Below are 72,089 nucleotides of genomic sequence, written 5' to 3'. Positions count from 1 at the left end.
AAAGATGAATTGATCCCTCAAAGAATTATTACAGGTTATAGGATGGTAATTGATTTCCGCAAATTAAATAAGGCTACTAAAAAGGATCACTACCCCTTACCTTTTATCGATCAAATGCTAGAAAGATTATCTAAACATACACATTTTTGCTTTCTAGATGGTTATTCTGGTTTCTCTCAAATACCTGTGTGAGCCAAAGATCAATCAAAGACTACTTTTACATGCCCTTTTGGTACTTTTGCTTATAGATGTATGCCTTTTGGTTTATGTAATGCACCTGCTACCTTTCAAAGATGCATGATGGCTATATTCTCTGACTTTTGTGAAAAGATTTGTGAGGTTTTCATGGACAACTTTTCCGTCTATGGATCTTCTTTTGATGATTGCTTGAGCAACCTTGATCGAGTTTTGCAGAGATGTGAAGAAACTAATCTTGTCTTGAATTGGGAAAAGTGCCACTTTATGGTTAATGAAGGTATTGTCTTGGGGCATATTGTTGCCAAGTTTATACCACCTAGCTTCACATACCAGCAAAAGAAAAAGTTCTTCTATGATTTGAGACATTACTTTTGGGATGACCCACATCTTTATAAAGAAGGAGTAGATGGTGTTATTAGACGTTGTGTACCTGAGCATGAACAGGAACAGATCCTACGCAAGTGTCATTCCGAGTCTTATGGAGGACACCACGCTGGAGATAGAACTGCACATAAGGTATTGCAATCTGGTTTTTCTTGGCCTACTCTCTTCAAGGATGCCTGTAAGTTTGTCTTGTCTTGTGATGAATGTCAAAGAATTGGTAATATTAGTAGACGTCAAGAAATGCCTATGAATTATTCACTTGTTATTGAACCGTTTGATGTTTGGGGCTTTGATTATATGGGACCTTTTCCTGCCTCTAATGGATACACACATATTCTAGTTGCTCTTGATTACATTACTAAGTGGGTAGAAGCTATTCCAACTAGTAGTGCTGATCATAACACTTTTATTAAAATGCTTAAAGAAGTTATTTTTCCAAGATTTGGAGTCCCTAGATATTTAATGACTGGTGGTGGTTCACGTTTTATTCATGGTGCTTTCCGTAAAATGCTTGCTAAATATGATGTTAATCATAGAATTGCATCTCCTTATCACCCTCAGTCTAGTGGTCAAGTAGAATTGAGTAATAGAGAACTCAAATTAATTTTGCAAAAGACTGTCAATAGGTCTAGAAAGAATTGGTCCAAGAAACTTGATGATGCATTATGGGCCTATAGAACTGCATATAAAAATCCTATGGGTATGTCTCCGTATAAACTGGTCTATGGAAAAGCATGTCACTTACCTCTCGAACTAGAACACAAGGCTTATTGGGCTATTGAAGAACTCAATCATGATTTTAAACTTGCTGGTGAGAAGAGGTTATTTGATATTAGCTCACTTGATGAATGGAGAACCCAAGCCTATGAAAATGCCAAGTTTTTTAAAGAAAAAGTTAAAAGATGGCATGACAAAAGAATACAAAAGCGTGAGTTTAATGTAGGTGATTATGTATTGCTATACAACTCTCATTTAAGATTTTTTACAGGAAAACTTCTCTCTAAATGGGAAGGTCCTTACGTTATCGAGGAGGTCTATCGTTCCGGTGCCATAAAAATCAACAACTTCGAAGGCACAAATCCGAAGGTGGTGAACGGTCAAAGAATCAAACACTATATCTCAGGTAATCCCATAAATGTTGAAACCAATGTTATTGAAACCGTAACCCTGGAGGAATACATAAGGGACACTTTCCGGAACGTTTCAGACTCCGAAAAGGAATAGGTATGTGGTACGGTAAGTAAACCGACTCCAAAACAGTTTTTAAGGCAATATTTCTCTGTTTTGGAATATTTAGAAAAATAGAAAAATAAGTAGCAGTCCGGGAAGGACACGAGGGCTCCACGAGGGTGGAGGGCATGCCCTACCCTACTGGGCGCGCCCCCCTACCTCGTGGGCACCTCGTGTGCTCTCCGGACTCCGTTTTCGTACACGACACGTATTTTGGTCAGTAAAAATTTATTAAATAATCTCCCACGGGTTTTGACTCTCGTATCATGCAAAAATCTCATGTCTTTGTTTCGAGCTATTTTCTGTCAGGGTTGTCAAGGCCAGGCACTATGTCGTCTCCCTCCTCCTCCAACCATGAGGGCAACGATGCTTGGCTAATGAAGATAGAGCTGAAGAGAGAAGAACCTATGGAGATCAACAAGGATGAAGGGATCAAGAAGGCCATGGAGTACCAAGTTCCGGCAACAGAAGACACCCTTCAACTGGATCACAATCTTCTTACCCCAACAGAAATCAAAGCTTTCAAGATGATTGAGTTAGCTCGTATACAAAATAAGTATCTCACACGTGAAAATATTTTGTTAAAGGAGCATATCATCGCACTCAAGGGCATTATCCGCAAGTTGGAAGACCTCCTACGCTTGATGTGCGACTATCCATCATCAACAACTCCACCTTCTTCACCAACAAAGGAGACATAATCACCTGGGTATGGGCACTCCACTTGGCAACTGCCAAGGTTGGGGGAGTGCCCCGGTATCGTATCACCATCACTTTTATCTTTACCGTTTTTCTTAGTTCGATCCTTTTGGGTAATATCTTGATCTAGTAGAATAAAAGTTCTTAGTATGATCTAGTTGTGAGTTTTGCTTTATAAATCCTTCGATGTAATCGAGTCTGTGAGCTATATAATAAAGATTAGTGTTGAGTCAAGGGCTTGATTATTTTGCCATGATCCTAAGGAAATAAAAGAAAAGAGAAAGAAATAAAAAGAAACAAAGAGATCATGTGAGCCTTATGGAGAGTAATGAGCTCACATAGAAAAAGAATGATGAATAAAAGTTGTTGAGAGTTGACAAACATAGTTTTGGCCATCGTTGCAATTAATAGGAAGTAATAAAGAAAGAGATGTCTTCACATATAAATATACTATCTTGGACATCTTTTATGATTGTGAGCACTCATTAAAATATGACATTATAAAGAGTTGATGTTGTACAAGGAAGATAACGTAATGGGTTATGTTTTCTTACATCTGAGATATATTATATTGTCTTGCATCCTCCAACATGTTGAGCATGCCTTTTGATGTCTACTACACAACCTTCTTCTTGCAGACATTGTTGGGCCTCCAAGTGCAGAGGTTTGTAGGACAGTAGCAAATTTCCCTCAAGTGGATGACCTAAGGTTTATCAATCCGTAGGAGGCGTAGGATGAAGATGGTCTCTCTCAAGCAACCCTGCAACCAAATAACAAAGAGTCTCTTGTGTCCCCAACACACCCAATACAATGGTATATTGTATAGGTGCACTAGTTCAGCGAAGAGATGGTGATACAAGTGGTATATGGATGGTAGATAAAGGTATTTGTAATCTGATAATATAAAAACAGCAAGGTAACGAATGATAAAAGTGGGCGTAAACGGTATTGCAATGCTAGGAAATAGGGCCTAGGGTTCATACTTTCGCTAGTGTAAGTTCCCTCAACAATACAAACATAATTGGATCACATAACTATCCCTCAACATGCAACAAAGAGTCACTCCAAAGTCACTAATAGCGGAGAATGAATGAAGAGATTATGGTAGGGTAAGGAACCACCTCAAAGTTATTCTTTCCAATCAATCCGTTGGGCTATTCCTATAAGTGTCACAAACAACCCTAGAGTTCATACTAGAATAACACCTTAAGACACAAATCAACCAAAACCCTAATGTCACCTAGATACTCCAATGTCACCTCAAGTATCCGTGGGTATGATTATACGATATGCGTCACACAATCTCAGATTCATCTATTCAACCAACACAAAGGACCTCAAAGAGTGCCCCAAAGTTCCTACCGGAGAATCACGACAAAAACGTGTGCCAACCCCTATGCATAGGTTCCCAATGTCACGAAACCCGCAAGTTGATCACCAAGACATACGTCAAGTGTTCTCAAATCTTTAAAGACTCAATCCGATAAGATAACTTCAAAGGGGAAACTCAATTCATTACAAGAGAGAAGAGGGGGGAGAAACATAAGATCCAACTATAATAGCAAAGCTCGCGATACATCAAGATCATGCCAAATCAAGAACATGAGAGAGAGAGAGAGATCAAACACATAGCTACTGGTACATACCCTCAGCTCCGAGGGTGAACTACTCCCTCCTCGTCATGGAGAGCGTCGGGATGATGAAGATGGCCACCGGTGAGGGATCCCCCCTCCGAAAGGGTGCCGGAACAGGGTCCCGATTGACTTTTGGTGGCTACAGAGGCTTGCGGTGGCGGAACTCCCGATCTAATCTCTGTTCTGGAAGTTTTAGGGTACGTGGAGTTATATAGGCGAAAGAAGTACGTCAGGGGAGCCACGAGGGCCCCACGACGCAGGGGGCGTGCCCGCACCCTCGTGGCTTCCTCGTTCCTTCCTTGACATGGGGTCCAAGTCCATCGGGTGGCTTTCGTTGCAAAAATAACTTCTCTAGTTGATTTCGTTCCGTTTCAACTCCGTCTGATATTCCTTTTCTTCAAAACACTGAAATAGGCATAAAACAGCAAATCTGGTCTGGGCCTCCGGTTAATAGGTTAGTCCCAAAAATAATATAAAAGTGGATAATAAAGCCCAATATTGCCCAAAACAGTAGATAATATAGCATGGAGCAATCAAAATTATAGATACGTTGGAGACGTATCAAGCATCCCCAAGCTTAATTCCTGCTCGTCCTCGAGTAGGTAAATGATAAAAAATATAACTTTGATGTGGAATGCTGGTTGGCATAATTTCAATGTGATTCTTCTTAATTGTGGTATGAATATTCAGATCCAAAAGATTCAAGACAAAAGTTCATATTGACATAAAAATGATAATACTTCAAGCATACTAATTAAGCAATTATGTCTTCTCAAAATAACATGGCCAAAGAAAGTTCATCCCTACAAAATCATATAGTTTAGTCGTGTTCCATTTTCGTCACACAAGAATGCTCTCATCATGCACAACCCCGATGACAAGCCAAGCAATTGTTTCATACTTTAGTAATCTCAAACGCATAAACTTTCACGCAATACATGAGCGCGAGCCATGGATATAGCACTATGGGTGGAATAGAATATAATGAGGGGGGTTATGTGGAGAAGACAAAAAGGAGAAAGTCTCACATCAACGAGGCTAATCAATGGGCTATGGAGATGCCCATCGATTGATGTTAATGCGAGGAGTAGGGATTGCCATGCAATGGATGCACTAGAGCTATAAATGTATGAAAGCTCAACAAAAGAAACTAGTGGGTGTGCATCCAACTTGCTTGCTCACGAAGACCTAGGGCACTTGAGGAGGCCCATCGTTAGAATATACAAGCCAAGTTCTATAATGAAAATTCCCACTAGTATATGAAAGTGATAACTCAAGAGACTCTCTATATGAAGAACATGGTGCTACTTTGAAGAACAAGTGTGGAAAAAAGGAATAGTAGCATTGCCCCCTTTTTTGGGCCTTCTTTTTTTATTTGGCCTTTCCTTTTTTTATTTTTTTTTATTTTGGGACAATGCTCTATTAATGATGATCATCACACTTCTATTTATTTACAACTCAAGAATTACAACTCGATACTTAGAACAAGATATGACTCTATATGAATGCCTCCGGCAGTGTACTGGGATATGCAATGAATCATGAGTGACATGTATGAAAGAATTATGAACGATGGCTTTGCCACAAATACTATGTCAACTACATGATCATGCTAGCAATATGACAATGATGAATGTGTCATGATGAACGGAATGGTGGAAAGTTGCATGGCAATATCTCGGAATGGCTATGGAAATGCCATAATAGGTAGGTATGGTGGCTGTTTTGAGGAAGATAAAAGTAGGTTTATGTGTGATAGAGCGTATCATATCACGGGGTTTGGATGCACCGACGAAGTTTGCGCCAACTCTCAATGTGAGAAAGGGCAATGCATGGTACCGAAGAGGCTAGCAAGGATGGAAGGGTGAGAGTGCGTATAATCCATGGACTCAACATTAGTCATAAAGAACTCATATACTTATTGCAAAAATCTACAAGTCATCAAAAACCTCGGCACTACGCCCATGCTCCTAGGGGGATAGATTGGTAGGAAAAGACCATCGCTCGTCCCCGACCGCCACTCATAAGGAGGACAATCAAATAACACCTTGTGTTTCAAATTTGTTACACAACGTTTACCATACGTGCATGCTAAGGGATTTGCAAACTTCAACACAAGCATTTCTCAATTTCACAACTACTCAACTAGCACGACTTTGATATTATTACCTCCATATCTCAAAACAATCAGCAAGCATCAAACTTCTCTTAGTATTCAAAACACTCATAAGAGAATTTTATTATTAATCTTGTATACCTAGCATATTAGGATTTTAAGCAAATTACCATGCTATTTAAGAATCTCAAAATAATATAAGTGAAGCATGAGAGTTCATCTATTTCTTCAAAATAAAACTACCACCATGCTCTAAAAGGTATAAGTGAAGCACTAGAGCAAATGACAAACTACTCCGAAAGATATAAGTGAAGATCAATGAGTAGTTGAATAATTATGCAACTATGTGAAGACTCTCTAACATTTAATAATTTCAGATCTTGGTATTTTATTCAAACAGCAAGCAAAATAAAAGAAAATGGCATTCTAAGAATAGCAAACATCATGTGAAGAGGCAAAAACTTAGGATCAACTGAAACTAACCGATAGTTGTTGAAGAAGAAAGGTGGGATGCCAACCGGGGCATCCCCAAGCTTAGATACTTGAGACTTCTTGAAATATTATCTTGGGGTGCCTTGGGCATCCCCAAGCTTGAGCTTTTGTGTCTCCTTAATTCCTCTCATATCAAGGTCTCCCTAAATCTCAAAAGCTTCATCCACACAAAACTCAACAAGGACTCATGAGATAAGTTAGTATAAACCATTGCAAAAACCTTATCATACTCTACTGTAGAAAATCACTAAAATTATTATTCAACATTTCATACTAAATGCCTCTGCATATTTAATAGTCCTATCCTCAAATAGAATCATTAAAGAAGCAAACATATGCAAACATAACAGCAATCTGCCTAAAGAGGATAGTCTGTAAAGAATGCTGCAAAATCCATACTTCCCTAACTCCAAAAATTATGAAAGAAAATTCCCACTGTATTAAATTTATCAGAGCTTAATATGCAAAAGGTTTCAACATTTTATCACATTCTGAATTTTCTAGTGAATTATTGCAACAGCGGTAAACTTTCTGTTTTCAAACAGCAACATGTACACTTGTAACATAGGCATAGTAAAGACTATTAATGCCACTTTTATTGAAATAAAAGATGCAAAACATTGTTCTAAATAAAAGAAAGCAAATCCTGAAAAAATAAAATGACACTCCAAGCAAAACACATATCATGTGGTGAATAAAAATATAGCTCCAAGTAAAGTTACTGATGAACGAAGACGAAAAAGGGGATGCCTTCCGGGGCATCCCCAAGCTTAGGCTCTTGGTTGTCCTTGAATATTACCTTGGGGTGCCTTGGGCATCCCCAAGCTTAGGCTCTTGCCACTCCTTATTCCATAGTCCATCGAATCCTTACCCAAAACTTGAAAACTTCACAACACAAAACTTAACAGAAAACTCATAAGCTCCGTTAGCGAAAGAAAACAAAACACTGCTTCAAGGTACTGTAATGAACTCATTTTTTATTTATATTGGTGTTAAACCTACTGTATTCAAACTTCTCTATGGTTTATAAACTATTTTACTAGCCATAGATTCATCAAAATAAGCAAACAACACACGAAAAGCAGAATCTGTCAAAAACAGAACCGTCTGTAGTAATCTGGATCAAACGTATACTTCTGGAACACATAAAATTCTCAAATAAATTTCTGGACCTGAGGAATTTATCTATTAATCATATTAAAAAATAATTAACTAAATATAACTCTCCAAATAAAAATAGCAGCAATTCTCGTGAGCGCTAAAGTTTCTGTTTTTTACAGCATGATCAACAAGACTTTCCCCGAGTCTTCCCAAAGGTTCTACTTGGCACAAAAACTAATTAAACACATAAAACCACATATAAACAGAGGCTAGATGAATTATTTATTACTAAACAGGAACAAAAAACAAGGAATAAAAATAAAGTTGGGTTGCCTCCCAACAAGCGCTATCGTTTAACGCCCCTAGCTAGGCACAATGATTTCAATGATGCTCGCATAAAGGATAAGAATTGAAACATAAAGAGAGCATCATGAAGAATATGAATAGAACATTTAAGGCTAACCCACTTCCTATGCATAGGGATTTTGTGAACAAACAACTTATGGGAGCAATAATCAACTTGCATAGGAAGGTAAAACAAGCATAACTTCAAAACTTTAAGCACATAGAGAGGAAACTTGATATTATTGCAATTCCTACAAGCATATGTTACTCCCTCATAATAATTTTCAGTATCATCATGAATGAATTCAACAATATAACCAACACCTAAAGCATTCTTTTCATGATCTACAAGCATAGAAAATTTACTACTCTCCACACAAGCAAAATTCTTCTCATGAATAATAGTGGGAGCAAACTCAACAAAATAATTATCATGTGATTGAAAATTAAGATCAAGATAACAAGGTTCGTTGTTATTATTATTCTTTAAAGCATACGTGTCATCACAATAATCATTATAGATAGGAGGCATTCTTTCATCATAATAAATTTGCTCATCAAAACTTGGGGGACAAAAAATATCATCTCCATCAAACATAGCATCCCCAAGCTTGTGGCTTTGCATATCATTAGCATCGTGGATATTCAAGGAATTCATACTAACAACATTGCAATCATGCTCATCATTCAAATATATAGTGCCAAACATTTTATAGATTTCTTCTTCTAGCACTTGAGCACAATTATCCTTTCCATCATACTCACGAAAGATATTAAAAAGGTGAAGCGTATGAGACAAACTTAATTCCATTTTTATAGTTTTCTTTTATAAACTAAACTAGTGATAAAACAAGAAACTAAAAGACTCGATTGCAAGATCTAAAGATATACCTTCAAGCACTCACCTCCCCGGCAACGGCGCCAGAAAAGAGCTTGATGTCTACAACACAACCTTATTCTTGTAGACGTTGTTGGGCCTCCAAGTGCAGAGGTTTGTAGGACAGTAGCAAATTTCCCTCAAGTGGATTACCTAAGGTTTATCAATCCGTAGGAGGCGTAGGATGAAGATGGTCTCTCTCAAGCAACCCTGCAACCAAATAACAAAGAGTCTCTTGTGTCCTCAACACACCCAATACAATGGTAAATTGTATAGGTGCACTAGTTCGGCGAAGAGATGGTGATACAAGTGGTATATGGATGGTAGATAAAGGTATTTGTAATCTGATAATATAAAAACAGCAAGGTAACGAATGATAAAAGTGAGCGTAAACGGTATTGCAATGCTAGGAAATAGGGCCTAGGGTTCATACTTTCGCTAGTGTAAGTTCCCTCAACAATACAAACATAATTGGATCACATAACTATCCCTCAACATGCAACAAAGAGTCACTCCAAAGTCACTAATAGCGGAGAATGAATGAAGAGATTATGGTAGGGTAAGGAACCACCTCAAAGTTATTCTTTCCAATCAATCCGTTGGGCTATTCCTATAAGTGTCACAAACAACCCTAGAGTTCATACTAGGAATAACACCTTAAGACACAAATCAACCAAAACCCTAATGTCACCTAGATACTCCAATGTCACCTCAAGTATCCGTGGGTATGATTATACGATATGCGTCACACAATCTCAGATTCATCTATTCAACCAACACAAAGGACCTCAAAGAGTGCCCCAAAGTTCCTACCGGAGATCTCAAATCTTTAAAGACTCAATCCGATAAGATAACTTCAAAGGGGAAACTCAACTCAACTCAACTCATTACTCAATCCGATAAGATAACTTCAAAGGGGAAACTCAACTCATTACAAGAGAGAAGAGGGGGAGGAGAAACATAAGATCCAACTATAATAGCAAAGCTCGCGATACATCAAGATCGTGCCAAATCAAGAACACGAGAGAGAGAGAGATCAAACACATAGCTACGGGTACATACCCTCAACCCCGAGGGGGAACTACTCCCTCCTCGTCATGGAGAGCACCGGGATGATGAAGATGGCCACCGGTGAGGGATCCCCCCTCCGGCAGGGTGCCTAAACAGGGTCTCGATTGACTTTTGGTGGCTACAGAGGCTTGCGGCGGCGGAACTCCTGATCTAATCTCTGTGCTGGAAGTTTTAGGGTACGTGGAGTTATATAGGCGAAAGAAGTACGTCAGGGGAGCCACGAGGGCCCCACGAGGCAGGGGGCGTGCCCCCCACCCTCGTGGCTTCCTCATTCCTTCCTTGACATGGGGACCAAGTCCATCGGGTGGCTTTCGTTCCAAAAATAACTTCTCTAGTTGATTTCGTTCCGTTTCGACTCCGTCTGATATTCCTTTTCTTCAAAACACTGAAATAGGCATAAAACAACAAATCTGGGCTGGGCCTCCGGTTAATAGGTTAGTACCAAAAATAATATAAAAGTGGATAATAAAGCCCAATATTGCCCAAAACAGTATATAATATAGCATGGAGCAATCCAAAATTATAGATATGTTGGAGATGTATCACCTTTCCCCCTCATGCTAGCCAAATTCATCGCACCAAGTAGAGATACTACTTGTGCTTCCAAATACCCTTAAACCAGTTTTGCCATGAGAGTCCACCATACCTACCTATGGATTGAGTAAGATCCTCCAAGTAAGTTGTCATTGGTGCAAGCAATAAAAATTTCTCTCTAAATATGTATGACTTATTAGTGTGGGAGAAAATAAGCTTTATACGATCGTGTGATATGGAAGAAATAAAAGCGACAGACGGCATAATAAAGGTCCATATCACAAGTGGCAATATAAAGTGACGTTCTTTCGCATTAAGATTTTGTGCATCCAACCATAAAAGCGCATGACAACCTCTGCTTCCCTCTGCGAAGGGCCTATCTTTTACTTTTATCTCCCACTTTGCATAAGAGTCATGGTGATCTTCACCCTTCCTTTTTACCTTTTATCCTTTGGCAAGCACGGTATGTTGGAAAGATCCTGGTATATATGGCTAATTGGATGTGAGTTTTCATGAACTATTATTGTTGACATTACCCTTGAGGTAAAACGTTGGGAGGCAAAACTATAAGCCCCTATCTTTCTCTGTGTCCGATTAAAACTCCATACCCATAAGTATTGCGTGAGTGCCAGCAATTGTGAAAGACTATATGATAGTTGAGTATGTGGACTTGCTGAAAAGCTCTTATACATTGACTCTTTCCTATGTTATGATAAATTGTAATTGCTCCAATGACTGAGATTATAGTTTGTTAGTTTTCAATTAAGTTTACGATTCATACTTGATATTGTGATTGAATTATTACTCTAGCATAAGAAATCATATGACAAGAATTATATAAGTTGTTGTTCTAAGAATGATCATGATGCCCTCATGTCCGTATTTTATTTTTATCGACACCTCTATCTCTAAACATGTGGACATATTTTTTGATTTCGGCTTTTCGCTTGAGGACAGGTGAGGTCTAAGCTTGGGGGATTTGATACGTCCATTTTGCATCATGCTTTTATATCGATATTTATTGCATTATGGGCTGTTATTACACATTATGTCACAATATTTATGCCTATTCTCTCTTATTTAACAAGGTTTACATAAAGAGGGAGAATGCCGGCAGCTGGGATTCTGGGCTGGAAAAGGAGCAAATATTAGAGACCTATTCTGCACAGCTCCAAAAGTCCTGAAACTCCACGGAAGACGTTTTCCAAATATATAAAAAATACTGAGAGCAAGAACTTCACCAGGGGGGCCACACCCTACCCACGAGGGTGGGGGCGCCCCTACCTCGTGGGCCCCCCTGTGGCCATCTTCTGCTATATGAAGTCTTTCGATGGGAAAAAATAACAAGCCATCTTCTCGGACGAAACTCCGCTGCCACGAGGCGGAACCTTGGCGGAACCAATCTAGGGCTCTGGCGAAGCCGTTCTGCCGGGGAAACTTCCCTCCCGGAGGGGGAAATCATCGCCATCGTCATCACCAACGCTCCTCTCATCGGGAGAGGGCAATCTCCATCAACATCTTCATCAGCACCATCTCCTCTCAAAACCCTAGTTCATCCAATTCTTGTCTCCAAGTCCGGGATTGGTGCTAGTAGGTTGCTAGTAGTGTTAATTACTCCTTGTAATTGATGCTAGTTGGTTTAATTGGTGGAAGATCATATGTTTAGATCCTATATGCATATTAATACCTCTCTGATTATGAACATGTTTATGCTTTGTGAGTAATTACGTTTGTTCCTGAGGACATGGGAGAAGTCTATCTATTAGTAGTCATGTGAATTTGGTATTCGTTCGATATTTTGATGAGATGTATGTTGTCTCTCCTCTAGTGGTGTTATGTGAACGTCGACTACATGACACTTAACCATTATTTGGGCCTAGAGGAAGGCATTGGGAAGTAATAAGTAGATGATGGGTTGCTAGAGTGACAGAAGCTTAAACCCTAGTTTATGCGTTGCTTCGTAAGGGGCTGATTTGGATCCATATGTTTCTTGCTATGGTTAGGTTTACCTTAATACTTTTGTTGTAGTTGCGGATGCTTGCAATAGAGGTTAATCATAAGTGGGATGCTTGTCCAAGTAAGGGCAGCACCCAAGCACCGGTCCACCTACATACCAAATTATCAAAGTACCGAACGCGAATCATATGAACGTGATGAAAACTAGCTTGACGATATTCCCATGTGTCCTCGGGAGCGCTTTTCTCTATATAAGAGTTTGTCCGGGCTTGTCCTTTGCTACAAAAAGGATTGGGCCACCTTGCTGCACTTTATTTACTTTTGTTAATTTTTGCTCGTTACAAATTATCCTATCACAAAACTATCATTTCCTTCTGCTCCTCGTTGGGTTCAACACTCCTACTTATCGAAAGGACTACGATAGATCCCCTACAATTGTCGGTCATCACACCACTCTCGAAAAGGTAATAAATGGTGTGTTGATGATGAACTCCTTGCTCTTGTGCTTCAAATGATAGTCTCCCCGACACTCAACTCTCTCTCACTAATTTGGATTTGGTGGAAAGATGATTTGAGTGGAAAGAAACTTTGAGAAGGCTAGAGATCAAGATTCATATGGTTGGAATGGAATATCTTGACCTCAACACATGAGTAGGTGGTTCTCTCTCAAAAAATGTATGATGGAAGTGTAGGCATGTCCTGATGGCTCTCTCCACTAATGAAGAGTGGGTGGAGGGGTACTTATAGCCTCCACACAGATCTAAATATTACACACAAATCACCAAACTCGGTGGGACCGAATAATGAAACTTGGTTGGACCGATTTAGTTCAAAATGTGAATGTTAGGATTTTCAATGGGACCGACATGTCAACTCGATGAGACCGATTTCATTAGGGTTAGGGCATAACATAATCTCGGTGAGACCGATTACACAAACTCGGTAGGACCGATTTTGGTAATAAGCTAACCAGAGAGTTGATCAGGCAAACTCGGTGGGACCGATTCGCTCATCTCGGTGAGACCGAAACGTTACATAGGGGAAACAGAGAGTTTGCATTGCAAACTCGGTGGGACCGGTCGCTCATTTCGGTTGGACCAAAATGTTACAAAGGGAAACAGAGAGTTTGCAATCCCAGCTCGGTGAGACCGAGATCCCTATCGGTGAGACCGAAAAGACTAGGGTTTTGTTGCAGTGGCTATGTCAACTGAACTCGGTGGCGCCGGATAGAAAGTTTCGGTGGGGCCGAGTTTGTCTTTTGGTTTGGGACATATGTGGATATGAGAAAGTGGTTGAGGGTTTTGGAGCATATCACTAAGCATTTTGAGCAAGTAACCCATTAAGAAACACCTCATCCCCTTTTAATAGTATTGGCTTTTCCTATGGACTCAATGTGATCTTGGATCACTAAAAGTAAAATGTAGAGTCTTGAGCTTTAGAGCTTGAGCCAATCTTTTGTACTTAGCATTTTGAGGGGTCCACATTTCTAATCCATGCCATGCCAATCACTGAGCTTTCCTGAAATATTTATCTTGAAATAGCATTATCTCAATGAGCTATATGTTGTTAGGAATTACCAAAGCCACCCAGGGATAGTTGCACTTTCAATCTCCCCCTTTTTATTAATTGATGACAACATATAGATCAAAGCTTCGACAAATGATTATAAGTGTGAAATACATCATCGATTTCAGAAGTATGTGATAAGCAAGAGCTCCCCCTAAATTTGTGCATTATTTAAAATTTTCTTTTGAATGCAAATGCACAATAGATTAGGATCATGGGTCACTCTTCCATGTCACATACATCTTGGTGGAGCGCTCAAAATGATAAAAATTAACAAACATGCACTCATCACCAAGCAAAGTGAATGATCATATATGGAATATAAGAGATAATATCATCCAAGCAAGCATTAAGGTAGCAAATGATCAATCACATGATCAAACAAGTATCTCACACAGACAAAGACATAGTGTATCAACCAAGCGCATAAAAAGGTTCAACCAAAAACAAGAGAGATAAAAGGCAAAACACTCTCTCTCGAAGCCTATGATCTATACATATTTCTCCCCTTTGGCAACAAGTTACCAAAAAGTTTGAAAATGCATAGTGTTATGCGTCTCTCAGGCTCTGTCTTAGGGAGGTGGTGTATAGAGAACTCCAAGGACGAAGGCATCCGTCGATGTAGTTGGAGCTGGTGGAGTGGCTGTTGGAGGTGGCACTGAAGCTGTAGCTACTGGTGCAGATAATGTAGCTCTAGAAACAGGTACATGCATTGCAGAAGACCTCTGACTCCTTGGTACTCGCTGAAAAGCACCAGTAGTTGCCTTCCCTCTCCTCTCTTCTGCTTCCTCCTAGAGCTGCTCAACTGCAGTCTGTACCTCAGTTACCTTGAGGTCAAGATCATAAAACTTTGTCTCAACAATCCTCTCCAGGCTCTCCTGATTCTGAGTCAGGGTGGCCAACCCCTTCTCAATCCTCAGTGTCTCTTGAATCAGATAGCCTAATTGATCTTGTTTTGACTTGAGGAATACCTGATATGCTTCTTCTGCACTTGGCATCCTTGGAGCTTTCTCTGCCTTAGCTTTGGCTCTCTTCTCTTGTGCTTGAGCTGATGATGGTTCATTCTCATTCATGAAAACTTCGTTGTCTTCATATTCAGGATATAGGGGTAGATGATCCTTGTCCAACAAGTATGTTCATGTGCCCATCTTAGAATTGATGAGCTCCTGAATATGTGGAGCATACCCACAGCTTCTCTTTTGGTCAGCAGCTGTCCTTTTGATTGTCTCTACAATCAGGCTCATGACTTTAAACTTCTGAGGGACATCAAAGATTTGCAGCATGTTGATAGAATGTCCTCTAACCATCTTGTGATCTCTAGACTTGGGTAGCAATGTGTGCCTTAGGATCCAGTTGATGGTAGGAAGACCAGACAACAAGTAATGTATGGATCCAAGCTTGTGAGTCTCCAAAGCTTTACCAGGGATCTCTTTGTACATGTTTGCCATGGAGTTGTGTTCTTTCTTCTTTTTGGCATACAAATCCCAGTCATCCTCATGTTTCTCTGGGGCATTGATCAGCTTGGCCCATTCTTCAACAGTGGATTGGTACCTAGTACCTTCAGACATCCATATGATCTTCCCATCTGGGTAAAAGTGAGCAGTGGAATAAAACTGCATGATCAGCTCATCATTCCATTTTGTGAGCTTTTGTCCAACAAACTCATCTACTCCACATGCTTTGAAGCTGTCATATACTCCTGGGAAGTGATCTTCATTCTCCTTGATGTATTCCCAATCAACCCATCTCATGTCACAAACAATTGTCTCATAGAAGTCTTGTTGTTCTTTGGTGTGAAATCTGTAATCAACTGTAGTCCTCCTCCTAACAGCATAGGGATCAGACTGTCTCCACAATCTCAGTCCAGCATCTTTTCTGATGTGCGTGTCTTCAGCCACTAGATGAGCATCATTGTGGTCTGGGATCTTGGGTTTCAATTTCCTCAAAACAAGAGACTCATCATCTTCCTCTTCAGCTTGAGGCACTGGGGCCTTGTTCTTCTCTTCAGCAGGAATACTTCTAGTGTTTCTCTTGGCCTTTGACTTCTGAGCTTGAGCTTTGGGAGCAGACTCGGGCTTTGATGTTGCAGCCCCTGACTTGATAGGATCTCCCATAAGCTTCTGAGCTTTGGGTGCTGGAGCATCCTGATACGTCTCCAACGTATCTATAATTTTTGATTGTTCCATGCTATTATATTATCTGTTTTGGATGTTAATGGGCTTTATTTTACACTTATATATATATATATATATTATTTTTTGGACTAACCTATTAACCGGAGGCCCAACCCAAATTGCTGATTTTTTGCCTATTTCAGTGTTTCATAGAAAAGGAATATCAAACAGAGTCCAAACGGAATGAAACCTTCGGGAACGTGATTTTTGCAACAAATGTGATCCAGAGGACTTGGAGTGGACGTCAAGCAATCAATGAGGCGGCCATGAGGCAGGGGGGCATGCCTACCCCCTAGGCGAGCCCTCCCCCCTCGTGGGCCCCTCGTTGCTCCACCGACCTACTTCTTCCTTCTATATATGTTCACATACCCCGCAAACATCCAGGAGAACCACGAAACCCTATTTCCACCGCCGCAACCTTATGTACCCAAGAGATCCCATCTTGGGCCCTTTTCCGGAGCTCCGCCGGAGGGGGCATCGATCACGGAGGGCCTCTACATCAACTCCATGGCCCCTCCGATGATGTGTGATTAGTTTACCTCAGACCTTCGGGTCCATAGCTAGTAGCTAGATGGCTTCTTCTCTCTCTCTGGATCTCAATACAAAGTTCTCCTCGATTCTCTTGGAGATCTATTCGATGTAATCTTCTTTTGCGGTGAGTTTGTCGAGATCCAATGAATTGTGGGTTTATGATCCAGATTATGTATGAACAATATTTGAATCTTCTCTGAATTCTTTTATGTATGATTGGTTTATCTTTGCAAGTATCTTCGAATTATCAGTTTGGTTTGGCCTACTAGATTGATCTTTCTTGCAATGGGAGAAGTGCGTAGCATTGGGTTCAATCTTGCGGTGCTCGATCCTAGTGACAGAAAGGGAAACGACACGTATTGTATTGTTGCCATCAAGGATAAAAAGATGGGGTTTACATCATATTGCATGAGTTTATCCCTCTACATCATGTCATCTTCCTTAAGGCGTTACTATGTTCTTATGAACTTAACACTCTAGATGCATGTTGGATAGCGGTCGATGTGTGGAGTAATAGTACTAGATGCAGGCAGGAGTCGGTCTACTTGTCACGGACGTGATGCCTATATACATGATCATGCCTAGATATTCTCATAATTATTCGCTTTTCTATCAATTGCTCGACAGTAATTTGTTCACCCATCGTAATACTTATGCTATCTTGAGAGAAGCCACTAGTGAAACCTATGGCCCCCGGGTCTATTTTCCATCATACAAGTTTCCAATCTATTTTATTTTGCAATCTTTACTTTCAATCTATATCATAAAAATACCAAAAATACTTATCTTATTATTATCATCTCTATCAGATCTCACTCTTGCAAGTGGTTGTGAAGGGATTGACAACCCCTTTATCGCGTTGGTTGCAAGGTTCTTATTTGTTTGTGTAGGTACGAAGTGACTCGCGCGTGGTCTCCTACTGGATTGATACCTTGGTTCTCAAAAACTGAGGGAAATACTTACGTTGCTCTACTGCATCACCCTTTCCTCTTCAAGGGAAAACCAACGCAGTGCTCAAGAGGTAGCACATCCTCTTCCTCTTCCTCTTCTTCTATGGGATCCTTAAACATGGTTGATCTCCCTAGGACTCTGGCAATGCTCTTCTTGACCCTCTCTTTTCTCTTCTTGCCTTCTCCAGCCTCTTTGGGTTCAAGAGTGAACTCCATAGTTTCTTCCAAGGCTGCTTTCCTAGGCTTGGATGTTGGCATTCTCTTGGTAGGTGCCTTCTTGTGCATCCCTGGCTTTGTTGTAGCATCTGACCCATATTCCTTCTTCAAGACTTTCTTCTTTGAGGTGGCCTCATCCTCAACAGCCACATAATCTTCATCCTCAGAGTCTGAGGTTTTCTTCTTCCTTGCTCTAGTGGCTGCCTTGGGCAAGTTACTAGGTGTGCTTCTACTGCCCTCATCATAGCTGCTTGAGGGATCTTAACCCTCACTCAATTGCACATGTTCCTCAGATTTGTTCTGACTATCACTCTGGTCAGACATCTTGGCAATCACTGGTAGCAAACCCTGTGAATAGATGTAGATGAGGTAGAGTGGATGAGCATCACAAAGTGCAGAGTTTTTGAAAAATAGATGACTTAAAAACTTAGTTTTAGTTCTCCATAGAAAGAATTTCAGAGCTACCAATTTGATAAACTCGGTGATACTGGAGCAGCTTTTGGAACCTAAACTAGTGAACTCGGTCAGACCGAGTCACAGTTCGGTGGCACCGAGACTGCTAGGGTTTCACAAAGGATTGATCTCGGTCACACCGATTTGCAATTTTCGGTCAGACCGAAAATGCATGTGCTATGGCCTAAGCCAAATCGGTGAGACCGATTTCTACAATTCGGTCGGTCCGAGATGAATTCGGTGGAGACCTAACCCTAAATTTTCAAATCCAATCTAACCTAAAAGAAGTTTTCAGTGGATGGATTATTTGCATGCATGCTCATAAACATGGCAAAGCAATGTGCTATGAATCAGAGTTAAGGAATTAGCACATAGAGTCGAACCCATACCCTAGTTCGGCGGAGGTTCGCTACGGCGGCAATGGCGGAGCAGATTTCCGTTGACGGCGTTGGAAACCAGCGGCAGGAGGTCGCTGGTGGCGAGGAGACGATCCGGAGACCTGAGGAGGCAAAGCAGAACACACGCGCGGGTTGAGGAGTTTGAAGAAATTTCCAAAATCTCACCCGTGGGTATATATATCCCGACCCTGTCGGTGTGACCGAGTGGAACAACTCGGTGGCACCGAGATGCAGAATCGCGAGCGGTTACTGCAACTCAGTGTGACCGAAAAGTTTAAATCAGTTGCACCGAGATGGAAAACCTAGATCAACTTAGTGAACTCGGTGTGACCGAAGTGGATGACTCGGTCATACCGAAATGCACAAAGAGATTTTGGAAGTTTAAGTCTATGACGAATTGGGGACTCCGAGTACTCCTCACACAGAGTGGTTCGAATCTGACTTGATCAAACTTTGTGATGTAGCATGAATGGAGTTTGAAACGAGAAAAGCATATATAGCTAGAGGGGGTTCTTAGGCATTCTTGTCCATCCACCTGGGAAAAGAGAAAAACGCCACACAATCAAAACAACAGTGGATGTCCTTGAATGAGTGAAATATGCAACCAACATGCTCACACAATAAGATGGCAAATGAAATATGTGGCAAAGCATGCACAAGCACTAGGTCATCTATATATGAGTATATTGACTTAGGAGTCAAATGAGAACATTTGATCGTAGGTCATACTCATCGTTTAAGCACAAGTGGGGTTGCCACTTTTAGATAAAGCATCATTGCGTTCACACCATTAGAGTTGCTTTAGCTCAATTTATTAGAGTAAAGCTCCCCCTAGATGTGATATCCCCCCTAAGAGGGATGAACTAAACCTTGGGTTTTGTTGATGATGACTTCATGTAGGTGTTGAAGATGTAGATGCTCAATGTTGATGTAGATCATTTGGAGCAAACCATTTGAGTGAGTTGCACTTTCAATACCTACGCCGGTTAGTCCCACAAGGAACAAACAAGGATATCCATAGACATAGAGTGATGTTCACATAAGATGATGTCCATGAAAGCATTAGGTTACCTTGTCCCTTGTCTTACCGGCAAGAGGGTTTGTGACTCCTTGAACTAGTGCAAGATATGGAAGTTGTTTGCACATGTCATTGCCAAAAGATATGAGTGAAGTACGTTGGCAGAGTCACCCTCAAGAACTCTCTAGTTATTTTTCTTTGGGATCCACACCATCTTGATGGGAATCCTTGGAGTTGTAGTCATACTTGATGAAGTGGAACTTGATGTAGTCTTGGGAACCCACTTGACCAAGGCCTTGGGAGCTTCTTCAAATGCATCAATCTCCTCTTGAAGCTTGTCCTTGCCTTTTTGCTTGTGGTCTTGTGGTGGAAGATCATCTTGAGCTTGTGTTCCTTGGAAATAAGTAGGATCATACTTCTCTTGTTGAGGAACAAACTTCGCCTTGGGGTACTGATCTTCTTCCCACTCAACTCCATTGGCATTGAACTTTCATTCAAAACCAATTCCTTGATTCTTCCGGTGTCTTCCTTGCTTGCGTACAATTTCCTCAAATTGCTTACTTCCGGCAAGGCTCTTGTAAACACATTTCTCTATAATTCCCTTCAATAAGCTATTTTCTTGCTCAAGTGCAACTTGGCTAAGAGAATCATTAGTGGAATCAAGAGAACTACTAGAAGCAACAACATTGGATTTAGCATGATTATTGTTACTACTAGAAGAAGAATCTGTCTTACTCTTGTTGCTAGATTTAACTTGTGGCATGTAAGTAGACAAGAGTAAATGCTTGGCAATATAAGAAGAACTTTTCTTGCGAAGATCATCATTGATCGCTTTTAAGAACCCATGCTCTTGCTCAAGGTTGAGCTTTTCAAAGCGTAACTTTTCATGAGTCTTTAAAAGCTCTCGATGATTTTCCAAGGTAGTTTCATGAGCTAACTTAAGAGTGTTTAGTTCTTTAGTCAGACGCTCAATCTCCTTCTTATCATCGTCATTTGTTTTATCTTGATTAGCATGATTAATAGCAAGTTCATCATAGTTTTCATCACTAGAATTGTCAACAAGTAAATCATCATCACCTAGCAAATCATCTTCATCACTATTGAAATCAACATACTCGGGGTGTGATACCTTTGGGCCTTTAGCCATGAAGCATCTTCCAATTCCTTCATTTGGTGACTCAAATATGTCATAGGAGTTGGTTGACACAAGTGCTAGACCGGCAACACCTTCATCTTGAGTATATTGGGAGTCGGAGTGATAACTTCTCTCGGAGTGATTGTCGGAGTCGGAGCCGGATGCCCATTCACCAACATGAGCTTGATGTCTTTGTTTTGTGTAGCTCCTTGATGATTTGTCCTTCCTTTCCGAGTCCTTGATTCTCCGTGATGTTCTTCATTCATAACGGTCATCTCTACTCCTTCTCTCTCTTGGTGGTGATTCTTCTCTTCTACTTCTTCTTTTGGGAGAATATTCTCTTCTTTTGTAGGGAGCCATACACTCATTGGAGTAGTGTCCGGGTCTTCCACAATTTTAGCAATTACGTTCACGACTTGAAGATCTTTTATCATTGTAGGACCTTGACTTGGAACTTCTCTTCTTGCTTCTACTCTTGTAGAACTTTTTGAAGTTCTTCACCATTAGGCTCAATTCTTCATTGAAGGCTTCTTTCTCACTTGATGATGTGGGAGCATCACATGAGGCTTTGTAAGCACCACTTGTTGTTGTGAAGCTCTTCCTTATCCTTGAGTGACATCTCATGAGCAACAATTCTTCCAATGACTTCCGTTGGCTTGAGATCTTTGTAATTGGGCATCACTTGGATCAATGTGCACACGGTATCGTATTTTCCATCCAAGGCTCTTAGGATCTTCTTGATGATGAATCTATCGGTCATCTCTTCACTTCCTAAGCCGGCAATCTCATTTGTGATGATAGCAAGCCTAGAGTACATTTCAGCGACACCTTCACCATCCTTCATTTTGAACTTGTCAAGTTGACTTTGAAGCACATCCAATTTGGATTCCTTGACGGAGTCGGTACCTTCATGCATATCAATCAAAGTATCCCAAATTTCCTTTGCATTCTGAAGACAGCTGATTTTGTTGAATTCTTCGGGGCACAATCCGTTGAAGAGAATATCACAAGCTTGAGCATTGTATTGAAGCATCTTCAACTCTTCCGCGGTAGCTTCATGGTTCGGTTCTCTCCCATCAAAGAATTCACCTTGCAAGCCAATACACACAATAGCCCAAACGGCGGGGTTATGTCCAAGAATATGCATTTTCATCTTATGCTTCCAACAAGCAAAATTAGTACCATCAAACTAAGGACCTCTACGGTGGTAATTTCCCTCGCTAGACGCCATACTCTCCTAGGTTGTGAAACCAAGGCTATGATCACCAAAAGCTATGGAAATCAAGGCAAATGGAGACCAAAGCTCTGATACCACTTGTAGGATCGCAAGTATGTTTAGAGGGGGGGTGATTAGACTACTTGACCAAATAAAAATCTAGCCTTTTCCCAATTTTAAGTCTTGGCAGATTTTAGCAACTTAGCATTAGTCAAGTAAACAACCTACACATGCAAGTCTAAGAGTATAGCAGCGGAATGTAAAACATTGCACATGAAGGTAAAGGGAGGAGTTTGGAGGGAGCAAACACAATGTAGACACAGAGATTTTTGGCGTGGTTCCGATAGGTGGTGCTATCATACATCCACGTTGATGGAGACTTCAACCCACGAAGGGTAACGGTTGTGCGAGTCCACGGAGGGCTCCACCCACGAAGGGTCCACAAAGAGGCAACCTTGTCTATCCCACCATGGCCATCGCCCATTAAGGACTTGCCTCACTAGGGTAGATCTTCATGAAGTAGGCGAGCTCCTTGCCCGTACAAACTCATTGGTTCAACTCCACAATCTTGATGGAGGCTCCCAAGTGACACCTAACGAATCTAGGAGACACCAGTCTCCAAAAGGTAATAAATGGTGTGTTGATGATGAACTCCTTGCTCTTGTGCTTCAAATGATAGTCCCCCCAACACTCAACTCTCTCTCACTAATTTGGATTTGGTGGAAAGATGATTTGAGTGGAAAGCAACTTGGAGAAGGCTCGATATCAAGACTCATATGGTTGGAATGGAATATCTTGACCTCAACACATGAGTAGGTGGTTCTCTCTCAGAAAATGTATGATGGAAGTATAGGCATGTTCTGATGGCTCTCTCCACGAATGAAGAGTGGGTGGAGGGGTATTTATAGCCTCCACACAAAATCTAACCGTTACACACAAACCACCAAACTAAGTGGGACTAAATAATGAAACTCGGTTGGACCGATTTAGTTCAAAATGTGAACATTAGGATTTTTGGTGGGACCGACATGTCAACTCGGTGAGACCGATTTCATTAGGGTTAGGGCATAACATAGTCTCGGTGAGACCGATTACACAAACTCGGTGGGACCGATTTTGGTAATAAGCTAACCAGAGAGTTGGTCAGGAAAACACGGTGGGACCGATTCGCTCATCTCGGTGAGACCGAAACGTTACGAAGGGGAAACAGAGAGTTTGCATTGCGAACACGGTGGGGCCGATCGTTCATTTCGGTTGGACCGAAACATTACGAAGGGAAACAGAGAGTTTGCAATCCCATCTCGGTGAGACCGAGATCCCTATCGATGAGACCAAAAAAACTAGGGTTTTGTGGCAGTGGCTATGTCAACTGAAGTCGGTGGCGATGGATAGAAAGTTTCGTGGGGCCGAGTTTGTCTTTTGGTTTGGGACATATGTGGATATGAGAAAGTGGTTGAGGGTTTTGGAGCATATCACTAAGAATTTTGAGAAAGTAACACATTAAGAAACACCTCATCCCCTTTTAATAGTATTGGCTTTTCCCATGGACTCAATGTGCTCTTGGATCACTAAAAGTAAAATGTAGAGTCTTGAGCTCTAGAGCTTGAGCCAATCTTTTGTCCTTAGCATTTTGAGGGGTCCACATTTCTAATCCATGCCATGCCAATCACTGAGCTTTCCTGAAATATTTATCTTGAAATAGCATTAGCTCAATGAGCTATATGTTGTTAGGAATTACCAAAACCACCCAGCGATAGTTGCACTTTCAAGGTGTCCAAAGAAGTTTAAGAAGTCAGGAGAGGACTCCAACTCTGTCAACATGATTATGGGCAACAATGAGAATGGTGCATCTGGGTACGGTAATTTATTTACTGTTTTTTCAGTGTTTCAGCCTACCGATTGGTGGGTGGACACAGGTGCAGGCATTCATGTGTGTGCTGACATTTCATTGTTCACTTCTTACCAGGTCAAAGGCCACGTGTCCGTACTGATGGGGAATGGCGCGAGTGCTTCTGTTTATGGTGTTGGCACGGTCGATCTGAAGTTCACTTCGGGAAGGATCGTGCAGCTGAAGAACGTGCAGCATGTCCCCGCCATCAAGAATAACCTCGTTAGTGGCTCTCTTCTATGTAGAGAAGGGTTTAAGTTAGTTTTCGAGTCTAATAAATTAGTTATTACTAAATATGGATTATTTGTTGGAAAAGGTTATGAAAGCAGAGGGATGTTCCTCCTTTACTTCGCAGATTTTTGTAATAAAGTCATGAACCATATTCATTCGAGTGTTAATGAATCTGAAGTTTGGCATTCACGTCTTTGTCACATTAGTTTCGGTGTTATGACATGGCTAGCTAAGTTGTATTTAATCCCAAGTTTCACTTTAGCCAAAGGTTCTAAGTGCCTTTCATGTGTGCAAGCTAAGCAACCTCGCAAGCCTCACAAGGCTGCGGAGGAGAGACACCTGGCACCATTAGAACTTCTACATTCTGATCTTTGTGAGATGAATGGTGTGTTGACTAAAGGTGGAAGGAAATACTTCATGACATTGATAGATGATCCCACTAGATATTGCTATGTGTATCTGTTAAATACTAAAGATGAGGCTCTACACTACTTTTAAATCTATAAGGCAGAAGTTGAGAATCAACTTGAAAAGAAAATTAAACGAGTCCGATCAGATCATGGTGGAGAGTACTTCTCGAGTCAGTTTGATTCTTTTTGTGTGGAACATGGCATTATTCATGAGAGTACACCTCCCTATTCACCCCAGTTAAACGGGGTTACCGAGCGGAAAAACCGTACTCTAACTGATTTGGTTAACGCCATGTTAGATACATCGGGTTTACCCAAGGCATGGTGGGAGGAGGCTATATTGACAGCATGTCATGTCCTGAATAAAGTTCTGACAAAGGATAATGAGATCATTCCCTATGAGAAATGGGCGAAGATAAGGACAACACTCTCATACTTGCGTACTTGGGGCTGTTTGGCGAAAGTCAATGTGCCGATCCCCAAAAAGCATAAGCTTGGACCAAAGACTGTGGACTGTGTTAATTTGGGCTACGCTAGGAACAGCGTTGGCTATAGATTACTAGTAGTGAAATCTGAGGTACCTGACCAGAAGGTCGGTACAATTATGGAGTCTAAGGGTGCTACATTATTCGAGGATATTTTTACTATGAGAGATATGAAAAGCACTTCTAGACAGGAGTCTGAGGAGACTCCTGAGCCTGCCATTCCTATGGAATATTATGAACAAACACATGATGAAAATGCTGAGGAGGATGACGAGGTAACCCTTGGTAGGGGCAAGAGACAAAGGATTGCAAAGACCTTTGGTGATGATTTCTTCGTGTACCTCATGGATGATACTCCTGCTTCTATTTCAGAAGCGTATGCCTCTCCAAAAGCTGACTACTAGAAGGATGCGGTCCGTAGCAAGATGGATTCCATCATGGCTAATGGGACATGGGAGATCACTGACCGTCCCTATGGTTGCAAACCATTGGGATGTAAGTGGGTGTTCACGAAGAAGCTTATGCCCGATGGTATGATTGAAAAGTAGAAGGCTAGGCTTGTGGCCAAGGGCTATGACTAGAAAGAAGAAGAAGATTTCTTCCATACTAATTCACCTGTGGCCAGACTGGCCACCATTCGAGTATTACTATCATTGGCGGCCTCGCGTGGTCTTCTCGTCCACCAAATGGATGTTAAGACGGCTTTTCTGAATGGAGAGCTAAACGAGGAAATCTACATGCAACAGCCAGATGGCTTTGTGATAGATGGTCAGGAAAGAAAGGTGTGTAGGTTGCTGAAATCTCTATATGGCCCGAAACAAGCACCTAAGAAATGGCATGATAATTTTAATGCAACTCTGACATCTGTTGGCTTCGTTGTTAATGAAGCTGACAAATGTGTATACTATCGCCATAGTGGGGGCGAAGGAGTTATAGTGTGCTTGTATGTTGATGACATACTGATATTCGGAACCAACCTCAAAGTCATTGAGGAGGTCAAGTCGTTTCTATCTCAGAACTTTGAGATGAAAGACCTTGGTGTGGCTGATGTTATCTTGAACATCAAGGTACTGAGAGATAATGAGGGTGGGATTACACTTCTGCAATCCCATTATGTTGAGAAGGTGTTGAGCCATTTTTGATATTCGGACTGCAAACCATCTCAAACACCATGTGATCCTAGTGTGTTGGTTCGAAAGTTCAAAGGAACAACTAAGGATGAACTGAGATACTCTCAAATCATTGGTTCACTCATGTACCTAGCAAGTGCAACGAGGCTTGACATTGCGTTTGCTGTGAGCAAACTGAGCGGGTTTGTTTCCAACCCAGGTGATGTGCATTGGCATGCTATTGAGAGAGTTATGCGCTATTTGCGGTACTATGAACTACGAACTTCACTATGCGGGATACCCGTCGGTACTTGAAGGGTATAGTGATGCGAATTGGATCTCTAATGGTAATGAGATGAAGGCCACAACTGGGTATATGTTTACTATTGGAGGTGGCACTGTTTCCTAGAAGTCTTGAAAGCAAACGATCTTAACGAGATTGACAATGGAAGCAGAATTAACCGCATTCAACACATTTGGTGTCGAAGTAGGATGGCTTCGAGATCTTTTGATGGACTTGCCATTGGTTGATAAACCAGTTCCGGCTATCCTTATGAACTGTGACAATCAGACTATCATCACCAAGGTGAAGAGTTCAAAGGACAACATGAAGTCCAATAAACACATAAGAATGAGATTAAAAGCTGTCAGAAAATTAAGAAATTTCGGAGTGATAGGGTTGGAGCATGTCCATGCAGCTAAGAATCTGGCAGACCCCTTTACAAAAGGGCTATCAAGTGTTGTGATAGATAATGCATCGAGGGAGATGGGTATGAGACCCACATAAGTTGCCATGGTGGTAGCCCAACGTATGTGATCGGAGATCCCGTGAAGTAGGACCTGGGAAAACAAGCCAGTGGTGAACTGAGAAGAGTAACTATACTAACCCACTCCGTTGGAGATGCAATACTCTCAATACTGTATTGTAGGATGACTACTGTCTTAATGTGTTTCAAAGCTTATGCAAGCAAGATGCTATCCTATAGAGCAATCTTTGGAGGAACACACCTATGTGAGCCCGACTGCTGGTCACAATCTATGAGATTGGGGTGATCTCTAGTAAGCTCATGAATAGGTCAGGAGTGTGACTTATATGCTCCACCCGAGGGGTCAGCCTTCGGCAGCCTAGTACTAGTAACACATGTGGTGAAGCTTCTTTACGCCAAACTGACAATTCAAGGCTTAGTCTGTTGTTCAGTTGTGAGGGAGTGTAGCTACTTGCTCTAGGTGAAGTTCAACCTTAACAGGTCTTCACTGAAACACTGGTATATCGAAACAACAATCGAAACAGAGGACACAATGGGCCCTCGAGATCTGGTGGGGGATTGCTGAAATATGGGGTGGGATTTAGGCCCATCTAGCAATTTCTGAAAATCTCTAAGGCCCATGTGGGTTTATTGGCACTAGTGGAGAAGGAGTTGGAGCTCTTTATAAGGGATTGTCTTCCACATGCTATCGGATCTTGAGAATAGAAGAGGCCCTCGTGCACTCCTTCTCCGCCGCCCGCCTCGCCACGCCACGCCTTGTCACGACGCGCCACGTCGCGCCGCGCCATGGGAATGAGCCGAGCCGAGCTCACACCTACATGCTTATTTTTGCTAGTCACTAACGAAGAGTTTCTGACAGCTGGGCCACAATTTGAGACGTCGGATCATGGAATGTCACGGACATGGGTCGACCTAACCCTAGCCACCACAATCAGATCACATCTGCTCCACGGGCACGCCCACCGTCGTTCCTTTGTTGTTGTTGCCTCCGATGACTCCATCCCGTCCGCCGCGTACATGGTCGACGGGAGAGCAGGTCTTCGAAACCCCGCCTCTCCGGATCTGGTACGGGAGAGGGGCGAATAGATTTTTGGCAAGCGACTACGCGACTACTCGCCTCCATCCGTCTGCTTCCTCTACGTCTGTGTCATCTTCATCATCACCATGTCGCAGTCCAACGCTGACAGTCTCGCCGCCGAGAAACTTGAAGCCGACAAGAAGGCCGCCGAGGATGCCACTGCTGCCACCACCGCCGCGGCCTCTGCATGGCCTACTGAAGGGTATTACTCGTTTATCCCGCTCCTACTGTTTTCTCTTATAGCTATGCTAGCATTATACGTAGATGTATCTGCCATTATCATAGCATGTGCTTGCATGATTCAATGTCATTATATTGTTAATTTAGTCAATGCCATAGTAGTGATTTATGTATGGATTAAGTTAATCAAAAAATTGACAATTTACTCAGCAGTGGAAGCCACCATACAATCTCTATAGCTCCTTAGGCTATCTTGTCATGACGTGGTGCCCTCCGTAATGTTGGCATCCTTGCATGCATGCCGGTGAGGACCCGGTCAAGTGACTGTAACTCCCATTTTCTTCGCAACAGTCTCCAGAGCTGTAAAAAAGAAAGCAATTTGTAGATGATGGCACTAGGATGGTGAAGAGATTCTCAAAATAGCTTTTTCTTCGCTTTATAAATAAAACAATAACAAAAAAACCATGGCCAAAAGATACATGAGGGTGAGGTTTCCCTCTTACAAAGCCGATCTCTTTATTTCTAGTAGTCCAGGATAACCAAGCAATGGCTACACGTACATCAGTCTGGTTCGCAGAAGGACCGTACTTTCTTGTAAACTTGGTTAAGACCGAGAGGCCTCCTTGAGTAATGAATGAAGGCCGCGAACGGCTTCCATGCAAGGTTGTGGTCAACTCACCGACTGCTACTCACAAGAGCGTGGAAATCGGTGAATCCAGTTAGGTTTGAAGATGATCCAGTCAGGATAGGGTGTATGTCTCCATCTATTCATTTATAAAACGAAACCCATGTTACAACTATCGCACGATCCACAAGGTTCACCTAGACTGGATTTGTCCCATGTTCAAAACTTTCACCAGAGTAAAATAGTAAGAGCGTCTAATACCGGCCGGGCCTGGCAAATCCGGCCCCTCAAACGCTCGTGGAAGCGTCCGCCAGCCCTAACCAGACACTCCTCAAAAAATGTAATACACATCCGGACACCTCAATTATCATATATCAAATCCATACAAACTCATGCAACTACGTCGACACACATGCATCGTGTAGCGATCCGACCTCAAACGGCCAAATCTCTATGCATAAGTGTCATCCCTGGATCGGTAATGCTGACACACACAGTACTCGAGGATATATAATAGAGTTAAATCACACACTTACTACATTGAATGTCTCAAAAGATACCTTATTACAATAATATGACTGAAGGCCATCTAATGAAGATAACAGCGGAAGGCTTCAAAGGTAAATGAGTCCATCAACTCCAACGGCATAGCTGAGTGCACGGCAATGACCTAGCGCACCTTACTCTTCATTTGGAAAGTCTGCAACATAATACGTTGCAGCCCGAAACATGCCAGCACATGGAATATGCTGGCAAAATAATATCCTAGAGCAATTAACATGTAACAGCTATACTATACGCATATTTGGCTGGTGGAGGCTCTAGGGTTATATTTTTGCAGAAAGCTAGCTTTTCCCTAACAAAGGAATATATTTTATTTAACTACAAAGTTTGTTCAAAATATTGAGAATGGTAACCCCATCTCAGTCCCAAAATTAATAATCATTAACCCAACAAGTTAATTAAGTAAAGTGATGAGATAAACATAATAATTCAAGCACCAGATACTCAAGATGTCCATAACGCGGGACAAGGCTAACCATGATTAGTTTATACACTCTGCAGAGGTTTGCACACTTTTCCCCACAAGACTCGATCTCCTCCGTTGTATTTCTCACACCGCATGGTGTTTGAGAAATGGATGACCGAGACACAGTCTTTCCAAAGAGGTCCCCTTAACCGATAGATAGGCCGGTACACCTACAATCCCCTAGATCTGCTAGCCATCATGGAAAGGATTCCCACAACTTACTCAACTATGCCAGAGCCCATAATGGCTTGTGGCTGCACACGGAAGTTTCCATCATGAATAACATAATGATCCCTTTGAGCCTGGGTGGCGAACCATCGGAAAAATCACATGGAGACCCCGGGATTCTCCTTTGGACAGCACTGGATTTCCCTAGGTGCGCACAAACCAATCCACCCAGATGTGTGTTAAAGTAGCCACCTTAAGTAAACCCTTAGTTCATAATGATACTCACAACTGTCATGAATCACTCAAACCAAACCACGTCTACGAGCATGGCATGGCAAAGTATAATAAGTGTAACATAGTAACCTCCAAGGTTTGTATAAAAGGGAAATAGGTACTACATCAACAACTACTTCCCAATACCCACATGTTTAAGCAGATCCTACTCATGCAATATTTGAGAGTTGAGACTAATGCATAAAAACTGGGTAATAAGGGATATGATCAAAGTGTTACTTGCCTTGCTGACGATCTGAAAACCCTAGTGACTCGTAGTAGCATGCTTCGCACTCCGGAAACTCTATCATAAACGAACAATAACATACATAAGCACTCAGGCAATAGATGCAAGGGTAAAACTCGAATGAAAAGATCCAAACTGAAAGTACAAGTGAAGAGCTTCGATTTGCAAAAAGAATCAATTGAATCGGATCTATGAAACACAAACTACGATAAAAAGAAGTTCAAAATCAAATTTGCTTGCAACCAAATTTTAAATTGTCAAAACCATGTTCAAGTTGGTTAACTAGAAAGAGGGGTTTGAGACGAAGGATTTGGCGTTGGTTTCACTGGATATGGACGAGCGAGCAAAAAGTTGCGGAGGTTTGAAAATAAGGGGCTAATCTGTGATAAAAATAATCGCGAATAGGTCCCTGGCCGAAAATAAAATAAAAAGAAAAAACTACGGAACGAACGTTTGTTATCAGGGACAAACGAACAAATACATTCGCTAATAGAAAGGTTCAGACGAACATTCGCTAATTAGCGAACTAAAAAAACCGATCTAACCGATCTAAATCGAAAACCAAAAAAAACGTAAACCTAAGAAAACCGAAGGGTTTATACCGTTTAGCCGGGGTTGACCGACGTCGAGATCCGGCGGGCGGCGGCGGGACTCCGGCGAGGCGGAGCGGCGTGCGGCGGCGACGCGGGCGCGAGCTACGGCGCAAGCGGCAGCGGCGGCGGTGCGGCTCGGCTGCGGTGGAGGCGGGCTACGTCGGTGGGGCGGGGCGGCATATAAAGGGGTCGGGGCTCTGACTTGGGCAGGGGGCGACGCGAGAGGCGTGGCGGCCCCGGACTCCGGTGAGTCCGCCTCGGCCACGGCTCGGGAAGGCGGCAGCGCGTGTGAGCCAGCTAGGCCCTCGGCCCAGTCGGCCAAAGTTTTTTTTAAATAAAATCTTGACCGAAGAAAATCATAATAAAATATTTAAAAAAATCTAAAAAATTCCAAAAACAATTTTCATCGTCTAAATCTAACATTTAGAAGAAAGTGAACATTTTTCTGGCCTAAAAATGCAATTTTCAAAACTGCATATTTTTCTAATTCAAATAAAATAGCAAATAAAATACAAATAAAATATAATTTGATTTTAATATTTTTCCTCCAATATTCCTCTCCTTTTTGAAGAAGTCATATTATCTTCTCTCTTTTAATTTAAATATTGGAAATAATTGGAGAGGAAATTATTAAAATCAAAATGATCCTCTTTTCAAATTTGAGAAAAATTCAAATATGAAAATGTATGAAATCCCCAACTCTATCCTTGGGTCCTTGAGTTGCTTAAGATTTCTAGGATCACAACCAATAATGCAAGTAAAATATGAGATGCATATGATGACCTATGTATAACATCCAAATTGAAAATTTGGGATGTTACAAACCTACCCCCTTTAAGATGAATATCACCCTCGAGATTCGGGTTGGCTAGAAAATAGGTGTGGGTGGTCTTTCCGTAGGTCTTCCTCTCGCACCTAGGTGGCTTCATCCTTGCTATGGTGGCTCCACTGAACTTTGCAAAACTTGATAACCTTACTGCGTGTAACTCGGCTAGCAAACTCAAGAATCTTGACGGGCTTCTCCTCGTAGGTTAGGTCACTATCCAACTGAATTTCTTCTAGGGGCACTGTATCTCTCAGAGGAATATCGACCATCTCAGGATGGCACTTCTTCAACTAGGAAACGTGAAACACATCATGAACTCCTAACAATCCTTCGGGTAACTCCAACTTGTAGGAAACTTCTCCCATACGTTCCAGAACTCGGTATGGTCCTACAAATCTCGAGGCTAACTTACCCTTAACTCCAAAGCGTCTAAACTCCCCAGAGGTGAAACTCGAAGATATGCTCTATCTCCAATTTCATAGACTACCTCCTTGCATTTGGTGTCGGCATAACTCTTCTGCCTGGACTGAGCTACCTTCAGTCTATCTCGAATCAACTTAACCTTCTCTTCAGACTCCTTGATTAAATCTGGTCCAAACAACTGACGGTCTCCGACTTTATCCCACATTAACGGTGTTCCGCACCTTCTTCCATACAGAGCTTCGAAGGGTGCCATCTTCAAACTAGCCTGATAACTGTTGTTGTATGAGAACTCTGCATAAGGCAAATTGTCATCCCAACTAGATCCATAATCTAGCGCATAAGCTCTAAACATGTCCTCCAGAATCTGATTGACTCTCTCAGTCTGTCCATCTGTCTGTGGGTGAAAGTTGTATTAAACTCTAGCCTAGTACCAAAATTCTGGTGCAGCTGATTCCAAAACTTCGAAGTAAACGGTGTCCCTCTATCCGATACGATGGTCCTCGGGACTCCATCCAGACATACGATTCTGGTCATATATATCTTGGCCAACTTCGCGCTCGTATAAGTAGTTTTCACTGGGATAAAGTGAGCTACCTTGGTCAAGCGATTAACTACTACCCAGATTGAATCATATCTCGATCGGGTCCTAGGTAATCCGGTGATAAAGTCCATGCCAAGTTTGTCCCACTTCCATTCTGGTATCGGCATAGGTTGTAATAATCGTGTTGGTTTCTGATGTTTTGCCTTCACTCTCTGACATACATCACATACTGCTACATACTCGGCGATATCCTTCTTCATACATGTCCACCAGAAACGTTCCTTCAAATCCAAATACATCTTGGTGTTTCCGGGGTGAATCGAGTATGGCGAGTCATGAGCTTCCTGAAGTATTATCTTCCTGATCTCCGCATTATTGGGCACATATATATGATCCTCAAACCATAAGGTCTCGTGCCCATCCTCACGAAAACTCTTGGCTTTTCCTTTGCTCATCTTCTCCTTTATCTCCGCAATTTCCTTATCATCCTTCTGAGCTTCTCGAATTTTCCCAATAATATAGATTGTACCTCCATTGCTGCAACAAAACCTCTTAGAACTATCTCCAAAGGAAGTTCCTTGAGACCGTCTACTAACTCCTACGGTAATCCTCCTCTTACGAGGGTATTTACATAACTCTTGCAGCTCAAAGCGTCTGCTACGACATTGGCCTTTCCTGGGTGATAGTGTAGCTTCATATCATAATCCTTTATGAGCTCCAACCATCTCCTCTGCCTGAGGTTCAGCTGCTTCTGCGTGAAAATGTACTTCAAACTCTTGTGATCCGTGCACACATCACAATGGTTTCCAATCAGAAAATGTCCTTAGGTCTTGAGCGCATGCACTACGGCTGCTAACTCCAAATCATGCGTGGCATAATTCAACTCATAAGGTCGAAGCTGCCGTGAGGCATATGAAACAACTCTTCCGTCCTGCATCACTACACCTCCAGGTCCCAGGCGAGAAGCATCGCAATACACTTGGAAATCTTTGCGTATATCCGGAAGAATCAGTACTAGGGCTGTAACCAAACATTTCTTGAACTCCAGAAAACTGGCCTCACAATCCTCGGACCATTTGAACTTGGTGTCCTTCTTCAACAACTCCGTCATGGGTTTCGCAATCTTGGAAAAATTCTCAATGAACCTCCTGTAAGATCATGCGAGTCCCAGAAAACTGCGGATCTCTCCATCTGAGGTGGGTGCGAACCACTCAGTGATAGACTGAACCTTGGTAGCATCTACTGCTATACCTTCTCCTGATATAACATGTCCAAGAAATCCAACTTCCTTTAACCAAAAATCACATTTGCTGAACTTGGCGTATAGCTGATGTTCCCTGAGCTTCTCGAGAACTAAGTGCAAATGCTCCTTGTGTTCCTCTTCATTCTTCGAGTACACCAAAATATCATCAATGAACACCACAACAAACTTATGCAAAAACTCCATGAACACCTTGTTCATCATACTCATAAAATAGGCAGGGCATTAGTCAATCCAAAAGACATGACCGTGTACTCATATAGCCCGTACCTTGTGGTAAAAGTTGTCTTAGGTATATCATGTTCCCAAATCTTCAACTGGTGGTAACCTGATCGAAGATCGATCTTGGAGAATACTTTAGCTCCTTGCAACTGGTCAAACAGATCATTGATCATCGGTAGTGGGTACTTATTCTTGATCGTTACTTCATTCAACGCCCGATAATCAACAACCATTCTCAAAGATCCATCATTCTTCTCAACTAAGAGCACTGGGGCTCCCCACGGTGATGAACTTGGTCGGATGTAACCTTTCTCCAATAACTCCTTCATCTATTTCTTAATTTCCTCCATATCATTCGCGAGCATCTGATACGGTCTCTTCGATATTGTTTCGGTGCTTGGCAACAGCTCAATCAAAAACTCTATGTCTCGATCTGGCGGCATGCCTGGTAGTTCCACTAGAAATACATCCGAGTAATCCTTCACAACAGGCACTTCTTCTTGAACAACTCCCGAGAGGGAATTTACTTGGGCCTCCTTAGCGCATCCCTAGACACATACTTGATCCTTTTTCCCTCCGGGGCGGTGAGTAGAATTGACTTACTAGCACAATCGATATTTCCTCCATACATGGATAGCCAATCCATGCCTAATATCAATCCAATCCTTGTGACTCCAAAATTATTAGGTCTAAGGAGAAAACATGACTACCTATGGTCAATGGCATCTGAAAACATCCACAGCTTGCCATATACTCCGCTCCAGGTGTGCTTACTAACATAGGTGTCTTAAGAACTTTGGTGGGAAACTTATATTTATCCACAAATCCCCTTGATATGTATGAATGCGATGCACCAATCTCTAAAAGAACTATTGCAGTAAATGACATAATCAAAAACTAACCTATAACTGCATCTGGCTGTTCTTCAACCTCCTCCACATTAACGTGATTCACTTGTCCTATGGTGAAAGGGTTGGGCTTCTTCCCAGAGTTTCCATTTCCGTTGCCATTCTTCAACTCTGAGCAATCATTGGCGTAATGTCCAGTCTTCCTGCACTTGTAACAGGTAACATGGCTTAGGTCCTTCTTGGCGGGCGTTGCTGGAGTGGAATGGTTCTGGCTGCTGCTTCCCCCATTCCCGTTTCCATTCTTAGGCCGACTGTGGTTATGCGAGCTTCCTCCATTGTGAGTATGGCCTCCATGGTTATGTGTGTAACCTCCAGAGTTAGGGGTAAAGCGAGGCTTCTGCTGAGCTCCAAAATTGTACTTTCCTTGTCCATACTTCCGTTTGCGGCTCTCTATCTGCTGCTGTTTGCTTTTAATCATAAGGGCCCTGTCTACCAACTCCTGGTGGTTAGTAAATGTTGCCACCATCAACTACATACTGATCTCATCATTCAGCCCTTCCATAAACTTCTCCTACTTCGCGACATCTGTGGCCACATCATCTGGGGCATAGTGAGCTAACTTGCTAAACACATCCACGTACTGCCCCACAGTACGATTTCCCTGGCGTAAGTTGCGAAACTCATGCTTCTTCATATTCATTGCTCCTATAGAGACATGGGCTATGCGGAAAGCTTGCTGAAATTGATCCCATGTGACATTGGCTATGGGAAAAGTGGTTGTGTAATTCTCCCACCATGAGGCTGCGGGTCCATCCAGTTGGTGTGCGACAAAACGCACCTTCTCGGCATCTATGCAACCTACGGTGGTCAGCTCCCTTCCAATCCCGCGGAGCCAGTCATCAGCAACAATCAACTCGGTGCTACTAGAAAACACCGGCGGATTCAACCTCAGAAAATGGGCTAAGTTGTCAACTGGAGGTGGTGGCGGTGGGTTGTTATTGTTGTTGTTGTTGCCTTGGTTCTGGACTAGTAGTTGCATCAAGGCATTCTACTGTTGGATCAACTGAGTAAGCTCCGGTGGGAAGACAAATCTGGGGTCACGCCTCGGAGGCATCTGATAGGTTTAGAGGGGAGAGATTAGAATAGAGTGAGGTCTAAGGATAAAATCACTACCCATATGCACATGAGACAAACACACAATCATAATCACACCACTCAATTCAAACAAGGGAATACAATCGAGCTAGCTACCGTTACAGAATAATCGAACTATTCTATATACATGGAGGAATACTATTCATAATATGGTGGTCAACTAGAAATTTTGATCGGAAGAAGACTCCATGATATCTGCTCCAGCTTCGTCTTCATAGTCATCATCACTGTCGGGGTCGGAGTCGGTGTCGCCGATGATGATGTGGTCTTTGGGATGGTCGTCACCTCCTGGCGCAGGGTCTCCCATGAATATTCCTAGCTTCTTCTTCAGGTCTTCATTCTTCTCCAGTAGTACTGCAATTTCCTCTTCATATCCATCGAGTGTATACTTGAGCTCTTCTTCTAGCTCCATGTTCCTGGGCATCACTTTCTTCAGGTCTATCATGCTGGCGCACATCTGGTTCTCCTGACGACGAATGTGTTGGTTTAACTCTTGAATGTAGGCTGCAATGGACTTGTCCCTCCTGGTGCAGATCATCTCCCATTGCTCATCTCGGCGTCCACATATCTGGTAGATGGTGTCCTTAAGATCCTTGTGGTATACTTCGCTGATGCATCCCATGGCGATGTGAGCTGCCATGCTCTTTCCTAGACTCCTGGTTGGTGCATCAAAGGAAAACTCTATGGGCTCCGTAACTGGCGTGAAAGTCGTTCTTGGAACATGTACTCGAACTGTCCAGCGCTCTTCTTCCGGTAGAGTGGCAGTGTAGGTCCCGGTGAAGCTCGGTATTTCGATGTTCAGGTACCTAGTGGCCTCCTTCAAGTGTCATCCAAAAGGTGTATCTTCATCCGGTTGAGAAAACTTGTTCCTTGGGTCTGCCATCTATAGAGTAGAAAGTGGAGAAGAGTCAGAAATGAGTAGAGAAGAGGGTCCTATGGCTTATCTTAGTGACTGTGTCCTACAGTCAGCGTGTGCTCTGATACCATCTTGTAGCGATCTGACCTCAAACGGTCAAATCTCTGTGCATAAGTGTCATCCCTGGATCGGTAATGCTGACACACACAATACTCAAGGATTTATAACAAAGTTAAATCATACACTTATTACATCGAATGTCTCAAAAGAGAACTTATTACAATAATATGGCTGAAGGCCATCTAATGAAGATAACAACGGAAGGCTTTGAAGGTAAATCAGTCCATCAACTCCAACGGCATAGCTGAGTGCACGACAACGACCTAGCGCACATTACTCTTCGTCTGAAAAGTCAGCAACATAATACGTTGCAGCCCGAAACGGGTCAACACATGAAATATGCTGGGAAAATAACACCGTAGAGCAATTAACATGTAATAGCTATAACAATATGCATATTTGGCTGGTGGAGGCTCTAGGGTTATATTTTTGCAGAAAGCAAGTTTTTCCTTACAACAAAGGAATATATTTTATTTAACTACAAAGTTTGTTGAAAACATTGAGAATGGTAACCCCATCTCAATCCCAAAATTAATAATCATTAACCCAACAAGTTAATTAAGTAAAGTGATGAGATCAACATAATAATTCAAGCACCAGATACTCAAGATGTCCATAACCGGGGACACGGCTAACCATGATTAGTTTATACACTCTGCAGAGGTTTGTGCACTTTTCCCCACAAGACTCGATCTCCTCCATTGTATTTCTCACACTGCATGGTGTTTGTGAAACGGATGATCGAGACACAGTCTTTCCGAAGAGGTCCCCTTAACCGATAGATAGGCCGGTACACCTACAATCCCCTACATCTGCTAGCCCATCATGGAAAGGATTCCCACAACTTACTCAAATATGCCAGAGCCCATAATGGCTTGTGGCTGCAAAAGGAAGTTTCCAGCATGAATAACATAATGATCCCTTTGAGCCTGGCTGGCGAACAATAGGAAAAATCACACGGATATCCCGGGATTCTCCTTTGGACAACACTGGATTTCCCCAGGTGCCCACAAACCAATCCACCCAGATGTGTGTTAAAGTAGCAACCTTAAGTAAACCCTTAGTTCATAATGATACTCACAACTTTCATGAATCACTCAAACCAAACCACGTCTACGAGCATAGCATAGCAAAGTATAATAAGTGTAACGTAGTAACTCCCAAGGTTTGTACAAAAGGGCAATAGGTACTACATCAACAACTACTTCCCAATACCCACATGTTTAAGCAGATCCTACTCATGCAATATTTGATGGTTGAGACTAATGCATAAAAACTAGGTAATAAGGGATATGATCAAAGTGTTACTTGCCTTGCTGACGATCTGAAAACCCTAGTGACTCGTAGTAGCACGCTTCGCACTCCGGAAACTCTATCGTAAACAAACAATAACATTCATAAGCACTCAAGGAATATATGCGAGGATAAAACTCGAATGAAAAGATCCAAACTAAAAGTACAAGTGAAGAGCTTCGATTTGCAAAAAGAATCAAATGAATCGGAGCTACGAAACACAAACTACGATCAAAAGAAGTTCAAAATCAAATCTGCTTGCAACCAAATTTTATATTGTCAAAACCATGTTCGAGTTGGTTAATTGGAAAGAGGGGTCCGAGATAAAGAATTTGGCGTTGGTTTCACTGGATTTGGACGAGCGAGCAAAAAGTTGCGGAGGTTTGAAAATCAGGGGCTAATCTACGATGAAAATAATCTTGAATAGGTCCCTGGTCGAAAATAAAATAAAAAGGAAAAACTACAGAACGAACGTTCGTTATCAGGGACAAATGAACGAATACGTTCACTAACAGAAACGTTCGGACGAACGTTCGCTAATTATCGAACTCGAAAAAAACCGATCTAACCGGCCTAAATCGAAAACCGGAAAAAATCGTAAACCTAAAAAACCGAACGGTTTATACCGTTTAGCCAGGGTTGACCGACAGCGAGATCCGGCGGGCGGCGGCAGGACTTTGGCAAGGCGGGGCGGTGATGAGGACATAACTACCTCGGATACGACCAAAAATATTGCATACATGCATATTTGTTAGGTGATTTCTAGTACAAACTATTCAATAATCTATTTATGTTATCCAGAACAAAAATACTTCATACACTTTTGTGTTTTGTCTAATTGCAGGTGTATGGGACATTTGTACAATCCCCATATGAAGATAAGGAAAAATGAGAAGTTTAGGTTCTGTTCAAAAAGTTCTCTCACGTCACTTTTGGGCCAAGAGAAGATAGAGTCCAAGTCTCTCACGTTCTGGATTCAGATTCGGACTGCACAGACATACCTGACTCAAAACGCCAACAACTTTTTCATACGGACTCTGAATTGGGTGATTCTTTTTTTGTTGGAAAGTATATTTCGTGCTCTTTCCAACCCAATTGGATTCACCTTCAAATTCGGCCGGAGCGTTGAGATATCAACGAAACAATCTGACGCTGCTGCAGAGTCAGAGTCAAACAACAAGTCCAAAGGTGTTGCATCACCTCCACTTGGGCCCATGGGCCTTGTACGACCTAGGGTTAGTTTTAGGCTGCCTTGGGACGTCCTCCCACCTCTTTGGTCGCCACCCCTTGCTCCTATATAAGTAGATCCATCTAGTAGCTTTTTCTTTGGAATTTGTTTAGTTAAAAGTTAGCCATTGCAACTTTGTGTACTTCGTTTGTGTCCAACGATCAGACCAAGACCGCTTACGGATCCCCACCATTATCAATACTTCATATATATTCACAATATTCAGATTGCTTTTATCATATTCTTGCTCGTTTTTAGATTGCGTGTAGGAATAGACCTTCGTGGTCAGGTTGATTGTGCTCCGGCGTGGTCAATAACCTCTCGGAGTTGGTTTAGCGATTGCTAAGGCGCAACGTCGTGCACGTTTGTAGTCAGATCGTTAAAGTCGTCTCCACCAAATCGATAGTTATCATCTTATCGAAAGATCGGGACACCCTCGCCTCTATCAGGCGGCGGGCGACGCGGGCGCAAGCTGCGGCGGCGGTGCGGCTCGGTTGTGGTGGAGGCGGGCTGCGGCGGCGGGGTGGAGAGGTGGCGGCGGGGCGGTGCGACATATAAAGGGGTCGGGGGGCTCCGACTTGGGCAGGGTGCGACGCGGGCGGTGTGGCGGCGCCGGACTCCGGTGAGTCCGCCTCGGCCACGGCTAGGGAAGGCGGTGGCGCGCGTGAGCCGGCTGGGTCTTCGGCCCAGTCGGGCGAAGTTTTTTTTAAATAAAATATCGCCTGAAGAAAATCCTAATAAAATATAAAAAAAATTATAAAAAATGCGAAAAATAATTTTCACCGTCTAAATCTAATATTTAGAACAAAATGAACATTTTTCTAGCCTAAAAATGCAATTTTCAAAAATACATATTTTTCTAATTCAAATAAAATAGCAAATAAAATATAATTTGATTTTCATATTTTTCTCCAATATTCCTGTCCTTTTTAAGAAGTCATATTATCTTCTCTTTTTAAAATTAAATATTGGAAATAATTGGAGAGGAAATTATTAAAATTAAAATGATCCTCTTTTCAAATTTGAGAAAAATTCAAATATGAAAATTTATGAAATCTCCAGTCTCTCCTTGGGTCCTTGAGTTGCTTAAGATTTCTAGCATCGCAACCAAAAATGCAAGTAAAATATGAGATGCATATGATGACCTATGTATAACATCCAAATTGAAAATTTGGATGTTACACATCGTCCGGCTACTTCATCACGCTACACTAAACATGCCATCGGACTACCAAAATTGGGCAAGTTTAGCTATGGTGGAGTTCATCCATGGCTGCCTTGCCCTTCCCGATGCCCTTGTCGTCCTTCTCGCGGAAGTACCGGCCGAAGACGCAGTACAGATCGAGCCAGATCTGCTCGTCGCCAGAGGTGTCCTCGTCGTCGCTGCCCTCCTTCTCCTCCTTCGGTGGCTGTCCGGCCATGGCACGGACCGCCCGATTCAGCTCTCGGATGAGGGCACGAATGGCTTCCTCCTCTGCGGTCGCTCGCACCGTCGCATCAGCCTCCTTCGCCGCCGCCATTTTCGCCGTGATACGAGCCTCGGCGGCCCTTATCCTCTCCTTCCCACGGCGGACCACCCGTTCCCGGTGGGACTCATACTCTACCCGACCGGTGATAGGGAAGGACATGTGTTCCGGCTGGGACCGCGAGGATCCAGCACCAGAGAACCCCGAGCGCCCAATGAGCCGAGCTATGGCGTTGTGGCAGACGGACCCGTCCGTCGTTCGGGCGCTGTCCTCCCGGGAGCGGCATAGTGCAATGCGAACTGCCATTGCCTCCTCCAACCCACACGGGATGACACCCCAATCGACGGATCCAGACTGGTCAGAGTCTGATCCACTGCCTGCTATGGCGGAGAAGGACGAAAACCACCGGAGGTGAGCTCGGGTGACGGAGGGGAGTGGAGGGGAGTGGAATGAAGTGGCTAGGGTTTGCTCCGGCGAGAGGATGGGGACGAATATAAGTGGGGTCGGGTGGGCCAGCATGGGCCAGGTCCGACGTGGCATGCGTGCCCGGGCGCCCCTATATCCTCCGCCTATTTGGGCTGGATATGGGGTGCAGGTCAGCCCGGGTGTTTGAGGCCCTTTTGAGGCGTCCCTCCGAGTGGAAAAAATGTGACCGGTGAGTGACCGGGCAGCCTGTCCGGACGTATAAGACATGTTTAAGAGATCCGGCTATAGATGCTCTAAATTCCGGAAAGTAATAATTGAAAACATCTCAGGGTTATTACAAAACAACTAAATTCACCAACCCTAGCATTGCAGAAGGAATGTGATCACATGAACTTCATCATCCAGTTAAGGGTTCATCTTCACCTCTTCAAGAAAAGCCCTCCCTTCATGAGCTGCCCACAAGTTTCTAGTTTCCGTGTCTGGTCCTGGTTCCAATTGTTAGTAGTAATCTTGACAAGTAAGGTTATTAGCTAGATTAGATTAGTTAGTTAGCCGACGCTGTGTGTGGTTAAGTCTAGTTGAGCGCAAACCGAAACAAGTAGCTGTGTTGCTTGGCCGGTGCGTTGCTTGCATAGAGACGTGCGTGCGTGTGCGTGGGCGTACATGTAGTTAGCTGGTTAGCGGCCGGTATGCGTCGTGCGTGAGTTAGTGCGGTGTGTGGCCGCTGGCCCTGGGTGCGTGGGTCAGGCTATTTAAGCAGAGCTGAGGGCCGCGACGTCGACAAGGGGTTAGTGATGTAGTCGTGTGTGTGCGCGTGCGTTCTCAGCGGTGGTTTGTGCCACCACGTCGGTATGTGCCAAGGTCAGTTTGTGCCCAGTAAAGATTAGGCCGTTCGTGCGGTGAGGTGTTTGTGCGCCGGAAAAACTTGTGTCCAGTATATTTCTCCTTTCACCTTTGTCTAAGCGAGTGAGAGAGGAGATGAGCGGCGAGCTGGTCCGGGGATTGTCCCAACACCAATGGTGCCCTTTGTTTTACAATCACGTTTCTGAAATCTGAACACAACAGTTACATCTGACTTTTACATCCGAGGTTCTATTTCTTCACATGGTCTGTGCTATTTCACATTTACATCTGACCTTTCCTTCGCGCATACTCTGAGGTTCTATTTCTTCACATGGTCTGTGCTATTTCACATTTACATCTGACCTTTCCTTCGCGCATACACGGAGCTGCTATCTCTGAAAATTCCCCATGGTTGCGAATCCCCTGCTCGAGAGGCGAAACCTCGCCCAAGTGGAATTGCGGCCGTCAGCAGCTGCTCGCCCAAGCCTCCTCTTGCCACCGCCGCTGATGCCGGACTTCCTCGAGCTGCTGTACGTGGAGAAGGCATAGTAGGATGAGACGGTGTTGCTGTCCGTGACCGGCACCGCCATGCTGACCGAGCTCACTGGCAGCAGGCAGTTGGCCATCAGGGCATGGGCGCCATCACCAGCGCCGTGCGTATCGTGTCGGTCTTGGCCGTGCTCGTTGTCGCCGCGGAGGAAGGTGATGTCGAGCTCGAACAGCTCCTCGTCGTCGTCGGTGACCATCATCTCTCCGTGACTGTAGCTGCCCCCGTCGTCGCTGGTCAGCACCTCGTCATCGTCGCCGTCCTCGATCATCGTGATTGCGGCGATGGTTTCTTGGCCGATGGCCTCGACTTCCATGGCTAACGACATTGCGCAAGCTACGCGCCTCCGATCACTTGTGGCTACTTGAGATCGGACAGGTGCGGTGCAGGGGCTATATAGCTGCACACGTGCGTCGTTCACGCGCCAACATGTTAGGATTTAGTATGACGAGAGCGCTGCATGCGGTGTCAGGCAGGATGGTTGAGTTGGTTCAAACTTGTTGCAGATGGTTGGGAAGAGTACTAGCTAGGCTGCTAGGGGGTACGGTTGGTGATCTAGTAGGCAGCCTACTTTCTATATTTTCCTTTTGCTGGGGACTTTGCACATTATTTTAAACGGATGAAAGCTTAAGCTGCCTGGTTGCGCGAGCTTTTGACCACTTGTCCAAACTGAAAGTCCAACTTTTTCACAGAAAACAACTTTCAATACACCCACCCTTCATACAAAAGTCCAATTAAGCACTCTAATTATTATTATTTTGCGGGAAATTAAGTACTCTAATTAGGTTGACTAAGAACATGGATCAATGCATGTCTAAACTATAAAGGCACATCCAATGCATTGTCTCTTAACACATAAATCAATCATATATAGTGGAAAGTTTTTGGAGACAACCACCACACGTAATCAATCATATAGTGGTTTTTTAACTCCAAGGTTCGTCCCTACACTCTTTATTAGCAGTAAATTCAAAAAAATACAGAAAATAAATAAAAAAAATCTGAAACTTTGCGACATCAAATATGTTCAAACTTTATAGGTACTTGCAAGTTTTCATGCAGAAAAAACATTCAAGGAGCTCTACACCAGAAAAAGACTAGTGCTCAAAACTTTGAGCACTTTAAGCACAAATATCTGTTTCTCATGTGTACACCTTTCTCTATATGATATTTCGTTGTTAAAATTTCCAAGCACCTGAAACGTTTGAACATATTTGATGTCACAAAGTTTCAGATTTTTTTTCGAATTTACTGTTCATAAAGGGTGTAGGGATATCCGAGAGCTGTATCACCTTTATCATATTACATTTAGTTGGTTTAGGGATCATATTTGCATCTCAAACATGTTCTCTAGTTGCAGAGAGAAGGAAAAGAATAAAAAATAGAGACTAGCACATCAGATCAATGCATTAACTACACTATATAGGAAAACGAGCTAAGAGCATGGCTAATAGAAGTCCCAACTACTGGCTGTATACCAGCTCCATGTCAGCAATAGCCTTCATAAAAGAAATCCCGTGTAATAAGGCTGGTTCTGAACGAAAACCCCAAATTGAGAACCAACCCCCCTTCCCTTCCTCCCGGGTCGCTCCCGCGAGCGACTGGGGGCAACCCTAGCCGCCGCCTCCCTTCTCCCCTCCCCCGCCGCCACCGTGAGGCGCCGCCGGGCAAAGCCCGGCCGGCGTGGGTGGCGGCGGGACCTGCTTCCTCTCCACTTGTCTCTCGACCGGTGTTGGACGGCTCTGCGAGTGGAGGGTGCTGGGGTGCCGCGGGACCCAGCGGCGCGACGGCGGGCACTCTAAGCAGAGGCGACCTCGCCTGCGGAGGTGCGGCGGCACCCTGATGCGACATCAAATTGACCGCAATGCGGCGGCTTGCTACCTCTTGAGCATGCCTTGGTTTTGCCTTGAAGAGGAAAGGGTGATGCAGCAAAGTAGTGTAAGTATTTCCCTCAGTTTTTGAGAACCAATATCTCAATCCAGTAGGAGACTACACGCAAGTCGCCTAGTACCTGCACAAACATCAAGAACCTCGCAACCAACGCGATAAAGGGGTTGTCAATCCCTTCACAGTCACTTACGAAAGTGAGATCTGATAAAGATTAAATATTTTGGTATTTTTGTTGTATAGATTGGAAAATAAAGATTGCAAAATAAATAGTAAACTAGAACTATAGATCGGAAGCTTATATGATGTAAAGTAGACCCGGGGGCCATAGGTTTCACTAGTGGCTTATCTCATGATAGCATATATTACAGTGGGTGAATAAATTACTTCCGAGCAATTGATAGAAAAGTGCATAGTTATGATGATATCTAAGGCAATGATCATGAATATAGACATCACGTCCGTGTCAAGTAGACCAAAACGATTCTGCATCTACTACTATTACTCCACACATCGACCGCTATCCAGCACGCATCTAGAGTATTAAGTTCATAAGAACGGAGTAACGCATTAGGCAAGATGACATGATGTAGAGGGATAAACTCAAGCAATATGATATAAACCCCATTTTTTATCCACAATTGCAACAATACAATACGTGCCTTGCTGTCCCTACTGTCACTGGGAAAGGACACCGCAAGATTGAACCCAAAGCTAAGCACTTCTCCAATTGCAAGAAAGATCAATCTAGTAGGCCAAACTAAACCGATAATTCGAAGAGACTTGCAAAGATATCAAATCATGCATATAAGAATTCAGATAAGAACCAAATAATATTCATAGATAATCAAATTCATAAGCCCACAATTCATATGATCTCGGCAAACACACCGCAAAAGAGTATTACATCGAATAGATCTCCAAGAACATCGAGGAGAACTTTGTATTGAGAACCAAAGAGAGAGAAGAAGCCATCTAGCTAATAACTATGGACCCGAAGGTCTGTGGTAAACTACTCACACATCATCGGAGAGGCTATGATGTTGATGTAGAAGCCCTCCGTGATCAAATCCCCCTCCGACATATCGCCGGAAAAGGCCTCAAGATGGGATCTCACGGGGACAGAAGGTTACAGCGGTGGAAAAGTGGTTTCGTGGCTCTCCTGGATGTTTTTAGGGTACATGGGTATATATAGGCGAAAGAAGTACGTCGGTGGAGCTCCGTGAGGCCCACGAGGGTGGAGGGCGCGCCTACACCCCCTGGGTGCGCCCCTGCCTCGTGGAAGCATCGCGGACTTCCAGACTTGTACTCTAAGTCTCCTGGGTTGCGTTTGTTCCAAGAAAGATCCTCGCGAAGATTTCGTTCCGTTTGGATTCCATTTGATATTCCTTTTCTGCGAAACACTGAAATAGGCAAAAAAACAGCAATTTGCACTGGGCCTTTGGTTAATAGGTTAGTTCCAAAAATAATATAAAAGTGCATATTAAAGCCCATTAAACATCCAAAACAGATAATATAATAGCATGGAACAATTAAAAATTATAGATACGTTGGAGACGTATCAAGCATCCCCAAGCTTAATTCATGCTCGTCCTTGAGTAGGTAAATGATAAAAACAGAATTTTTGATGTGGAATGCTACCTAACATAATTCTCAATGTAATTTTCTTTATTGTGGCATGAATATTCAGATCCGAAAGATTCAAGACAAAAGTTTAATATTGACATAAAAACAATAATACTTCAAGCATACTAACCAAGCAATTATGTCTTCTCAAAATAACATAGCCAAAGAAAGCTCATCCCTACAAAATCATATAGTTTGGCCATGCTTCATTTTCGTCACACAAAATGCTTCCATCATGCACAACCCCGATGACAAGCCAAGCAATTGTTTCATACTTTAGTATTCTCAGACTTTTTCAACTTTCACGCAATACAAGAGCACGAGCCACGGACATAGCACTATGGGTGGAATAGAATATGATGATGGAGGTTGTGTGGAGAAGACAAAAAAGGAGAAAGTCTCACATTGACGCGGCTAATCAATGGGCTATGGAGATGCCCATCAATTGATGTCAATGTGAGGAGTAGGGATTGCCATGCAACAGATGCACTAGAGCTATAAATGTACGAAAGCTCAACAAAAGAAACTAAGTGGGTGTGCATCCAACTTGCTTGCTCACGAAGACCTAGGGCATTTTGAGGAAGCCCATTGTTGGAATATGCAAGCCAAGTTCTATAATGAAAATTCTCACTAGTATATGAAAGTGACAAAATAAGAGACTCTCTATCATGAAGATCATGGTGCTTCTTTGAAGCACAAGTGTGGAAAAATGATAGTAACATTGCCCCGTCTCTCTTTTTTTTCTTTTTTTGGGCCTTCTCTTTTTTTATTTGGCCTTTCTCTCTTTTTTTATTTCCTCACAGGACAATGCTCTAATAATGATGATCATCACACTTATATTTATTTACAACTCAAAAATTACAACTCGATACTAGAACAAATATGACTCTATATGAATGCCTCTGGCGGTGTACCGGGATGTGCAGTGATTCAAGAGTGACATGTATAAAAATTATGAGTGGTGGCTTTGCCATAAATACGATGTCAACTACATGATCATGCAAGGCAATATGACATTGATGGAGCGTATCATAAAAAACGGAACAGTGGAAAGTTGCATGGCAATATATCTCGGATTGTCTATGGAAATGCCATAATAGGTAGGTATGGTGGCTGTTTTGAGGAAGATATAAGGAGGTTTATGTGTGAAAGAGCGTATCATATCACGGGGTTTGGATGCATCGGCATAGTTTGCACCAACTCTCGAGTTGAGAAAGGGCAATGCACGGTACCGAAGAGGCTAGCAATGATGGAAGGGTGAGAGTGCGTATAATCCATGGACTCAACATTAGTCATAAAGAACTCACATACTTATTGCAAAAATCTACAAATCATCAAAACCAAGCACTATGCGCATGCTCCTAGGGGGATAGATTGGTAGAAAAAGACCATCGCTCGTCCCCCACTGCCACTCATAAGGAAGGCAACCAAACAACACATCCTGCTTCAAATTTGTCACACAACGGTTACCATACGTGCATGCTACGGGACTTGCAAACCTCAACACAAGTATTTCTCAATTTCAGAATTACTTAACTAGCATGACTCTAATATCACCATCTTAATATCTCAAAACAATCATCAGGTATCAAACTTATCATAGTATTCAATGCACTCTATATGGAAGTTTTTATTATACCCATCTTGGATGCCTATCATATTAGGACTAATTTTATAGCTAAAGCAAATTACCATGCTGTTCTAAAAGACTCTCAAAATAATATAAGTGAAGCATGAGAGATCAATAATTTCTATAAAATAAAACCACCACCGTGCTCTAAAAAGATATAAGTGAAGCACTGGAGAAAAATTATCTAGCTCTAGTAGGCCAAACCAAACTGATAATTCGAAAAGACTTGCAAAGATAAACCAATCATACATAAAAGAATTCAGAGAAGATTCAAATATTGTTCATATATAATCTGGATCATAAACCCACAATTCATCGGATCTCGACAAACACACCGGAAAAGAAGATTACATCGAATAGATCTCCAAGAGAATCGAGGAGAACTTTGTATTGAGACCCAAAGAGAGATAAGAAGACATCTAGCTACTAGATATGGACCCGAAGGTCTGAGGTAAACTACTCACACATCATCGGAGGGGCCATGGAGTTGATGTAGAGGCCCTCCGTGATCGATGCCCCCTCCGGCGGAGCTCCGGAAAAGGCCCCAAGATGGGATCTCTTGGGTACAGAAGGTTGCGGCGGTGGAAATAAGGTTTCGTGGTGCTCCTGGATGTTTGCGGGGTATGTGAACATATATAGGAGGAATAAGTAGGTCGGTGGAGCAACGAGGGGCCCACGAGGGGGGAGGGCGCGCCCATGGGGGTAGGCGCGCCCCCTTGCCTCGTGGCCGCCTCGTTGATTGCTTGACGTCCACTCCAAGTCCTCTGGATCACGTTTGTTCCAAAAATCATGTTCCCGAAGGTTTCATTCTGTTTGGACTCCGTTTGATATTCCTTTTCTACGAAACACTGAAATAGGCAAAAAATAGCAATTTGGGATGGGCCTCCGGTTAATAGGTTAGTCCCAAAAATAATATAAAAGTGTAAAATAAAGCCCATTAACATCCAAAACAGATAATATAATAGCATGGAACAATCAAAAATTATAGATACGTTGGAGACGTATCACACGCATACGCGGGCGCACCCGGCAGTGAGGAAGAGTAGTACACGGTAGGTCGTTGCCGCTCTTGTCCCAGGAAGGCCACCCCTCCTCCACTCAGTCGACGCCAAGCTTGGTGGGATAAACATCGGTGGCCGATTAGCCGCTTGACGGCGACGTGGAGGCGGAAATCTTCAGAACCTTGTGCTCCGGGGGAGGAGGTTATCGAGGCGGATGAGGAGGAGGCAAAGGCATTGGTCGGCTTTCTCGGGTTCATGTCCGGACATAGTGGTCGGGCGCCGGTGTTGTGCTTACATAAAAATGGAGCAAGTGGACGGCATTGTAGCACAACATATCACTCAAACTAGCCCCCCTAACGCACGGGAAAGCACTGCCCTCGTCATTTTGTTCTTGATTTCTATCGATCGGTCGCACGAAAATGTTACGCTTTGCAAGTTCAAAAGGAAAAGGCACACTACTGGAATCAGGCACTTTGCCATCTTCCATGGCAGATGGCAAAGGCACGGATGGCAGATGGCAAAGGGCTTTGTCATCTGCTAGCAGATTGCAAAGGGCCGGCTGAATAAACTCTGGTAAAGGCTTCTTTGCCGTCTGCTGGCAGATGGAAAAGAGCCTGTAGCCTTTGCCATCAGCTGGCCGATGGCAAAGCGTGAGGAACAGGGTTAGCCACGTTAGGAGGCTAACGGCGTGCTTTGCCATCCGCCAGCAGATGGCAAAGGTTGCAAGCTCTTTGCCATCTGCTAGCTGATGACAATGGGTGCAGGCTCTTTGCCATCGTCCAGCTGATGTCAAAGGTTGCAGGCTCTTTGCCATCCGCCAGCTGATGGCAAAGGCTGCAAGCTCTTTGCCATCCACCATCTGATGGCAAAGGATGCAAGCTCTTTGCCATCTGCTGGCGGATGGCAAAGAGAACAAATAGGCCAGATGAGCGCTACACAGGTTGCTGCCACGTGGCCTCTTTGCCATCAGCCAGCAGATGGCAAAGTGCCTATATCAACACATATTACCAATAGTCATGAAAGCAAATATATCCAACACATATCCAACACATATTACCAATAGTAGCAAGTTTCATCCATACATATACATAGTTTCATCAATATTACACAGTTTCATCATAGGTAGCAAGTTTCACAAAGTCAAAACAAAAACTAAAGACAAGCACTCCATCAACCCAAGCTTCCGTGATCTGAAGCAAATCTACAAAATGGGAAAGAAGAAAGTTTAGAAGAAGAAGACTAGAAGAAGAAGATTATTATGATGCAACTAAAATGTGAAGATTATTATGATGCAACTTATATCTGTAAAATAGGTCATTTGGAGGAAAAAAATGCTAAGTATAGGTCATTCTAGAGCTATCCTAGGTTAAATAGGTCAATTTTGAGCTAGCTAAGCATATTAAGTCATTTTGGAGGAAAAATGCTAAGTATAGGTCATTTTAGAGCTATCCTAGGTTAAATAGGTCATTTTGGAGCTAATTAAGCAAAGCACAAGGCAAAACTTACCGTCAACCCATAGGTGAAGGATCGGGGTTCTTGCTCCCGCCAATGGCAGACGTCGATGCTTGTCGGGAGTTATGCTGCACCAAATTAAAGATCATTTGCAATGTCTCGTTAGCATGATGCAACTCAAATGTGAAGACTAATAAGTAATGTCCATTCAAATGAAACTCACCGTGTCCGCCGGAGCAATGACTGGCATCGACGGAGGGGTCTGACCGTTCTTCTCGCACATGGACTGCACATTTGGTTTTGATGAGTCAGACATATTAGTTACTAATGAAAGGAACATTGCGTGCATGATTTAGCTAATATGCAGAAGAAACTTACCGTGAAGAGCTCGTATATGGCATGGTTAGCCAAGTCGTTCCGGTTCCTCTCCTCCTCCAAAAGCCTAGCTGTCCTCTCCTCAGTCTCCCTCTCCCACTCTGCCGCCTGCCCCCTTTCCTCCGCCAGAAGCTCCTGGGTCTTTGCTCTCTCTTCCTCAATAGCAGGCTACAACACCACTCCTCTTTAGCATTGTAATCATCGACGGCCACACACATAATGTAATGGAGGAAAGGTGTAATGTCCGGGTAATCATGCTACAGTAATCCCACGTTAACGATGCCACGTCACCTCTGTCACTGTAGTTAATCTCGGGTTAGTTCAAAACCGATTCAAATTCAAATTTAAAATAAAGTTAAATAATAAAAGTTTTCAAACATTAAAATAAAAATGTTTGCTCTGTACTAAATATTACCTAGATAATTATGGTGTAGCAGACGCAGTTTTATAAAATGCCTAAATAAATTAAAATGTTTTAAAACAGAAAAGTAAATAAATAAAAAGAAACACAAACAAAAAAATGAAAAGGAATCCCCCCTGGCCAACTGGGCCAAGAGGCCCAGCCGGCTAGCACCAGCCCGCTGGCCCCTCAGGCCCAACCGACCATCTCCATACCCCCCCACGCTTCCACTCCCACCGACACTCCCCACTCCCCCTCTCCAAAATATCTCCTCCCCCTCTCTCCCGATTGGATCGAGAGGAGGAGGCCACCGCTCGCCACCCGACGCCGCCTCGCCCTCGCCGTACGACGACGTCGCCGGAGCAATCGCCGCTGCCTCCTCTCCGTCCCCGTCGGCCTCGTCCTCCTCCCCAAGCCGCTCCCTGCGCACCGCTGCCCTCGAACCCCTACACTACACCGTGAGCGACCCCCTCTGCTCGTCCGGTCACCGTGCGCCCGCGTCGTCCCGTGCCCGTGCACGCGCCGTGGCCGCGCCCTCTACCCCTAGCTCCATACGCCAACGGCATCCTCGGTCACGCCCGCGCCCAAACGCTCTCGCCTCACGCCGGCCTTGCCCATGCCCCGCTCGCTGCTCCCCGCGTCTGCCCCGGTCGCCCGCTGCTTGTGCTGGCCACCACGCATGCCGCTTCGCTGCAGCGCGCCTCCCGCCTGCTGCCTTGCAGCAGTTGCTGCTGTCCTGCCGGCCGCCTCCATCACTCGTCTCCGGCGACGCCGCACCCCGGTTCCCCTGTTGCTGCTCGCTCCCGCCCCCGCTCTTGCTCGCTGCCACCGGCGTCCCACCTCCAGCCGCGCTCGCGTGCGCCCATGGCGTTCCCTCCCATGGGCCCACACTGCACCCACTGCAGCCGCGGCAGCCCCGCGGATGACGCCCCGGCCGCGCCCCTACCCCCTTCTCGCCGCCGTTCACGCCGCCCCGGTCACCGCCGCCGACCGCCATCGTGCGCCTGGCCGCGCCGCGCCGGTGCCCCCGCCGCCAGAGCGGGCCACGGCCTCGCCCCGCACCGGGGCGGGCTGTGGCCTCCGCCAGCACCCGCTGCCCTTTCGCCCGCTAGCACCCGTTCCAGTGCCCTCCTGGGCCCCTGGCAGTAGGGGCCCACCGTATAGAACTTTTTTTAAATAAAAAATTAAAATTATAAATAAATAATAATTAAATGAATTAATTAGGTTAATTAATCCTATTTAATTAATATAATTAATCTGTTAGTTTAATTAAACAATAATTAATTAGCTAAACCCTAATTAAACTAAACAGTGTATGCCATGCGGGACCCACACGTAGTTGACCCAGTCAACTACACAGTTGACTGCTGACGTCAGCTTGCTGTCATGCTGGCGTCATATTCTACTATTCTGGATAATGTGAATTTAAATAATTAAATAAATCCCAAAAATGATTTAAATCTTTTAAAATTAATATAAAATAAACCGTACCTCGGATGGGAAAACTTTGTACATGAAAGTTGCTCAGAACGACGAGACGAACCCGAATACGCTACCCACATACATGTCAGATGCCTCTAACTATCTCAACATGGAATATTTTCCCCCTCCGATCATCTATCTGACAAGGTCCGGAACCGGGAAAACATTCCCGGTTGAATTCCCCCTTCACCTATATCGTGTAGCCATACGTTAGGTCACACCCGGCACATCTTATTGCCATGATATGCTTTGTGGTGCTACGTTTGCTTTATATTTACTGTTTCTTCCCCCTCTTCTCTCCGGTAGACCCCGAGACCGATGCTGCCCTTGTGATCGACTACGTCGACGACGACCCCCTCCTTGCTAGAGCAACCAGGCAAGAAAACCCTCCTTGAGCATTCCGATATCACCCATTTCTTTCCCTCTCATGCTTGCATTAGAAATGCTACTGCTTTATGTATGATCCTACTCTGATGCATAGCCTGTTTTTGTTACCTGCTTTCATACCTTACCTGCTTATCCTAAACTGCTTAGTATAGGTTGGTTAGAGATCCATCAGTGACCCCCACCTTGTCCCAGTTGCCTCGCTTTATGTTCGATGACTCGATCAACGTGATCGACGTCTAGGCCCCGACACCGCACATCACCCCCTAGTTGTACAACTCTGCGGAGTTACCATTGAGTGCCGAGGGTGGAACCTCTTACATCACTCCTGATGAGATCTCCGTAGTGTAGCTATATGGTCGAGGTCATCGAGGGTGATTTCCTCCTTACCACTTCCGTTACGGCTCTGTCGTGCAACCCATCAAACGTGAACCTCGAGGGTAGATCCTCTTACGTTCACCTTGATGACAACATCGAGTGGAATTCACCGGGAGTGATTCCTCGGGTTTTCCCCTTAGTGTTAGACACACAGTTACTATGGTCACTATGACTTTACCCTGAGACATGTTACTAAAGATGGGTCGGCCCTGAGGGGTACCCGCGCGAGCTTAATAGCGAGTGATGTGGAGTCGGGTTGACCTGGAAGGTGCCCGTGAGATACTTATGATACGTGGCCGCGCATTCTTAGCCCTTGCCGCAAGTACTCGAGACGGGGCGACGGGGTCACATCAATCGTGAGTCTCTGCTCGTTACCGCGTGCTCCTAATCCACTACGGTTTGGATATTTGATCCGAGGGGCCTCTAGCCTGATAGCACTAACTATCACGTGGGCATTGGATGGGCGTTTTGCGTCGTATGCATCAGCCGAAGCTTAATATACGTCAGCGATTGAGCGGCGTGCGCCGGGTTGGACTGCGTAAGCTCCTGCCTTGTTGAAGGAGATAGCTAGGTCTGCTCACCGGCCGCCCACACAACATGCAGTTGTTCCCAGGGAGATGGCCCATGACCCCTAGGGCATAGGCTTAGTCCGACGTGTTGACCTCTCTATTAAGCCTAGGTCGGGTTGCGGCGTATTGTTTGGCCGAGGCCGGGCATGACCCAGGAAAGTGTGTCCGACCGGAGTTAATCGAGCGTGGTGGGTAAGTTGGTGCACCCCTGCAAGGAAGAAAACATCTATCATTAGCATGTCCTACGGTAACGGACACTTGGAGTTGTATCCCGATCGATACAAATAGAATTGGTTACTTGAGATGAGAAATGGTTATGAGAAATGGATAGTATGGCTCTGGGATTGCTTTCTCGCAGGGCGTCGAGAAAGGATCTCTGGCCGAGGTTGATAACACTACTACTACTTTACATTATGTTGATCTGTACTCTCTTATATGCTGCAAGATGATTGAAGATGCTAGTCTTCGATAGGCTAGGCTTTTCCCCTTCCCTTCTGGCATTCCGTGGTTTAGTCCACAGATACAGCCCATTCCTTTGATACAGATGCATACTTAGTTTAGACCTGATGTAAGTCTTGCGAGTACTTTGGATGAGTACTTACGGTTGCTTTGCTACCTCTTTTCTCCCATACCCGATTGTTTTGACCAGATGACGGATCCCAGGAGCCAGATGTCACCACTGATGATTACTACTACCCTGAGGGTGCCAACTAATACGCGACGGCCGCTGACGATTTGGAGTAGTTAGGAGGCTCCCAGGCAGGAGGCCTTGCCTTTTTGATCGTTGTTGTTTTTGTGCTAGCCTTCTCAAGGAAAACTTGTTTAACTCATGTCTGTACTAAGATAATGTTGCTTCCGCTGACTCTTTTATTTTTGAGCTTATGTATTCGAGCCCTCGAGGCCCCTGGCTTGTAATACAAGGCTTGTATTATTTTAATTTGTGTCTAGAGTTGTGTTGTGATATCTTCCCGTGAGTCCTTGATCTTGATCGTACACATTTGTGTGTATGATTAGTGTACGATTGAATCGAGGGCGTCACAAGTTGGTATCAGAGCCGACTGCGTGTAGGAATCCCCCTTCGAACTCCTTGGCCGAAGTTGAGTCTAGTCATTACAAAGCTTTTACTAACATGGCCGTGTGGCTTACGGGCCCACGTCGCCATTGGGTGGTATTAGGATCTTTTTATTCCTCGTCTATACTCTGGGACTCTCATCTCTCTTCTATCCGGGTTAAATGAATTTTACTAAATCTAACATTAGGATCTCGTGATCACTTTCCCTCGGAGAGCCCCTTTATTCCAGATAATCAGCTATTTCACCAGAAGGTTCCGAAGATACTCTCCAATGTTCTCCCGAAACTTTGTGCTCATTGCTTTTGCATTTTCCTACCACCGACATATCCTTATGGATAACGTCATACACTTGTCGTTCATACAATCATTCTCCGTTAATCTTGTTATTACAAGATACCCCAAAATTCTCTCTATTGTTTCGATAATACCCTGTGCCTACTGCCTTGCAGTTCTTTGCCACCTGAATAGCCCTATGGATAATTTCTCGCACTTACCGAGTATCTTCTCATCCCAATTGATTCAGGTATTTCGCAAAAGACTTCGAAATACCAATCGGTCTTCCGAAAGTCCTGAGCAGCCCGAGGAAAAAATGCTAAGTATAGGTCATTTTAGAGCTATCCTAGGTTAAATATGTCAATTTTGAGCTAGCTAAGCATATTTAGTCATTTTGGAGGAAAAAATGCTAAGTATAGGTCATTTTAGAGCTATCCTAGGTTAAATAGGTCATTTTGGAGCTAATTAAGCAAAGCACTAGGCAAAACTTACCGTCAACCCGTAGGTGAAGGATCGGGGTTCTTGCTCGCACCAATGGCAGACGTCGATGCTTGTCAGGAGTTATGCTGCACCAAATTAAAGATCATTTGCAATGTCTCGTTAGCATGATGCAACACAAATGTGAAGAATAATAAGTAATGTCCATTCAAATGAAACTCACCGTGTCCGCCGGAGCAATGACTGGCATCGGCGGAGGGGTCTGACCGGTCTTCTCGCACATGGACTGCACATTTGGTTTTGACGAGTCAGTCATATTACTTACTAATGAAAGGAACATTGCGTGCATGATTTAGCTAATATGCAGAAGAAACTTACCGCGAAGAGCTCCTATATGGCTCGGTTAGCTAAGTCGTTCCGGTTCCTCTCCTCTTCCAAAAGCCTAGCTGTCCTCTCCTCAGTCTCCCTCTCCCTCTCCGCCGCCTGCCTCCTTTCCTCCGCCAGAAGCTCCTGGGTATTTGCTCTCTCTTCCTCAATAGCAGCCTGCAACACCACTCCTCTTTAGCATTGTAATCATGGACGGCCGCACACATAATGTAATGGAGGAAAGGTATCTGATTCTGTATAACTAACCTTGATTTCAAGATCCATTGGTCGTGGACGAGGCCTTCTCTCAGGATCGGAGCTCGTCTGGCGCTTCTTGATCTGCGGAGAGTGCTAGTACAACGTATCAGTCCATCCCCAATGGCTAACAAGCCATGGTTCCTCCCGCCACCAGATATCATCACCAGCTCTGGATAATAGGCTGGCTCAGGTTAAAGTCCGGCCCTTTCCTCGCCTTCCCCTCATCTCTGTAGCTTGTTGTGGGAGGCGCGGTTGGTGAAGTTCTTTGGATCATCGAGATTAGACTCAGAGAATGCCTTGGCCTTCTTATACGAGGCACTATGGGCCATGGCATAGAGGTCGAACAACTCTGGTACATCCGTCTTGTTGTTCCACGCCTAAAAGAGAGGAACAAAGTAGTCTCGAGTAGCCTGCGTCCGAGCCCCGTTCCGCCAGTTTTGAAGTAGCCGCCTGCACTCGGCTTCGATAACCCGAGCCGCGGCCTCTTCCTGTCCCTCAGCACACCTGTAAAAGGTCTGTAATCAAACAAGAAAACATGGATTAGTACAATCACTAGGGTTGCCAATCAAACAAGAAAACACAACGTAGACGAGGGAGGAGAAATTACCCAAAACGTCTGGATCACAACGTCGGCCACGATGTGGCACTCGACACCGCCGATCCTCTCCCCCGGCGGGGCCGGGGCAGCCAAGTAGTGCTCCCAGGTCATTCCTAGCTCTGGAGCCTGGCCCTCACCAGGCAACGTGACCCAATCCGGGAAGCTCTGGCAACAAATCACACCAAGGACTGTGTTGGGCCTGCGGACACCACGACCGTGTTTCCAAGACCTGCAGTATGGCAAGACTAACGCATTAGATATTCGAAGAAACATGAAGGCAAAAGGTTAAAAAAGAGTAAATGCACTCTCTTCTCCCCATCAGGCGTAATCAACCACCTCTGGTTAGGGGTCGCCGGGGTGGGCGGGAGCTTTGTACCACCACGCTGGTAGACATTGCCCCCCTCAACCAGCTCACTCTCACTATAGCTATCAGAACTATAGCCACCCTCATCACCATCAGCATGGCCACTCGACTCTAGCCAGTCCCCCAATCGGTTCGGGAAGAGAAGTTCAAAGGAATTAGAGGTTGCGAAACAATGTACCGAGAACTTACTCGATGTACGGCCGCACTTCTGTTAGATTGTTCAAGATATACAACGTAATGGTCCGCCATTCGTCGACATCCAACAATAAGGGAGTATAAGCACCGGCTGGTGCGAGCTTCCCTTTGAATAGGCTGAGGTTGGATCCACCCTTTTTAGGTTCGCCAGCATTGTACCGAGGCTTCGGATTATGCACCATGTCTTTGGAATATGCACCCTTTCTTTGGATTATGCACCATGTCTTTGGATTATGCACCCTTTTTAGGGTCGCCAGCATTGTACAGAGGCTTTGGATTATGCTTCCCTTTGAATAGGCTCAGGTTGGATCCACCATGTCTTCCATCCCGGTACCATGCTCGTCGGTGCGACGACGGCCCTCCTCAGCTCTGGCACGTTGGGCAGACTCACCATGAAATGTCCAGACTGTATAATTAGGCGTAAAACCCCACTTCTGCAGGTGTTTGATCATTTCAAACTCTGACCTCTTATGATAGTTGTCGCACTCGACACATGGGCACCAGGTTTGTCTCTGTCCATTTGCAAATGCGACTCTCACAAACCCCTTGGTTTTTGTTATCCATTCATGGGTCATGTCTTTCTGACTAGCGGTGTACATCCACGCACGATCACTCATCTGGCCTAGCTACTGGACACACAAGAAATATATACATAATTCAGCAAACCATATTCATCAGTTAATAGAGTTTGTCAGTTTTATTACGTCCATACAACATAGACGCTAATAGGTAAAGATAGGTCCTAATCCCACCCGAGTATGTGTAGATTGGGTTCGTGTTCCCATGCTCTACTCCAGATCCAACGCAAAATTTCGGCAGCACCTCCCCACTGTTCTCCTGATACACGTCTCCACAATAAGCAAAGAGGATGTGTACCCGGAGAACAACAGGGAGGCGCTGACGAAATTCTGCATCGGATCTGGAGCAGAGCATATGGGAAAACGAACCCAATCTACACATACTTAGGCTATCCATGGATAACGTTGGACAATTCGAAAGAATCACGGTTATAAATATGCAAATGCATGCATATTTATAGATGTAACCCTTCCGAACGGGAGACGCATAGTGGTCACGCATACTGATGATTCAATATACCTACAGCTAGCATGTTTCATCGGCACGAAGACCCGAACATAACAAATGATTGGGGGAGGAGGAGATGTCATTTGTGCTCACCCACGAACGCCGGGGCGGAGCTCGTTGAACGCACGGGGAGGTCGTCGAACACCAGACCCTCGCAGCGATGTAACAACTACACATTTAAATCCACCCGATCAACACAAATATATATGATATTTTTCATAACAAAATCAGAAAATATATGACCTAACTAATAATTCATAAATATATGACCCCATCGCCTTTGGAAGGCTGAAAAGCACCTTTTCAGTCAACAGGAAGCCGAAGAGGTGTCGGGGGTCGGGGGTGTCGTGTCTGGGTGTCGTGGTGTCAAAGGGACAAAGATAAATTCTATCCGGCAAAAGTGGACTGTAAAGAGAAGCCTGCTACATAACCCTCAAAACATCTATAAGCATATCCTAAATCTTGGCTGCATGCATGTGTTTTTTGGAAGTCTAAGAAGAAAAAAAACTAACATGCCTTTTAGTGTGCACTTAAATAGTCTGTCCGCTGTACAATGTGATTTTTTCTAGTAGGGGTATAAGCGAGAACTCATAGACATCTTACCTTGGGCAAGAAGTGCTCAAGCGAGGAAACGACAGTGACCGAGGCTGGATCAAGCCCAATCTCCTCCTTTGCCTCCCTTAATGATGTTGCTGCATCATCAGCATCACCCTCCTCTGCCTTTTCTCCGGGCAATGCAACCTCCCCTGCAAATCTCAAGTGGAGAAAACAAAATCAGATAGGGTTTATCCAGCTCGTGTCTAGGTTGGTATCTATTTGTGAACCTGATTGTTCAAATATACTCCCTCCGTCCGTGAGTAAGTGTACATCTAGCTTTTGTTCTAAGTCAAACTTTTAAAATTTTGACCAACTTTATAGAAAATAGTAGTAACATATATAACAACAAAATGATATATTATCAAAGTACACTTCAAAACGAATCTAGTGATTCTAATTTGGTGCCATAAATGCTTTTACTTTTTCCTAGAAAAGTGGTCAAAGTTTTAAAACTTTGACTTAAGACAAAAGCTAGATGTACACTTATTCGCGGACAGAGGGAGTAAAAGCTAAGGCAAGCCAAACCAGCACTAAACAGAAAATGCTGGGTTAAAAATCCTCTTAAAATTAATAGGCCAGCATCTTAAAATTTCTTTCTCAGATAGATTGTGTCTTCACATGGGATAGTGCAACAAGCTGGACAATAATCAAAGGACGGCAGATGAGACTGGGTATTATCGTGGGATGTTCTTTGAGGGGCTTTTGATGTTTTTTTATCTAATTTTCTCACCAATGATATCGGTGCCAACCTCGGAGTTGAAACAAAGAGCTGTAGATTTCAACGAATCAAACTAGAATCACTACCACAATACTAGCCTAGCTTCCATACAAATATGCCTAAAATAATGATGAATAAATAATCATAATAGAAAGGTATTCTTCTTTGTGTGTGTATAAAGAAATGTGATATAATCTTCTATAAAATATATATATGGAGACTATAGTAAGATTTATGGTTTTGTTGGTGCTAAATTTACAACTAAATATCCAATCTGTATGTGAAGTAGGCAACGACAGAGCCAGGAAATAAACATAAGGTGGGCTGAACATCAAGGACAACTCTAAAATGCAACTAAGCCTGGCTGAATATATAGGAGTTGACACTGAGTATAGCAAAATATGTACTACTATAACCGTAAGTGTTGATAATATAGGCAAGATTTTTTTAACAAAGGACACGGCCTCATTTTTATTATGAAAATGGAAATGGAGTCTTATCCTACAGAGACTAATCTCCATATTTTTTATGTTGCAACCAATACTTTGAAACAAAACTATATCCACCAATGAATGTTGTGAATTAGGATACCAAAATGCAAGATCTTTCATATTGTACCAGTGTGGCCGCTTCCTGATGTGCTCCAAAGTACAAACTAAAGAGAATAGAACTAGCAAGATTTTTGTGTCTTCATCAAAACAAAACAAAAAGGATTTATATCCTCATCCCAGATTTTGGCTTGGAAAAATAGAGTAGTTGAGACAGAAGGGAAACTACACGAGTGATAAAGAAGTACACCTGGTGTGTCTGTGGTTGTGAACTTTAGAGTGTGGCTGTGGGAATGAGAGCAAAATTCAAAATGGTTCTCAGTTTTAACCGATTGGGATCTTCTCTGAACAATACATGTATCAGCAGTGTAACATATTATTTTAAAGGTCCATTTTTACACATCAGAATGAATTGTATATGCTAGGATTTTTGATGCATTATATTGGTTGATTCACAGGTTGCACACCTATTTTCTGAGTGGTGACAAATATGTGATCATCCAAATGCTAGTGATGCAGCCTATAGTCGTTATGTTATGCAGTTGCAACATATTGGCCTGCTGAAGGGAGACAAATTCACTGAACGTTTCTTCCGAATTCTCACACTGATTATTCTACTCGTAGATTATACTCTGCTTGTCTGTGTGTGTGTTACTTTTTTTTACTTTCATGCTAATTTTTGAATCAATCAGGAACTTGTTGTTGCACACTCTCTAGTCTCTGAGCAAAGTAATGCTCCTGGTGGATTGTCTCAGCAGTCATCACATATATCATATTTCCCATTTGCTAAAATGGTGTAGATCACATAGCTCTAGGCATGTTTAATCAGGGGTCTTCAAACATTTTCTGCAGGTTGGGGGGTCTTTAGATCACATAAGCCAAAATGGTTCTCAGCTTTCTGAACATATAAGCAGCAGAGCATGAACATGTATAGGGAGAGGTGGTCAGGCAGCAAAGAGGGCATCACCTTCGCAAAATCGAAAGAGGTGGTCGGGGAGGCAGAGAGTCGACACAGCCACCGGGTTCTTCGGCGGAAGACGGCGAGCAGGACGGGGATGACTTGTCGGGGACGGAGGAGCCGGTCGGTGATGGCGGCAGACGAGGGCGGGGATGTGTGGTCGGGGACGGGGGAGACGGTCCGCGACGGCAGCGGACGAAGGCGAGCAGGGCAGGGATGGCTTCACATCATGGACGAGCGGCGGCTGCCAGCGCTAAAGGTGCAGTCCGCCATGGCTGCTGCGTGCGGCGGCTAGGGTTGGGGGAAGGGGAAAGAGCCTCGAGGGTTGGGGGAGGGGGCGGCGCCGCGGCCTGGAACGGTGGAGGGGCGGGCTGCGATGGCGGGGTGGGGCGGGCTGGTGGCGGTGCTGGGCGGCGTCGGGAATGCGAGGCTGGGGCGCGGTGCGGTGGTGGCTGGGAGAGGTGGGGAGAGAGAGAAGGATTGGGCCGGACTGGGAGAGAGAGAGAGAGAGAGAAAGAGAGAGAGAGAGAGATAGAGAGGTGGGGTTGGGCTGGGAGAGAGGGGAGGAGATAGTCCCACTTCTTTGCCATCAGCCAACGGATGGCAAAGGCACACATCTTTTCCATCAGCCAGCAGATGGCAAAGCCCCACCTCTTTGCCATCAGCCAGCCAGCTGATGGCAAAGAATCTTTGCCGTCGGCTAGCAGATGGCAAAGAGGTGGGGCTAGCGGGCCGTTACAGCTCCGTCATCCACTAGGCCCCACCCACTTCTTTGCCATCTGCCAGAAGACAGAAAAGATTCTTTGTCATCTGCTGGCAGACGGCAAAGAGGTGGGTTGATTGGCCATTACAGCACTGGACCCCACCCACCTCTTTGATGGCTGCCAGCGGACGACAAAAATTCTTTGCCATCGGCTGGCAGATGGCAAAGAACTGACTGATGGCAACCAGGTTCTTTGCCATCTGTCAGTTCTTTGCCGTCTGTTTTTTGTAAGCAGATGGCAAAGACATTCTTTGCCATCCGCTGGCAGACGACAAAGAACTGACTGATGGCAAATTCTCTGTTTCCAGTAGTGGCAGCACACTTATCACTCATACGCGTCGCGTTCGCGTCGCACCCCTGACAGTCCGGCTCGCACGCCGCTCACCAAAGGGGACACGCGTTGTCTTGCATTTTCACTAACATGTGGGACTGCAATTGAATAAACCATCGATACCTGAAATCTAATCGCTTGGCGGGCATCGGCTGAGAAGAGAGAGACGGGGAGGGAGAAGAGATCGCCCGCCTGCCACGCACAGACTCCGAGAAATATATGGTGATAATGTGAGGTGGGCCATGCGGGAGTCTGGATCGCTTCCAAGCCCGCTTCTGACCGCCCCGGCCCACCAGACCCCCCCCCCCCGCCCGCCACCTCCCCGCGCATGCTCCCCCCTTAGACGCTAGTTGTTCGCATTCATAGCAAGTAGTACCAGTAAAATACTGGGCTATAAGCCTGTTTATGTGGAGGAGAGAGAGGCACTGACAAAGTCAAGGAGTGGGCTCTTCAAGAGCCTGTCTCTACACGTGCTCCTAGGTATAAAAACTAATTCTAAAAAAAGAGGCATAAAAAATAATTGTGTCTAAAAAAGAAAGGTAAAAAACATTTGAGAGGAAATAGATAGAGAGAAATGAGAAAAAGTTGTAACCTTATAGCCAACCTTGTAGTCAACACTATGGTAGTATTACATGTGGAAGGAGGGAGTGGTGCACATGCCAAGTTCACTAGGCTGCCATGTTTCACACTCCTCCATTGTAACAGTGGAGACAATAGCTTTCATAAAAAATAAACAATGAATACTCGTTGCTCGTCCTCTATGGCCTCATTCGGTTTAAAAGATTTTTACAGGAAAAGCATAGGAACAAAGATTCCAGAGGAAAATTTCCTATAGATGCATTCGGTTCGTAGGAAACGCATACGGGATTTTCATACGAATACTATTCATTTCATATGTTTTTGGAGGAATCTACACATCCACTCAAAGCTCACTTTGTGCGTAGGAACGAGGCAAGACAAATCGTTTGGATGTCAAGTGACATCCTATCAATTTTCTTTACTATTCCTAAATCCTATGTTTTAGTTTCCTCCAAACCGAATGAGGCCTATATCGAAAAGAATACTTTCATTCGTCGACATGTGGGACGTCGACCATCCTGGTCCACCTGCCATGCACAAAATTATCCTGGTCCACCCCGATCATAGCGTAGGCCCAACCTTTACCACTGTAAGTTGGTCGGACGAAGGAACCATCATGACTTCATTGAATTCCGCTTCTTCAACAAAACTTACTGTACCCGCAATACTGCTACCACACGTGAAGACTGGACGACGTTGTACCACGTCATACCACTGAAACCCACTAGGCCAAACTAGCCCGCCTAGGATTTGTACTCCCAGTTTCCATGTTAGTAGTACAAAGTTGAGTCATCTATTTTGGAACGGAGGGAGTACGTCTCTGTGCTGCTATGATTTTGTGTTGTACGTCTCTGTACTTTTGCTACGATTTTCCTACACTATGAACCAAATGAGGCATGAATTTATCCGTGTGACTATTGTCTGATCGATCGCTAAGCCTACAATTTTAGGAGCTTGGGCTATTGGCTGATCGACGACGGATCAGTATAAGCGTACCACGAGCTCATCAGCCCCAACATTTCTCTTCGGTGAGTGTTTTGTAAGTACTATAGCTCGCACAGTAGCTAGCCTACTAACACCAAGAATCATCAAACAAGCCCTGCTGATATGATAAAGAGTTCAAACTTACATCTAAGCATGCCATATATTACATCAAAAGCTGGTGAGGATACATCTGTTTCCATAACTCGGAGAGGGTTCGCATGATTCACTATCAAACAAAAGTAGCAAGTACCACCCACACAAGACAGTGCACTAGCCCTAAGATGGTTTGATAACACACAGCATTCTGGTAATTAAACACAATGCAAACTGCCCTAAAGGATTAGTGCGACCAACTATTTCTTGTCATTGTTCTCTCGGGCAATGATCACAGCACGGACAGCGGCATGGGAATCGATCTCTGGGGCGATGTCCACAGGACGGACCGCGACATCGGAACCGATCTAAGGGGTGATGTCCACAAGATGGACAACGGCATCGGAATCGATCTCCGGGGCAATGTCAACCGGACAGACCGCGACATCGAAAACAATCTCTGGGGCGTTGTCCACAGGACGGGCCGCGACATCAGAATCATCAAGGACGTCCACCGGCACCTGCACAACCCTAACATATTAGCAAGCACATTGCAAATAATCAAAAACCACAACTATGGTAAGCCATTATTTTTTACCTTGTGCAGCTCACCGGGGGATCCCATCCCTCCGGGGGCCAACTCCTCGTCCTCGATGGGGGCCATCACCTTGCCAAGGGAATACTGCTTCTCAACGGCGACTATCTCCTCAAACTCGGCCTTGAGCCTTGCATAGGTGGCCATTAGAGTTTCTGGGGTAGGCACGGTCGGGCCCTTGCTGTTCTTCCAACTTTCTTTGAGGAGTTGGTCCGCCAACGTCGTCAACTCTTTGGTCAATGCTTGTTTCTTGGAGTTCTTCGTCTCCATGGGTTGGCCCGCCAACATGGTCAACTCATTGGTCGGTGCTTGCTTCTTGGAGATCGCTGTCTCCAGTGGGTTGTCCGCCGGCAACTCTTTTCCTAGTGCTCCAGGATCCATCAATGAACTAACAAACAAAAAGCAATCGAAAGGAAACCACAATCGCAATGAAAACGGGAAAAGAATAGGCTGTGAGAATCGATCGGTGCTTTGCAAAAAGAAGATTCTTGGAATCAAAATATAGTAGCATCACTGATTCTCCCACCTTTCCTTCGTCAGTACAGAAGAAAAATGGCAGAAGTGAGTAGCCTGGAGTGAGGTTTTCTTCAAGAAAGGGGAGAAAGGACTTCAACGAGCATTCCAGTGAAATGATGGTTGCTTCGTCCAGTCCAATTTCGAGGCCACTTTACCACTGCTGGTAAAGGTGTGGGTTTTGTGATATGACGGGTCATGACGGCCACACCGGGGTGACCGGTGAGTCTCGACTGTAGCACCTCGATGTGATTTGGTGGATGTCCCGCGGGCCCGGATGCTTTGATGTCCCGCATGTAGATAGAGCGACTAGTCATATAGGAGTACTCAATATTGTGCATCGCGACCAAGGCAGAGAGAAAAACGAGAGAACTACGTATTTATTTACAGTGTAGATTCACTCATTTTGCTCCATATGTACTACTGCCTCCGTGCCAAAATTCTTGTCTTAAATTTGTCTAAATACAGATGTATCAAGTCACGTTTTAGTATTAGATGCATCCGAATCTAGACAAATGTAAGACAAGAATATTGGGACGGAGGGAGTATTACTCATTTAGCGTGTATGACAGGTGGGCCCAACAGGTGGATGGCCCACCTGTCATACAGCCAAAGGCAGGTGCAGTTAAGGCACCGAAGCTCAGTCCGCGAGGGAGAGGGAGTTGTAGTAACCAAACTTCTCGTTGTTGTACGAGTTGATGCGACACATCAAAGCACTGCACTCGATATATTTCAATAATCTGTGTTTACCGATGCATTAATTACAACGCATGCATGCATGTCGTAACTTTCCTTTTGATTCTTGCATGTGTTGATTTAATGCACCTTGCCAAGTTTTGACTATAAATTTAACTAACCAAATGTTCATGCATGTCATAAAAAAATATATCATTGAAAACTATGTTCAATTACGAGTTAAACGATATAATTTTTGTTAACACGCACTAACATTTTGTCAGTTAAATCTTTGGTCAAAATTTAGCACCAATTACAAAGGGGACCAATAAATATTGTACTCTCACATTTTGTTTTGAGGATACTCCCACATAGAAAATATAAATAATAATGCATGTTGGGGCAGCCCACGTTTCCGATAATTTTGGTCGTGGGCTTGCTCACAAATTTTACGAGGTGGTGGTTGTTAATTTAATGGAGGGTCTTGTACCAGACTTGAACGATACAAAGTGCGACCTGGCACACCATAACACCACTTGGAATAAGCAGGTAGCTATCTCAAAAAACAATCAACAACTCAAAAAAAATAGCGACCTGGCACGTACACAATTTTAAACAATTTTTTGATGGAGTGAAAAAGGAAAACTACCCCACTACGTATATATAGGCCGGAGCCTCCGCGCTTGCTTGCTAGGGTTGCTCTATTCACACACTCTCATGCTCTTCAGATCTAAACAAGATACCGGTGGTAACACTGTCTTTCTCCCTTCAAAAAACACTTTCTTTCTATCCTCACCGCTGGTTACAGATCCGGATGTATCCCCCTCCGCCGATGAAGGGGAGGAGGGGCAGCGTTTAGGCCGTCGTCGACAGCGAGGAAGGAGACCCACTACCGATCGCACCGTTACCTCTGACCGAGTGCCGGCGTGGGAGGTCCTCCGATCCCTTCGTCGTTGCCCTAGTGTGGGCGGATCCGGCCTCCCGCCGCCCACCTATCCAAGTCCCGACGACCTTCAGGTATATCTTTCTTTGAAACAGCCCTAGTTGTACTTCCGGAGCTCGCTACGTCACTGGATGTGCATCATTTTCTACCTCTCAGCCTCTCTCGATCGGATGGTCCAACGTCACCTATTTTTTTCTTCTATTGTTAGAGGTAAAGTTACTTCATGGAGTCAAATCTTGTACTTGGTTCAAACAAGAAATAAAGTGGGGGTGGGGGGAATTTAGTATGTACATCAGACTTGATACAAACAGGAAGGAAAGGGGTGAAAGTAGTACAGACTGGTCATCCAACCGGTCTCTTGGTCAAAAAGGGAAATATAGGGGAAACGTTGTTGAAAGTGCAACTATCCCTAGGTGGTTTTGGTAATTCATAACAACATATAGCTCATTGAGCTAATGTTATTCCAAGATGATTATTTCAGGAAAGCTCAATGATTGGCATGGCGTGGATGTGAAAGTGGGACCCTCAAAATGCTAAGGACAAAGGATTGGCTCAAGCTCAAAAGCTCAAGACTCTTCATTTTATATTTTAGTGATCCAAGATCACATTGAGTCTTTAGGAAAAGCCAATACTATCAAGGAGGGATGAGGTGTTGCTTAATGAGCCTCTTGCTTCATGTGCTTAGTGATATGCTCCAAAACCCTCAACTACTTTCCCATATCCACATATGACTTAAACCCTAAGCCAAACTCGGTCCTACCAATTCTTCCTATCCGGCGCCACCGAGTTTCACTTGTCATAAGCCACTGCCAAACCCTAGCAATTCGGTTCTACCGATAGGGATCTCGGTCTCACCGAGATGGGATTGCAAACTCTCTGTTTCCCTTTCGTAACTTTTCGGTCTCACCGAAAGAGCGAATCGGTCCCACCGAGATTGCAATATAAATTCAGTGTTTCCCCTTTGTAACTTTTCGGTCTCAACGAAAGAGCAAATCGGTCCCACCGAGTTTGCCTGACCAACTCTTTGGTTAGCTAATTACCAAATTTGGTCTCACCGAGTTTGTTTAATCGGTCTCACCGAGATTACGTTATGCCCAAACCCTAACCATATCGGTCCTACCGATTTGCATGTCAGTCCCACCGAAAATCTCTAACGATCACTAGGTTTACATTTTCGGTCCGACCGAGTTTGTTGATTCGGTCCCACCGAGATTGGAAAACTGTGTGTAACGGTTGGATTTTGTGTGGAGGCTATATATACCCCTCCACCTCCTCTTCATTCGAAGAGAGAGCCATCAGAACACATACACCATTCCAACTTATATGTTCTGAGAGAGAACCACCTACTCATGTGTTGAGACCAAGATATTCCATTCCTACCATATGAATCTTGATCTCTAGCCTTTCCAAGATGCTTTCCACTCAAATCTTCTTTCCACAAAAAATCCAAATCCTATGAGAGAGAGTTGAGTGTTGGGGAGACTATCATTTGAAGCACAAGAGCAAGGAGTTCATTACCTACACACCATTTGTTACTTCTTGGAGAGTGGTGTCTCCTAGATTGGCTAGGTGTCACTTGGGAGCCTCCGACAATATTGTGGAGTTGAACCAAGGAGTTTGTAAGGGCAAGGAGATCGCCTACTTCGTGAAGATCTACCGCTAGTGAGGCAAGTCCTGTGTGGGCGAGGCCATGGTGGGATAGACAAGGTTGCTTCTTCGTGGACCCTTTGTGGGTGGTTGCTTCTTCGTGGACCCTTCGTGGGTGGAGCCCTGTGTGGACTCACGCAACCATTACCCTTTGTGGGTGGAGCCCTCCGTGGACTCTCGCAACCGTTACCCTTTGTGGGTTGAAGTCTCCATCAACGTGGATGTTGGATAGCACCACCTATCCGAACCACGGGAAAAACATCCGTGTCTCCAATTGCGTTTGAATTCTCCAAACCCTTCCCTTTACATTCTTGCAAGTTGCATGCTTTACTTTCCGCTGCCAATATACTCTTTGCATGCTTGCTTGAATTGTGTGATGATTGCTTGACTTGTCCTAAAATAACTAAAATCTGCCAAGAACTAAAATTGGCAAAAGGTTAAGTTTTTATTTGGTCAAGTAGTCTAATCACCCCCCCTCTAGACATACTTTCGATCCTACAAGTGGTATCAGAGCTTTGGTCTCCATTTGCTTTGATCTCCATAGCTTTTGGTGGTCATAGCCTTGGTTTCACAACCTAGGAGAGTATGGCGTCTAGCGAGGGAAATTATCACCGTAGAGGTCCCTACTTTGATGGTACTAATTTTGCTAGTTGGAAGCATAAAATGAAAATGCATATCCTTGTACATAACCCCGACGTTTGGGCTATTATGTGTGTTGGTTTGCAAGGTGACTTCTTTGATGGGAAAGAACCAAACCGTGAAGCTACCGCGGATGAGTTGAAGATGTTGCAATACAATGCTCAAGCTTGTGATATTCTCTTCAACGGATTGTGCCCCGAAGAATTCAACAAAATCAGCCGTCTTGAGAATGCGAAGGAAATTTGGGACACTTTGATTGATATGCACGAAGGTACCGACTCTGTCAAGGAATCCAAGTTGGATGTGCTTCAAAGTCAACTTGACAAGTTCAAGATGAAGGATGGTGAAGGTGTCGCTGAAATGTACTCTAGGCTTGCTCTCATCACAAATGAGATTGCCGGCTTAGGAAGTGAAGAGATGACCGACAGATTCATCATCAAGAAGATTCTAAGAGCCTTGGATGGAAAATATGATACCGTGTGCACATTTATCCAAATGATGCCCAATTACAAAGATCTCAAGCCAACGGAGGTGATTGGAAGAATTGTTGCTCATGAGATGTCACTTAAGGATAAAGAGGAACTTCACAACAAATCAAGTGGTGCCTATAAAGCCTCATGTGAAGCCCCTACATCATCAAGTGAGAAACAAGACTTCAATGAAGAATTGAGCTTAATGGTGAAGAACTTCAACAAGTTCTACAAGAGTAGAAGCAAAGATAGAAGCTTCAAGTCAAGGTCCTACAATGACAAAAGATCTTCCAGTCGAGAGCGAAACTGCTACAGTTGTGGAAGATCCGGACACTATTCCAATGAGTGTACAGCTCCCTACAAGAGAAGAGAAGATTCTCCAAAAAGAAGAAGCAAAGAATCACCACCAAGAGAGAGAAGGAGTAGAGATGATCGTTATGAACGAAGATACTCACGGAGAAGCAAGGATTCGGAAAGGAAGGAAAAATCATCAAGGAGCTACACAAGACGAAGACATCAAGCTCATGTTGGTGAATGGGTATCCGGCTCCGACTCCGACAGCCACTCCGAGAGAATTTATCACTCCGACTCCGAAGATACTCAAGATGAAGGTGTTGCCGGTCTAGCACTTGTGTCAACCAACTCCTACGACATATTTGACTCACCAAATGAAGGAATTGGAAGATGCTTCATGGCCAAAGATCCTAAGGTAACACACCCCGAGTATGTTGATTTCAATAGTGATGAAGATGACTTGTTAGGTGATGATTTGCTTGTTGACAACTCTAGTGATGAATACTATGATGAAATGTCAATTAATCATGCTAATCAAGATAAAACGAATGACAATGATAAGGCAAAGATTGAGGCTCTAACTAAAGAACTAAACACTCTTAAGTTAGCTCATGAAACTATCTTCGAAGATCATCGAGAACTTTTAAGAGCTCATGAGAAATTACGCTTTGAAAAGCTCAATCTTGAGCAAGAGCATGAGTTCTTAAAAGCAATCAATGATGATCTACGCAAGAAAAGTTCTTCTTACATTGCCAAGCGTTTACTCTTATCCACTTACATGCCTCAAGTCAAGTCTAGTAACAAGAACAAGAAAGATTCTTCCTCTAGCAGTAACAATGATCATGCTAAATCCAATATTGTTGCTTCTAGTAGTTCTCTTGATTCCACTAATGACTCTCTTAGCCAAGTTACACTTAAAAGCAATCAATGATGATCTACGCAAGAAAAGTTCTTCTTATATTGCCAAGCATTTACTCTTGTCTACTTACATGCCACAAGTTAAATCTAGCAACAAGAGTAAGACAGATTCTTCTTCTAGTAGTAACAATAATCATGCTAAATCCAATGTTGTTGCTTCTAGTAGTTCTCTTGATTCCACTAATGATTCTCTTAGCCAAGTTGCACTTGAGCAAGAAAATAGCTTATTGAAGGGAATTATAGAGAAATGTGTTTACAAGAGCCTTGCCGGAAGTAAGCAATTTGAGGAAATTGTACGCAAGCAAGGAAGACACCGGAAGAATCAAGGAATTGGTTTTGAATGAAAGTTCATTGCCAATGGAGTTGAGTGGGAAGAAGATCAGTACCCCAAGGCGAAGTTTGTTCCTCAACAAGAGAAGTATGATCCTACTTCTTTCCAAGGAACACAAGCTCAAGATGATCTTCCACCACAAGACTACAAGCAAAAAAGGCAAGGACAAGCTTCAAGAGGAAATTGACGCATTTGAAGAAGCTCCTAAGACCTTAGTCAAGTGGAT

At 43.9% G+C, this 72,089-nt stretch overlaps 1 protein-coding gene and 1 long non-coding RNA gene across 6 annotated transcripts; both read right to left on the bottom strand.

Annotated features, from left to right (window-relative positions):
* Positions 1-43,113: 43,113 nt before the first annotated feature.
* LOC125555827 lies at positions 43,114-43,830 on the bottom strand. Its single transcript, XM_048718661.1, has one exon. The coding sequence runs from the start codon at positions 43,759-43,761 to the stop codon at positions 43,276-43,278; it is 486 nt and encodes a 161-aa protein (XP_048574618.1). The 5' UTR covers positions 43,762-43,830; the 3' UTR covers positions 43,114-43,275.
* Positions 43,831-50,606: 6,776 nt separating this feature from the next.
* LOC125508433 lies at positions 50,607-62,609 on the bottom strand. Of its 5 annotated transcripts, none has more exons than XR_007283464.1 (13): positions 62,098-62,609; positions 59,871-60,013; positions 59,361-59,436; positions 58,176-58,810; positions 57,632-57,851; positions 57,034-57,539; positions 56,779-56,943; positions 56,624-56,686; positions 56,455-56,528; positions 51,408-51,703; positions 51,253-51,315; positions 51,084-51,157; positions 50,607-50,778 (listed from the first exon to the last, which is right to left on the bottom strand). It is a non-coding gene; the product is annotated as an uncharacterized LOC125508433 (long non-coding RNA). The 5 variants fall into 5 exon arrangements; XR_007283466.1 differs by lacking the exon at positions 58,176-58,810 and adding an exon at positions 56,184-56,258 and having other exon boundaries at positions 62,098-62,607; XR_007283463.1 differs by lacking the exon at positions 58,176-58,810 and having other exon boundaries at positions 62,098-62,606.
* Positions 62,610-72,089: the final 9,480 nt, after the last annotated feature.

Source organism: Triticum urartu, chromosome 5, assembly GCF_003073215.2.
Source record: "Triticum urartu cultivar G1812 chromosome 5, Tu2.1, whole genome shotgun sequence".
NCBI lineage: Eukaryota > Viridiplantae > Streptophyta > Magnoliopsida > Poales > Poaceae > Triticum > Triticum urartu.
Note: the sequence above shows the minus strand (reverse complement) of the source record. Positions and strands in the feature narration are given on the sequence as shown.

Bases quoted from the DNA above. Each gene is read 5' to 3' on its own strand.
- LOC125555827 (XM_048718661.1), bottom strand. From the start codon at position 43,761: ATGTCGTTAGCCATGGAAGTCGAGGCCATCGGCCAAGAAACCATCGCC.